This window comes from Mustela lutreola, chromosome 1 (genome assembly GCF_030435805.1).
Source record: "Mustela lutreola isolate mMusLut2 chromosome 1, mMusLut2.pri, whole genome shotgun sequence".
NCBI lineage: Eukaryota > Metazoa > Chordata > Mammalia > Carnivora > Mustelidae > Mustela > Mustela lutreola.
Genome location: NC_081290.1, coordinates 74144349 through 74216437, shown reverse-complemented (window position 1 = coordinate 74216437; position 72089 = coordinate 74144349). Strand labels below are relative to the sequence as shown.

The 72089-nt window shown below is 36.6% G+C and overlaps 1 protein-coding gene across 2 annotated transcripts; it reads right to left on the bottom strand.

Annotated features, from left to right (window-relative positions):
- Window positions 1-42621: 42621 nt before the first annotated feature.
- PCDH18 (protocadherin 18) lies at window positions 42622-56962 on the bottom strand. Of its 2 annotated transcripts, none has more exons than XM_059168665.1 (4): window positions 53947-56962; window positions 53023-53111; window positions 52770-52933; window positions 42622-45341 (listed from the first exon to the last, which is right to left on the bottom strand). In XM_059168665.1, the coding sequence occupies exons 1-4, from the start codon at window positions 56431-56433 to the stop codon at window positions 44674-44676; spliced, it is 3408 nt and encodes a 1135-aa protein (XP_059024648.1). In that variant the 5' UTR covers window positions 56434-56962; the 3' UTR covers window positions 42622-44673. The 2 variants fall into 2 exon arrangements, with proteins under 2 accessions (XP_059024648.1, XP_059024650.1); XM_059168667.1 differs by having other exon boundaries at window positions 53023-53108; window positions 53947-56961.
- Between the last annotated feature and the right edge of the window lie 15127 nt (window positions 56963-72089).

Below are 72089 nucleotides of genomic sequence, written 5' to 3'. Positions count from 1 at the left end.
AAAAAGCCCACAAAATTCAGAAAATCCATTTTATAAACTCTTTATCTACAACAGTATAAACAAGTATTGTAATCAGAATTCAAGTTCACATTAAATTCTAGAAATTTAATTCCTTATCGACATTCTAAAATAGAGTAAATAATTATCATCTAACCCTATTTAAATCAGTCAATATCACTTGAAAAAAGCACTGCAGTATATAAGAAAATAAGACTCAAGCTTAAGGACATCTGAAAATACCACTCAGAATTACAATATTTCTACAGTAAAGTATTTCATCCACCTCAGAATAATCCATAACACAAGCTGTGTCTAATGAATAAATAATTTCTAGAAAGTTTTAAAAGTTCTAATACCATAATCATTTAAATATATACATTAAAGTGGTTAAGGTCAGGTATAAAGATCTGTCCAAAACTTGAAATTGTTTTCTTCACACTGTGTTTCTATCATAATACTTGAAGTGATTAATATTTTCTTTGAAAATTAAATGTTAAATTGTCTAGAAAAATAACAGATGCAGAAAATATTAAAATTGTTTTAAATTTCAGTTCCCAGGTTACAGAAAAGTCTGAGTAATTTTTAAATACATTTTTTGTTCTGTTTCAAAGTCCTATATAATATCTATTAATAAAAATATAAATCTGACAGAACAGAACAACTGTAATGGGTGGAAAATATGTATATGTCTTATTTTTTAAAAAAATTTATCATTTTTAAAGAAACATCTTTAATCACCATAAAATCTATAGAGAAAAATAAGAAAAATATACTCTTTAATAACAAAAAAGTCTATAAATGAGAATTTACTTTTTAAAAACACTAAACTTGGGGCGCCTGGGTGGCTCAGTGGGTTAAAGCCTCTGCCTTCGGCTCGGGTGATGATCCCAGGGTTATGGGATTGAGCCCTGCATCGGGTTCTCTGCTCAGTGGGGAGCCTGCTTCCTTCTCTCTCTCTCTGCCTGCCTCTCTGCCTACTTGTGATCTCTGTCTGTTAAATAAATAGATAAAATCTTAAAAAAAAAAAAAACAAAAACAAAAAACACTAAACCTGGGATGTTTTCTCATGAAGTAACAGAGTGGCAGTTTCTCTATGTAACCTGATTAATAGTGTTAGCCAAAATGGATGATTCAAGACTTTACCCTATTGTCACAGATTTATTGTTCAAACTATTCATTTCAAACTTTCCATTGGATGATATACAAAAATAATGAAAGTACTTTAAGAGATTTTTTAAGAGTTTTTTTTTTCCATTTTATTTTATTTTATTTCTTTTCAGTGCCCCAAAATTCATTGTTCATGCACCATACCCAGTGCTCCATGCACTATGTGCCTCCATAAAACCCACCACCAGGCTCACCTATCCCCCCCAAACCTATGTATATAGTATAATATATTCATTTTATATTTTTACTAATAAACTAAGATATATCATAAATGAAGGAAATATACTAAGAAGATCTAAAAGTTAAGGAAAGGCAAGAATTGAATTATAAAAATTAAACACAATCACATTGATTTAAGAACATGATGCTAAAATGATGTAAATATCATTGTTCTGGAGAATCATACATAACTCACTTTTGGAAAATTTACCTTGTGGGAGAATAACAGGAAGAGATAGGAAATATTCATGTTTAGAATTAAAGTGTTTTTGGATGAACATTACCAAAGTAATGATGGCTGGCCAATATTTAAGTATGACACACTTTTCATCCACACAGCAACAAAAAAGGAAGAGACAAGTACATAAATGTAGTATTTTAATACTCCGTTCAGCTTTGAAAGAAATGTAATTTTAGTGTATCATATAGTAACTGCTGAAAGACTCACAGCAACAGAATCTGACTTGTAAATTCCCAGCCAGTATTTTCAATACTGGCAATAACTTAAAGGTCATTAGCGAAAAGTAAGATGCGGTTATCATCTCTAAACAAGACACAAGATAAACAATCTGGAGACCTTCCACATGACAGTTAATATCTATATGTGAGTCCTAAACCCAACAAATAGTTTACTCAGGATCCTAAAGAGACTTATGTCGCCATCAGACAAATTATTGTTGTAGTGAAAAACATTAAGAACACATTCTCTCCAAAATAAAGTTTCCATTTAGGCACAGTCAGCAGGGCTTAATTAGAAGGCATGAATAATTGAACGTGCTGCTGCTCTCTCTGAGCAACAAACTTAAGAGTTATGTAGAAGCACATTCCTGTTAGACAAAAGGGCACACTGCACTGAATCATTCTTGACTGTTTCCCCCTCTCTGACGGCAACCTTTTTCAGTGATAATTCAAATGAATACCCTCTGAGCAAAAACTATAAATATAGGTCTTCAGTTAAAATGGAAAAACAAACAAACAAAGCAAAACAAAAAAATTCCTGCAATCTCTACATAAAGCCAAGTTTCTGGAAAAAAAATAACAGAAACACAGAAGGAGAGAAGAAAAAGGTATGAATTAAAAATACCTTAGAATATTGAAGTCTTCATAGAATTAGTCATGCTGGCAACAATGTTAGACACCAAGCTCACAAATGTTCTTGACAGGAGCACAGTTGAATTTATGCACCTATGTTTCACTTTCTATCAGCCCCTCTTTAACTGTATGATAATAAACCAAATGCTTAATGCTTGCCTGTGATCCCTGGTGGCTACTTCAGGTCCCATTATGCCTAGGAGCTCTTTAAGGAGGCACAGAAGAGTTAGCTGAGGTGATTAAGAATGTATCTGTTAGGCAGTTAGGCATAAGCCAGGAGGGCTAAAGCAGGGGCTGCCCACACCCTCGGTGCCACCCCAGGGGGTTATTACCAGCCACACATTCAGATCCACCTCTAAGGGCTAACAGAACAGGAGAGACCCTAGCCACAGAGCTGTCCCAAAAGCCATCAGGGGACTTCTAATAAGTGAGCATGTGCACAAAAGGTGCCCTTAGGTTACCTTAAAGTCACAACAAAACCCATTGAAAACTCATAAATATGCAAGACATAAATACAATTATAACAAACGTGCATCGAAGGTAGGCGCATGCGCAGAAGCCAAAATGTGCTAGAACCACCAGCTGTCCATCAAAAATGTCAATCAAAGCCAAACTTACACATACACAAAGCCGACTTAAAAGGATGCAGCAAGAGCTTCTCTGTACCATTGCCCCTCTGGCTTCAGCAGAAGTGTACTATGCTTACCTACTCAATAAACTCTATCTCCCCGTTCTGGTCTTTGGTCTCCAGTTCTTTGGTGCATCTGAGACAAGAACCGGGCAACCCGATAACATACCTACCAGTAAGTAGTATATAATGAACTAAAAAAATGTTAAGACACAAACACGCAACAAAATTCAAATACCTAAGCAGTAACAAAACCAAAGAAACAAACAAAAAAGACATAACTCACAGGGTTTAATTACCTGGATCATCCCACCGAGCACTTATTTCCCTGGAGCTGCGTCCAGCACTGCGATTTCTGTTTTACTTTTGTTTTTACTCACTTTTCCTATTCGGAGCCGTGTGTCATCTTCTTGGATCCCCTGTTTATTCTGTAGGACTAACCAAAGGAGCCTCATCTCTTTCTGTGTTTATTAGTTTGTCTACTGTAACAAGGATTTGCCACCCACTCCTTGAAAGCTACAGCTATCGCTCTGGCTCTTGTTGACCTGGCACGGCCCTGCCTGCCCTCTCTATAAGCTTCTATCGTATTCGTCTCTGCCTCTCTCAAATTCCTTCTCTTTTCATATTCTGTGCCATGCCTGCGGAACCCCCTGGACCTGCAGAAGCAGACATCAGGGCACATGGTTAAAGGTGAGGTCACAGGGCAGTTTTTTCACATTGGTAATGCTCTGACTGGGCCCACCACAGTGACCCCGCTACAGGCTGACCACTTCTACTTTTGCTTTTTGGCTCTCTCCACTTGCTTCTCTCAGCTCTCAGAACTACCAGCACAGTGCTTCTACTTGAAATTACTTCCTGGCTGCCTTTTAGAAGATAGCTCTTCACAGAAGCCCAGAGGTCTCCCCTGGTGTCCCTGCAGCAGAGTCTCCAATTCCAGGATGCCAGCAAGGAGGCATTTCTGTGGGGGTGACTACCTAGAGAAGTAACCTGGGGTTATTACTCTAAAATAGCTTTCATTTCTTACCCAGGATATTTGAACCACACCCGGTAAATTCCTTAGCCAATGCTAATTTACCTATAGCTATCCTCAAATATTTTGTGCATAAAATTTTGAAAAGTATCATCCAAAATACCTTAATTTGTAGAGACAGAATAGTGCAATAATTCAGGATGTAGACTATAAGCAGAATGCCCCAGATTCCAATCTCAGGGCTGCTACCCAAATGAACTTCACTGAGTCATTTTACCTCTCTGTGCCTCCATTTCATTCCTCTGTAAAATAAGACAATATTCCCCTAAAGGTTATTAGGAAGAATAAATGTGCTTAATCATGTAACATGTTCAGAAAAATGCCTGCCATGGATATGAAGCACTGTATCAAATGTTAGCTATTAATATTATTATGATTAGCATTGATCGGAGAAAGTTGGATATTAGTCTTTACTTTCTACTAATTCACTGAATAATTTTATAAGCACTTGAAGCTCTTTCAGTATATTTTACTTTTTAATAAAGAATTGCTAGCTCATACCCAAGATTTTTTTCCAACATCAAAAATATGCATTACTTAGGAATTTCCTTGGCTAAGTATACATTCAAACTTAAGCGAAGTTGTTCTTCAAATAGTTACAATTAAGAGTACTTAATTGTTACCTTATTCTTGAATTACATATGATCCCAAGACAACCTCTTAGATAATATAGATTAGACACATTAAAAATTTTTATTGACTATATACATATTTTATAATGTGATTTCATTTAAAAACTATATCAATAAGGATTTTCTCATGTTATTTATTTGATATTATTACTACAATGTGCATTGTTCATATGAACAGTTATTCCTAAGAAGAAGAAAATATTGAAATTCATTGTTTTCTTTTTCAATAATGAAATTCTATGTGGATAGTTCTGAAGTTTCTTCTTATTTCAATTCGTTGTGCATGTAATATTACATAGCCTGAAGTATATATAAAAGCTAAAAATAAACCCACATATTCCTTAGCTTATAATAACTATGATATGTTTCTGGTAAAGCACAAATAACCTTTCCATGACAAAAGTTTCAGAAAGCTCAATGAGAAACTGTTTAGAAAAAAAGGCAGTCTTAAATTTGAAAAACAACTGAGATTCAAACAGAGAAATGGTCCACTAGTATAAGAAACACTTACAAAGCATCATTGATGCTTTGATCATTCCTCAAAAATATCCGGGTTTGGAAGCTCATTATTTCATAATAATGAAATTATTGTACTTCTGAAATTGTACTTATGAAACAAATTGTGTCAAAACCTACCTCCATATCATTTCCCTCCACATGCCCTGCTTCTTCTATCTAGAATGAGAAATAAATGCATGATATTAAGATATTTCTTATGATACGGTTTCTAGTTTTTAACTGTCCTAATTTTTCTTCTTTTATCATATTCTTCTTTCTAGTTTTCCTCTGCAAATCTCAGGCAATTTCAAAATCCTTCCTTGTTTCATTTTAGACATAGAAGATATAAAGTTCAATTTAATAAAACACATAGTTGCAACTCAAAGGACAAAATTATTCTTCATTTATTAATAATTTTTATTTGGCTTCTTCAACAGTCTCCTTAGAAAATAAGAGTGACAAAAATATTATATTTAGTCTAAAAATTAGAATGACCCATTATGATATATTATCAACTATAAAGAATACCATGAATCTCTTTGTTTTCCATATTACCATCAAGCACTGTGTTACTGGTTTTAAAGTCAGGCTACTACTCGTCCATTTTTATTTATGGCTAAAATTAATTTCTCCATATTTTCTATTATTAGTCAAGTCCATTCTAAAAAACAAAGCAAAACAACAACAACAGCAACAACAGTGAAAGTGTTATGCCTTCATTATAATATTAGGAAATATGAAGTATGTTTCATTAAATTATATTGCTCAAAGTTGCAAATGGCTTATACATGAAATGATTCTTTTCTTTTTCTCTTAAATGTGAGAAATTAAGCACATATCTTCTCAAGGATATAAAACGAAAACTTTTAACAACTCATCTGAATGGATAGGTGTCTATCTGTATCTTTCTCCATGTTAATGGAATCACACCTGTAGACTGCATAACTATAGGGATAAATATTTAGGAGAGGATCTTGTTCATGATGTCCCACGCAGGACTGCAGGTGATTGTGCTATACCTGCCACAGCATAATAATGGGTGCTTCTCATCTATAAATGGGGGTTAGAGGTAGAAGTTGAAGAATGGTTAAAAACAAGAGACAAAGGAAAAAGGAAGCATAATCCTTTTCAGAATTTGAAATGAGTCATGCTGTAGTCAAGTTTATTTTTTACAAAAATTACATGAAAACTTCAAAAAATCAATGAATATAAAATTGCTGAATTATTATTATTAGCAATGGTGTTGGTGGAAGTTGGGGAGAGGACATGTCATGGTTGAATAAAGGTAATTTACGTGAATCATAAATTATGGGAAGAGAAATAGTCACTCTAATAATTTTGCATTTTGAAGTACACGTTTTATGCATTTATGAAAGTGTCCCATAAATTAAGTAGTATATTAAAGAATGAGAGAAAAAGTAAACATTTTATTCAAACCAGTTGTTTCATTTTCCTGTTTTATTATATACCACAGAAAAGTAATTCAAAATTCATAACTAAACCCTGTCTTTCATCCAGAGAACAATCTCTGCTTCCATATTTAAACTTATTTTTAATGGGAAAAATGTATATTTTACATATTGTGTTAGTAATAAAATGTTGGCTTATTTTATATAATATTTTGGCCAGAAATTCTGAGCTTTTTCCTGTGTACTTAACGTTTATCTAATACAACCTAACAGGAATTCTGCAACAATTTAGGCAATTCTAGTAAAGAAGATTTTTAGTTAAAACTAAAGCTCTAATGAGGGTGTGACATCATTTGTATCAAATTGACATCAGTTTCCAAGTGACATGGGCAAGTGCTAATGTTACTAACTCGAAGATACTCAAGTACTGTGCCTTAAGGCAACTATCACATGTAACTTGAAAACAAGCCCACAATTTAGTCAAGGGTCTTCATGAGTCCTGGGAGAGAATTTGGTTCTAGCTTATGTCTGGGCACCTAAAAAAGATAAATACTGTAATTGAAGATCTTGCAATTAAGACTCTAAAGCTTTTATTAATACTCTAGAAAAACACAATTGCCTCAAAAAACAATTTTTTTTAAATTTAGCACTGTTTCTTATATTGAATTGATAATTCTCTACTAGTCATCTAGTATGCCATTCTAGCTGACTGAATTTAATGACACTATATTTGGTACTTTCAGGAGAAGTACAATAATTGCTTTTGCTGTGCTTACTCAATGAAGAACTGACTTTCATGAGGATCTTTCCAAGTTGTCCTCATAGTCTGCAGATAAAGCCCAGGAAACTGTCTCACTAATAACCCATACTCTCTGATCATTGGGTGAAACTATATTTTGCAATTTTTATACTTACATATGCATTAGGTCACTTGAATTTGTATATTCTTTTTTTTTTTTTTTTTTTAAGATTTTATTTATTGGGTTGCCTGGGTGGCTCAGTGGGTTAAGCCTCTGCCTTCGGCTCAGGTCATGATCTCAGGGTCCTGGGATCGAGCCCCACATCTGGCTCTCTGCTCAACAGAGAGTCTGCTTCCCTCTCTCTCTCTGCCTGCCTCTCTGCCGACTTGTGCTCCCTCTCTCTTTCTCTGTCAAATAAATAAATAAAAATCTTAAAAAAAAAAAAAAGATTTTATTTATTTATTTGACAGAGAGTGCACAAGTTGGTAGAAAGGCAGGCAGAGAGAGAGGGAGAAGCAGGCTCCCTGTTGAGCAGAGAGCCTCATGCAGGCAGGGTTCAATCCCAGGGTCCTGGGATCATGACTTCAACTGAAGGCAGAGGCTTTAACCTACTGAGCCAGCCAGGTGCCCCTGTATATTCTTTTATTTAACTTCTTGATATAAAGACTGCTAATGCCTGACAGTACATAGCGGTAAGAATACCACTAATTACACACACTAGAAAATGCATCTAAAAAAAAAATTCAACAGAGGAAAATTAAACTTATAAATATTAATTACAGAATTATTTCTCATTAGAAAACCTGTCCAACAACAGAAGAATAGCTAAATATTTTGAACATCTTTTTAGATAAATGTTTTTAGCCATAAAGTTCTAATTATGAGGACAATTTGATGATAATTCTCAAGATGTTAATGAAATAATGTAAACTGATGAAAGTACAGTATAATTTTAATTATATAAGCAATAAATATACATGTGAAAACAGAAGGACAATTGGACTTAGTCTTGAGAAGATCTTTGTAATTGTAAATAGATGATTTTTTTTTCCTTTAAAAATGCTCTTTATTAATGTTATTGTTAAAAAAATATGTATGTACATGGTTTTGCATTGCATAAAATACAGTTAGTCCAATCATCTGATTTGCAATAAGGTAGAAATGGCAGAGTTCTAGCTCTGTCAGAAAACTCTCTCTATTCTAAGCAATTTAATTAAAATGATAGAGTCATATATATCTGACTTTAGGTAAGTATAGTGCAGTATAGACTAGGAAATGAGATCTATGGCGATATGTAGAGGGAAGAGTCTATAAATAAACCATGACATTCTATTCACAACTGAGCCAGAAGTGCTTGGGTTAAAAATATAGATACTATTATTAAGCCTATAGGTGCCCTTCACTAGGCCTTATATTTATTATGTCACTTAATTGCCACACTTATGTTATGTGATGGATATTATTATCAGCTCCACTTTACAGATGAAGAAACCAATTCTTAAAGAAATTAAATGACTTGCCTGAAATTGCAGAACAAACAAATGGCCTAATCAATTCTAAAGCCAGTTCTGTTGAGCTCAAGAGCCATTGACTTTAATCCCCATACCGCTGCCTCAACAGGAAAATGATCCAGTTTCTTACTATCCCCACAGAAAACCTGGCTGTATTGGGAAATGGGGAGCCATCATGGTTTATAGTGTAAACTTTGTTGTCAGGGCAAATTGGTCGAGCATAGGCAAGACATCTTATTTTTGCCAGTTTCAGATTTCTCTTAGTAAAATGAAAATAATAGTAATAAAAATAGTAATACCTTTTTTTCCTGCAAAGGGTTTTTATAAGTTTTAAAGAAAAAAAGCTTGGCATTTCCTCCACTCATTCAGCCAGTAGTCACTGAACAGTGACTTTGTTCCAAGCCTTCAGCCAGGGCCCAGACACATGAAGAGGAGTCAGTGTAGGAAGAGAGAAAAACAAACTGTGTGAATCAACTTGGACTATGAAATGTGTGTTAAGTATCATGAAAGAAAAAAAAAGATGGGGAGAGATCTTAACTAGGTCAGAGGGTGGAGAAGTCCTCCCTGAGGAAGTACTCCGTCATCTGGAATTTGAATGATAGAGAATTAATAAACAAAAAGTGTGAGGGAGACTTTCTGGGGGAGAACAGCATGTGTCAAGAGCCTGAAGCAGAAAGAAGGGTGCTTGAGGAATAAAAGTAAGACAAATCAATGACATTTTACTCCCAAAGCTCAGAAGCTGCATAAAATGATACTGGAGAGATACCACAACCACTAGACAAAAAAGATTCCTTTAGATCCTTTAAAAGATGTTGATCTTTTCATCGACAAAGACGAATGATAAGTCGTTCAAGGGTTTTGAGTAGGGACGCCGGGGTGTCTCAGTCTGTTAAGGGCCTGACCCTTGGTTTCAGCTCAGGTCACAATCTCAGATCGTTGGGATCTACTACGGAATCTAGCTCCACACCCCCCGGGGAATAGACTGGAGAGTCTCTCTCCCCCAGCCTGCTCACATCACAGGTGCCCTCTTTCTCTAGAATAAATACATCTTCAAGGGTCTTGAGTAGATCAGGGGCCTAATCTGATTGGGTTTAAAAATAATTCAGAAACTGTGGGAGAGATTTGGAATAGATGGATATAGGGAGACAAATTAGCCAATAGCAGGGGAGAAGTAGGAGATCCAGGTAGTAGGGACTAAGGCTAAACTCTGAGGATTTCCAGCATTTAAATGTCTCCCGGAGGAAAAGGAGCCAAACAACAAGCTTCTGGACAAAGAACACCTAGAGAGGTGAAGAAAAACCAAGGCTGGACGGTGTAGTGAAGTTAAGGCAGAGTTTCAAGGAAGAAGTGCTTAATACTGACAAGTGTAATTTAAATGTCAGCTCTAATTGGAAATAAAATGTGCCATTGGATTTAGGGACAAGGAGTTCATTACAATGGAAAATTTCTTCTTTGATTTTACTTTTAGCAGGGATTTAGGTTTTGGTTTGGTTGAAAGATGAAGGCATGATGAGGCATAGTAAAATTTTTACGAGTTTATTTGAGCAAACATTGATTACAATGGGGTAGCACATAATTGGCAATGATTAGGAGAAATCCAGACAGGACTTAGGGGCCAGGGGCTCCTATTTATAAAGAAGCTATGGACATAAGGAAAAAAAACAAAAAAATCAATGGCTATAGGTTAAGGTGTTGCATGGTTTAGGAAAGCCTAGCTCACTTTGTCTCCTTTATTGTGTAAATTGACAGATTATTTTGTAATTCATGATACAAAATGCAATCCTATGACCAAATGGATGAAATTGAATTCACACTGATAATCATGTTTTCTTTTCTGGGAGTTGCAACCCTTAAAGGGTTTTATAACTCTGACTTGATTCTATTGTTTGATTCCAAGAAATATTGTTTTCTGAAAAGAAATCCCATATTTGCTATCTATAGAGAATATCACTTTCATCTTTACTCTATGAGTTACTAGTTAATCAAATTGGTAGCTTTTTGTGAGTCTTTAAATCTTTCCTTGTTTGTGCAATTTCTAACAAAACCAGGGTTTGCCCCTGCCCCCATTTCAATTCTCTAAAGAAAGTACTCCCCCAAGTCATAAATGAATTCAAATTTCCTTTGGAAAAAGTCATCTTAATATCTGAACTGTACTTCTAACCTTTTCAATATATCCTCATAGCTGGTAATCTTCCTACGGGCAAGTGGCAATTACTAGGATTTGTGAGCAAATAAAGATATGCTGAACTGTGTAGTCACGGGTTTCTAATCTCAAACTAGCTTGACCTTGTATACTCCATATAATGGCACACAGTAAAGAATAAACTGCTACAGTAGAAAGAAACAACAAAAAGAGAGGACAGGAACTTAATCAGTTAGACATGTTAGTGCCTTCAGGCACTAAACTGTCTCATTCTTCCTGAACTGAATGGTATTTATGAAAGTGCTGCTCTTCCTTCTGGTATTCTGATATTTCTCCCCATCAGCTTTTCAAGTCTTGCAGAATCTTGTGCTTTTTGTTGTGGTTGCCGTTATTGTTCCACAGAAGTTGTCACATATTATGTGGCAGACATGAACTCAAACTAACACATTCTTACAAGTTAGTTCCTAGTTTAGTGAAACTGGCAAAGGCCTGAGCACAGCTCTTTTGAAGTTTATAAAGCCCTGAAAACAAAGGGTGAGGGCATATGAAAATCTGTCCTCATGAGAAAGCATGCTAATATTTATGTCCACAGGAGCAGAACCCATATGATTAGAAGTGGAACATCGACATAATAATAACACAATGATCCAGTATCAATAAATAGCAAAATTTTGAGGCTTTATTAAATACTTTTTTTTTCATATTCACAGATAGCAACATAGTACAATGTATTCCACTTTATAATAAAAAAAAGAAAAGATAATGAAAGGAGAAATACCTGCTGTGTCCCTTGTTAACAATTACATTTGGGAAAAATTTTCATCACTTTTCTTTCTTAGCCTTCTTTTTCCCCATATTCACTAATTGTGCATTTCTTCATTTATAGTTTATTTGGAGAAGTTAGAGTCTGCTGTGTCATTTACTAATTTTTGTCAACAAATATTTACTGAGCATGTGCTATTTATGCAGGGTGCTGCTAGGCTCTGGGGATGCAACGCTGAACAAAAGCCAACATTGTCTCTACCATCACGGTGCTGGCAGGCAGGTGGTAAAAACGAGCCAACCAAATCACTTCTGGAATAAACCCCAAATTGTCCTTGTGGAATTGTTGCGGAGCAAAAAAGGTATATATGGGAATTGCATGTGACTGAGGAAGCCAAGGAATGCTGACTCAGCTATACTGAGGAATCCACGCTACAAAGAGGACAGTGGAAGGCATTCCTGGCAGAGGGAGCAAAGGAGTAGAGTGAGCACAAGAAATCGAAATGATTCTACTATGCTTGGAGTAGAGGAAAAAATGAGGGCAAAAACTGGAGTAAATTGGACCAGTTAATTTTTTTCATGATAGTCCAAAATGTTAAATCTTAGTGTCTTCATCTTTATTATTATTATTATTATTGTTATTGTTATTATTTAGGTAAGCTCCACACCTATCATGGAGCTTGAACTCACGACCCTGGAGATTGGAGATCGAGAGTTTCATACTCCACCAACTAAGCCCACCAGGCACCCCAGTGTCTTTGTCTTTAAAAATGGGATTATGTGGGGCACCTGGGTGGCTCAGTGGGTTAAAGCCCCTGCATTTGGCTCAGGTCATGATCCCAGAGTCCTGGGATCAATCCCATAAAAGGGCTCTCTGCTCGGCGGGGAGCCTGCATACCCCTCTTTCTCTCTGCCTGCTTTTCTGCCTACTTGTGATCTCTGTCTGTCAAATAAATAAAATCTTTAAAAGAAAAATGGGGTTACGATATTTTACTTTACTCACTAAGTACTAATTTGTGTTAGTTACAGTACTACCTAACTTCCATTGAGTGTTTCCTGTGAGACAGAAACTTCGCATCTGTTAGCATGATCTAATTGAAGTAGGTCCTATCAGTATCTTCATTTACAGATGAGAACTTGGAGGACCAGAACATCGAGGACCCAATAACTAGGTCAAGGTCTTATCAATAAAAGAGGCATAAATATGAATCACACCCAGGCAATCTAGTATTTGAGATGAAACTTGTAGCAACTATGGATACATCCTTCTCTTCTGAAAGAAACTTGATTTGGCTTTTTCATCTCAACTGATAGGCTAACTAACACTAACACATTGGTTTTACTAATGTCACCAGATTTTGATTAAGCCCAGTTTATTTTCTGTCAACAAATTTGGATAAGCTTTCAGATGCAAAGAAATTAATAAATCCAGCCAAACTCCTGCTTTTTGTTATAAGTGTTTCTCCTTGACTTGATTACAAAGAAATCCCACAAATGATGTTGTAGGAAACTGCTGTTGTCTGCTGATAATTTGATTTGCAACAAAGCAAAAAGGAGGGAAAGCTTTTTTTCATTTTTTATTTTGACTTATTAAACCTTAAAATGTACATCCTGCTAAGAAGCTGCGGGGTACTTTAAACCAGGTTTTTTTAACTAAACATAAATACAGCACAAATTGGATGTCCCCTCAGGCCTTTGAACTGACTTGAAACTTAGACTGTACCCAGACATTCAGTTTTATCTATGTATGTTCTTGGAACAGAGCCAAATTCTCAGCAGAAACATACATTTGCAGGCATAGGACCAGCTGCAGAAGGTTTTGAAACTATGAGCACTGGCACTTTCTAAAAGCTGAAAAATACAGAGGATCTCAGAACTTTAATTACTTGACTTCTCCAAAGGCACATATAAAAACCCCCTATTGTCTATGCCTAAATCTTCATGGCTGGGGTGTGATGGGAAAAAGGTATGTTTGGAGCTTGACGCGTTGTGCAGTCCTGGTCTGCCATTTAGTTTTGGCAAATTGTTGACATTTTATTTTCAGTTTTATTGTATCTTACTGTGTGTTTGTGTGTGTGTGTGTGTGTGTGTTCTTAGAATAGCTCAGAATACCAACAAATTGTCAACATTGTTATGTTGAAGCTGACTGCTTTGAATTACCAGTATTTGGAAGTGTGTCCTTCTGATATTCATTCCTTTAATAAATTTTAAAACATGTCTCCCTTTGTAGCTTGCTTTCCTTTTCCTGGGAAACAGCCTTCCATCATAATGTCTTTCTAATGACTGCATCATTTTATGCCTTCATCGTATGGAAGGTTCATCTTTCACAGCAAATAAAGTGCTCAGATTTGCAGAACATTCATAAAATAATCTTTCCAAAGTTATTTTAGCTGCAGTGATATGGCCTCAAGTACCGAAATCTTAAAAAGGCTTGAAAGGTTTTGGAGTTAAGTGGGGTAAAAAAGCACTTCCCAAGACTCATCAAAAGAAATGTATATCAACACTTCGATTAAGACAAAATGGATTTGCTCTTTTAAGTATGACAAGAGAAACAGGTATCTAGCCAAGTAATGTCTTCTGATTTCAGGCACATTTATTGATTTTTTTTTTAAGATTAGCTTATTTTACTGAATTCTGCAACTATATCCTGTAATATCCATCTGCGGCCCAGGTTTTATAGCACTAAGGATGTATTCCTTTTCCTTAGGAAAGCATGAAGTGACTGAAAGAGATGGTCATCACCCTACGTCCAAAAATAGAGTACCACGTCCTGCTACGGTGTGAACACCATTCCCAAGCCTGCCTGTTTATAATGCAAATGAAAAAATGACAAATACCGTCTTTGGATGACTACAAAGGGAGTGAACTTGAAATAAACCATAGAAAGACTGTTTATTTTTTTTTCTGGGCTCTTGGTGCTAAATGTGATGTTGAGAAATGCAACATAAATACCGGAGGCCTTTCGAATTACTCCAGTAATTTTCAGTCGCTTAATAACTTAAGATACCTGAATTTATATTGATTAAAAACTTTGGATTCCCCCCTGTGCTAAGTGTTCTGGGGCTTCACAGAACTTTCCAACATATACAAAAAGACATTCACAGCTGAAACTTTGAGACATAGAAAAGAAGACCTTCAAAATCTGATGAATTATATGCCAACCCAAGGCCCTTGTAGCAGTAGACTAGCTCACACTTAGAGGGATAAATCAAAGCATTAATAGGTCTTGTCACTAAAGCAGGTGTTTTGACTGCCTTTATGGTTCATTTTCATGCAAAAGGGTTGTGGGATACAGAAATCACAAGGGATTGCAAATAAATGGCACTGACAGGACTGATGCCATCAGGCGAGGGGGCCGAAATCGGCCTGTCTTTTCATATTATGAAATATACCTAATAGCAGTGACTCCTTAAACCCTCAGTCTACAATCGTCTGTTTGGGAGCTCAGAAGTTTTCTCCTTTTTTTTTTTTTTTTAAAATCTTTTCTTTCTTATTTTTCTTCTTTTATTTACTTTTTTTGATATGCCAAAGGCATTTCCTTTCTTTTCATGATAAACCATTTAAGCCACCATAGCAGGTTTCAAATGTTAAAGAACCATGGCGCACTTGACTGGACAGAAGAATTTTTGTTTTTGAAAGAGTTTAAAACAGGATAAACAAACTGTGTGATGTTGTTGCTGTATGAAAGGAAAGGAGGAAAAGAAGCCCATCATACATTCCCCTCTGGGCTCAAAGTTCAGTAATAACAAAACTATTATTAAAAAGATCCAGCAATGTAAACAATTGTAAAGATATTGGCTTAGTACAAACGTTGTATCTGGTTAAGTGTTTCTGAGTTTGGAAAAATAATTTAAAACTTAAAAATCTCAAATTTATGGTTAATCTGACATCTTATAGATCTAATTTCTTATTTTGGAATTTTGTTAGATTTGTTATGTGAACAGTCATAGATGTAGTAAAAGTTAAGGTGAAAACATAAACGAAATTATTGTTGAAAATTCTCTAGTAGATTACGTGTTTTTTTTCCCTATACAGTGGTATACTTTTGGATAAATTCCAAAATTACATGCCAGCTAGTTAATAAGCAATTATTGAGTACTTATTTTTGTTCTAGAAATTATTTTAAGCACTTTATATGTTCAGTGCTTATAACTGTATATGGCAAATAACATTATTATCCCCATAAGGAAACATAAGCTCAAAGAGGATAAGTAATTTATTCCAGGTAATATAGCTACTAGTCTGGAATTCAAACATAGACTGAACTCCAGAGCCCTTGTGCCCATCCATAGCATTTCCCTGCCTCTGAAGAGGAACTTAATATATTCCTTGTTCTCACTATTATAATGAATATTTTGTATTGTTCACTAAGTACATAGGTTTTTTTGCAATATGGATTTTTTTTTTAAAAGGAAAGCAAGCTAAGTAAGAAGTGAATTTCTTAAGTCAAATTATGTTTCCCCCATGACTTTACATACATCCTATAGTTCATAATATATAATAAAATCTTGCTGGAGAGTTCATACTATCTTTCTTAATAACAATTTTAAAGAAAATCTAATAATTTTCTCTTTTCCCAAAACCTTCTAGAACCAGTGGTTCAGGAACAGTTGGTAGCCTTGGATGACAAAATTTAAAGGTGGTTTGTAGAAAACATTACTTCAATTTGCAATCTGATATAAATCTTGGTTAGTCTCTTCTCAAGATAAGACTTCTAGAACTATAAATTTCCAAGGAAATGAAATTGGTTACATCATTTGGCAAATACATTAGTGCCAAGCAGACAATCTTTATGAAAAATCTGTTCAAAGTCAGGAATTTTCATGCTGAATACAGATCTCCAGAGCAGGAGTGAAGTTGTTTGCCCAGTAAAAGTAAAGCCGTTTATACAATGTTTTGTGACATCAATTTGAGAATACCTCATACCTATATCACCATGAAAGGGAGGTGGGATTTTTGACTAAGAGCAAATTCTTTCAGTGCTAGTATTTCCCTGGGTGATTCACCTTTCATCACAATCTCAGGTGGGTCAACCCCTTTGTATTAGAGTTGTAAACTCAGCATATACCATCATATAGCAACCATCTTACTGGATATATTCTGCCTCTTTTGGAAGAATTCTTAACATAAACATTCATGGATAGGTCTCAAAGGCCCTGTTCATGTTGAAGTCATATATTAATTAAAATTGAATAACGAATTGGAATGTTAGTTAAGAGCTTATGAATTTGTGCATTTTTCTAAGAACATGATCCTAAATTGCGTATTTCCAGAGAACATGTTTCAACAAAGCAAGAAAATCCAAATGCAGTAATTTTGTAAAACTGTACTCTTACCCATTCATTCTGTGTTGTAAATGCATTATAACACCCATGAGGGCAATCTAACAGTGGTCCATGCAGAAGAAACTGCAGCTATTGTTAATAGTGATTTTTCTTCTTGCAGACGAATAAAAGCAGAGAGGCAGAGAGCTATGCTTTTTTTTTTTTTTAACTGTGATAACATATACATAATATTGTACTATTTAAATGTGGGTTTATTTATTTATTTATTTGACAGACAGAGATCACAAGTAGGCAGAGAGGCAGGCAGAGAGAGTGAGAGAGGATAAACAGGCTCCCACTGAGCAGAGAACCCGATGCAGGGTTCGATCCCGGGACCCTGAGATCATGACCTGAGCAGAAGGTAGAGGCTTTAACCCACTGAGCCACCCAGGCGCCCCACTATTTTAATCATTTTAAGTGAACAGTACATTCACATTCTTCTACAACCATCACTACCATCCATCTTCAAAACTTTTTTATCATCCCAAGAGATTATAATTTTTAAATAACACTTTGCGTTCCCAATTTTACATATGGAAAAAAATGAATTTTATTATTTTGATTAAGCGTATGACTTCCTAACTGATTTTAGTGTACATTTTCCCTCCAGATAAAAATGTATTCTTATATATGAATTACTTCTGAATTTGTGTTATAAGATGATTCAATCTGAACATTTATATCATTTAATTTTTTTTAAATTTGAGCCTGGTTTAAAATGATTTAATGCAATAAATAGATTCTTGGGGATAATGTTCTTAAGTTGGAAATCTGACTATGGTTTTCAGAGATTTTAATCCTTTGGTTAAATATAAAGGTAAGAGTATATTAATCGGAAAAGCCTTAGAAATTAAAATGAACAGTCCCTTAATATTATGAAAAAGTTGTTATCCTAAAACTTTGTAAAGTTTATATTTTTTAATATCCAGTCTAATTAAATTATAGAACAGATTCTTATTTAAAAGCAAAAAAAAAGTTATTTTTTAAAAAATATTTCACTTATTTATTTGACACAGAGAGAGAGAGAGAGATCACAAGTAAGCAGAGCAGCAGACAGAGAGAGAAGGGGAAGCAGGCTCCCCACTGAGCAGAGAGCCTGATGCAAGGCTCCATCCAAGGACCCTGAGATCATGGCCTGAGCCAAAGGCAGAGGCTTAACCCACGAGCCACTCAGGTGCCCACCCAAAAAAGTTTTCTTCACTAATAAAAATAATTATAGATAACACAAAAATTAATAAAATTGGAAAGAAAAGAAAAATACAGCTCATCCATGTCATCTAAAATTGTACTCACTTTTAGATGATGTTGTTACAATTAAAAAAAATAGTATGTGCTGTATAAAAATTATATCTTAACTTTCCTGGTAATCTCATATTTTAAGCCAAAAATTAGAATTAGTATTCATACATTTATGTTGAATTATTTTGAAGCACACTTTCAATACATGAATTGCTTTTTATCACTTATTTAAGAAATATTTCTTGAAACACGTGATGTGCCCTTGTACTGTAATTATTGTAAAAAACATTTCCACTCTCTTTATTGCTTATATAGCACAGGAAATATGGATATAAAGAGAAAGGATCAAGCATTAGTTTACAATTTATGGTAATGAATTGAAAGCAACCCTGAGGACTTTATGGAAACATATGTATTTCTAAATATGATTTGGAATGCTTTCACAGGATTACACGTAGACACTTTGCCCAATAAAGTTGGTCAGTCAGAGACAAGATTTGGAAGTGTCTTGTCTACAGTGTGTTCCAGAAAGTAGCTTTTAAGATAGAAGGCAGCATAGGGGACTGCTCTAAAGCTTCAGCACTCATTTTTACAGATGGGCTTTCTGCAGTTACATTGACTTTCTAACTTTATTTTTATGTAAAGGCAAATTGATCAAGGCTGTAGAAACTGAGTTCTTAATTCTACAAATAACCTTGGTAAATAATGCATCTAGGTAAATTCAACTACAACTTGCACAAGTGTAGAAGAGATATACATTGATTTTTATTCTACATGTAAGTATTCAGAAAGTAGCACACATCTAATAAGAATATTGGTATGAGTAATGGTGAGTTAAAAAATCTAATCCATAATATCCATTCAGTTGGGCTCCTGAAACACATTTTCCAGCAACGTTAATAGCCAATTTCAAACTAAAGATATCATATATTCTTAGCAGAACAACTTCTTTTGGGAGAGAAAGAATGATCGAGGGTAGTTTAGAAATGTATTTACAAATGTTTGGCTTTCTTATGGAAAAATAACAATTTTTTAACAAAAGCAGCATGTTTCTCAGAGGTATTAAAATACCTTAAGTAGATCACTTTCACAGACACCTGCATCCCTCACTAACATATGGCCACCTCACTGCTGGTTATGGCTAAAGTACTAAGCCAGGAACGATTTAGAGGCTGTGTTATGAGCTGAACAGACATTCCAAGTTCTAGCTTTTAAACTGGGTCCAATGATAGCCATACGTGGCAGTTTAATCAAAAACATTTAACAGATACAGTTACTAGCCTGTGAACTTGAAGTTGAACTTGAGTATTAGCTGTTGTCTGCTATCAAGACAAGTATTATCAAGTATTATCAAGTACTATCCTGTGTACTAAAAAGAGGAACCTCCAGATCCACAACTGTGTAAATTTTTTTTCAGGGTAACTGTAACAAATTCAGTGGCTTAAATCCACAAAAATTTATTCTTTTATGTCCAGAATCAAGGTGTTAGCAAGTGGCACTCCCACCAAACGCCCCAGGGGAAAATTCATCCCTACATCTTTCAGCTTCTGGTGATTCCTGGTATTCACTAGCATCTAGCAACAGAGCTCCAATCTCTGCGTCCATGTTCCCATGGCTTTCTTCTCTTCTCTGTGTCTTCTTTAATTCAGTCTCTTATAATGACACTTGTTATTGGATTTAGAGTATACCCAAATAATCTGAGATGATCTCATATCAAAATCCTTAACTCAATTACATCTGCAAAGATCCTTTAATAAGATAACATTCTCATGGCCATTTTTGGGGGGGGAGCCACAATTCAACCCAACACAACTACTATCACTGGTTATGTTGCTATATTATGCTATTTATGAGTTTAGTGGTCATGTTATATTTTCTTTTGGAATGACTCTCTGCCTATTTCTCTAATACAGTGAGTGGTATGCAATAAACTGAACTATTTAATGATAACAATAATGGCTATGACAGTTAATATATATTGAATACCATTATGGGCAACACACTGCTTTTGACCTATTTACTCCTCTGACAACTCCATTTGTCAGTTTTACAGATCAGGAAACAAAGACCCAGAAATACAAAGTGATTTCTCCAGCTTATACAAGTGAAGGAGCTGGGGTTTGACCCCAAGCAAGTTGACCTCAGAACCCTTACTTATACTCTGTATCCTTTCATGTAATATAATTTGAAGATTGTCCAGAAAAAGATATCTTAGCCCTCTGTAAGAAAATTTCCATGCTCATATTTCCAAAAGCCATGGAAGTGTAAGATTACAATACCTTTATTTAACTTTACCTTGAGGATTAGCCAGTATATTTCAATTATTGATAATGAATATATTAGAATCCAGAATCCAAGGGGTCATTTTATCACAGAAAAAAAAATTTATAAAAGTAGCACCCTAAGTTAATAAATTTTACAGAGAAAATTAGGAATATAAGAAAAGGAAGTCAGTCTCTTGCCAGACTCATGAGCCAGTGTTCTTTCTCCTTATATTTGCTAAAGAAAAAAAAAAAATCTATTCTACATATATAGAATAGATATATATATAAAATTACTTTATATAGTTAGGGGGAATGTACCAGATCATTTTTTTGCCCCCCAAATTGGTGCACCAATGTGTATCTCATTTCATACCCTTAACTGTATGATGTGTCATTAATATTTCCCATCAAGAAGTGAAGTCTGTGTTACCTTCCACAAACCTAAATGAACCTTGCAATTATCTCAACCAGTGTGGCATGAGTGATGCTATGTGATTTTTGAGACTAAGTCCTAAAAGCCAATGGAGCTTCTTTAGTAGTCTCTCTCTCTCTTTCATTTTCTTTCTCTCATCTCTCCTGAGTTATTTGCCCTTAGGGTACGTACACACACTGTATTGGAGGAAACCCCAGCCACATGTAGAGACTATGTGTCTATTAGGTTCACAGCCCTGGCCACCTTCAGCTAACAGCCCACATCATCTGTCAGACAGGTGAATGTGTGCACTTTTAGATAATATGAGCCCCCAATCTTTGCATTTTCTCACCAAAGCCCCAGACAGACAAGCAACTCCTGCTGTGGTCTAAGTTTCTGAACCATGGAACCATGAGAAGTAATAAAGATAATTGTTTTACACTATGAGGTTTTGGACTAATTTGTTACACAGCATTAGGCAATATAGAGGAATATGTTCTCATGCCCTTTTTCTATATTGCTTATTAATTTGTCTTTTCATTTTTTTTGACTAGTTGAGTTTTCATATGCATAGTCTTTAATGTATTCAAGAAAAACTTATTTAGCATCTCCTGTACAATAGGTCTGTGGTGGCCTCTGATGATATGGTGATCAAGGAGACAGTCAAAATCCCTGGTAAGACAGAGGTTTCATTCTAATTTGGTAAGAATACAGTTCCTCTGCTACCCACCTACATCCAGAGACATGGGGCAGGCAAACAAGGAATGATTTCACTCTCTAGACTCAGTGCAAGTAGAGCCAATGACTTCTTTCACGCCTGCCCATCTGAGTAAAGGAGTTTTATGCATTTATTTCCTTATTTTAATGGGGAGAAGTTTCTAAATGTCAACACAAGTTTAAACTGAGAGGTAATAATTAAATATAGAATATTGAGGAGGGACATATAAACTATCTTCACTGATTTCAAACTGTTACTGTAGTATGGTAAGAGAATTAGGTTTAGTGCTATTATTAAGTAATTCATTTTGATTTTATTTTATAGCAAAGGACTGAACCATGTTCTTTAGTGCTTTGTTAGGTTTAAATGAATGAAAAAGTCTTCATGTTGCATCTTATTGAATAACAAATATTCTTATTTCTCTATAGGTTTCCATTGAATAAGTTAAAGAGATAGTATCAATAAAAATCAGTCATTTCCTAAAACAAAGCACATAGATAGAGCTAAGTATGACTAAAGAAATATAGCTGTATTAGCTATCCATCGCTGCATCACAAATTACCACAGTTACTGTGGGTCAGGAATCTAGAGCGGGCTTGCCTGAGTCCTCTGCTTCAGCTTCTCTACAAAGCTGCAAAGTGCCCACCAGAGCTGGGGCCTTATTTAAGGCTCAAGTGAGGAAGGGCTGGTTTTTAAGCTTAGGTGGTTTTTGGCAAGATTTTGTTGTGTTCTGACCAATTGGGCACCTCAGCTCCCTTCTTGCTGCCAGCTGGAGCGCCCCATCATTTTCTTGACATGTGGTCTTATCTATTTGGCAGTTTACCTCACAGCAAAAACCAATAGAAAGTGTCTTCTAGCAAGACGGCTGCCACGATCTTAAGGAACATAAACGTGAAATAACATCCCATGATCTTTATCATATTCTACTGGTTAGCAACAGATCACAGAGCCCACTCAAGGAGAGGGGATCATGCAAAGGCAAGAACAACAGAAAGGGGAACTATCTTAGAGTCTGTCCACTCCAACAGTTTATGTGGTGACATAATGCAAATCTGAATAATTTCATTTGTTCTAGGTAATGAAAATATGACACTAAGTCTTAACTACTGCAACATCTTAATAATAATAAATAATAATACTGTCTCATATGTTGACACAGTCTCATTTCATTCTTGAGGTATTCATAATAGGTATAATTTCTGAAGAAGTGAACAGCACCAGCATGTTGCCTTACTTATCCAAAAGGCTATTAAGCAAAGAAGGCTGATTGATTAGCAAATGAGTACAGAAGACCGGAAAAATAGGACTGGGGACAATAAAGAGACAAGAGCAGGAATTATATAGTTTCTCTGTTGCTGGTCACACTCAAAGTCTGCACGCGGTAAAACAGTGGAACAAGAATTCAGACTCTGGAGAAGAGATCTAGTCCTCCGGGCATCATATTAGAGGAAGCACAAGGACTTCTAGCAGCTTGCTCAGGAGTGGCTGGCGTCCAAGTGAGTCAGGAGTGAGCTTGCGGCTGTGTGAATGACTGAACCAGTGGCTTCCAGCCTTAATCCATCCTCTCAACACTTCATTAGAAACGGACTGTCTTAGCACTTAAGACTGTAGCTTAAGCTTCAGCTATCTACTGCAGTAGTTTTTAGTGCCCAGATATTCTACAAGAGACAAATTCCCCCTTGTACACATTACTTCTTAATAGTCAGTCAACACACCAGATTCCAAAGGATGGCCTCTGTGTCTCCTCCCCCATCTACAACCCTTACCACCTCAACCCATGCTACCACTCAGTGTTGTAGCATAGTCACTGATGCAAATGTGTCTGAGTTCATTTTAAAAAGCAGGTTATTAGCTCATATGTATAAGGTTCTGTGTGATCTATATTCTTCTACATAATGTTCTACAGAAGAATATTTTAATTTAAGAAGTTTTTGTCACTCTTCTATACATTTTTTTTTAATTTTCTTTATTTGACAGACAGAGATCACAAGTAGGCAGAGAGACAGGCAGAGAGAGAGGGAGGAAGCAGGCTCCCCTCTGAGCAGAAAGCCCGAAGCAGGGCTCGATCCCAGAACCCTAAGATTATAACTTGAGCCAAAGGCAGAGGCTTTAAACACTGAGCCACCCAGGCATCCCCCCTCTTCTATAACATTTTCATCACCCAAATATTATACTTCCCCTTTACATTCTATTCCTTCGATCAGACTCAACTTCTTCTAAAACAAATGTTCTAATTTAATTGGAAAAATATATATCTTTATTTTTTCATGTTCTTTTATTTCATAGCTCTAGATAACACTTTTTAAAATACATTCTATTGAATGGGTTTACCTTATAGGTAAGAGTGTTTTATTATGAAATTGTATTAGTTTCTGATGAATAGTATTCTTTTTAGTTGGTCCAGGAGATAGACTTCTCATTCCAAGTTCTGTCTGCAGCCAGTAATACTAGAACAAAGTTACAATATATTTCTTTTTTGTCTTTTCTAAAGGTTAATGATCTAGTTTCTGAAATAACCATTTAGGAAATGTTAACTTTATGTTAATTCAAATTATTCTCCAAAAATTTGCCCTGAAATAACCTCTTGCCATTTTTATTCTATACCTGGAAGAAAATTAAAAAGTTAAGATTCCCACAGTGTAACTTGCAAATGGAAAGAAAATGCATTAAACATACATTATGAAACCGGCTAAAGAAATGTTTGTGGGTTTTTTTGTTTTGTTTTTTGGGCTTTTTTTTTTTTTTGCTCGAGTTACTTTGGCATGTAACTAGACTATTTCTTTTAACTGGAGAAAGTTAAAAATAACCATCAGTTTGCAGAGTCTACATAGCTGCCTTGGTATTTGTGCCAGAAAAGAGAAAAAAATTTTAAAAAATAAAAATAACCCATTTAGAAACAAAGAAATGTCCGGGTTAGGTAATATGGAGGCTGCAGATTGAGTGAAGAAGTATAGCAACTTAGAAGTACAAAACTGAGAGAACTGATGACCCAGGGCTGGTTTGGAGTATACATTTGAGGCTTGTGTCCTTTGAAAATTCGTTGAAAAGAGATAAATGGATAATGATCTTTTCACAAAGTTTCAGGGATCTAGAATATCAAGACAAAATACTGCCTGAGGGGAAAAGGTTAAATTTTCCAGATGCCTAAGCATTAAAATATGAGAGTGGGGAGGCAAAGGTTTTAACAATAATTGCTAACTACCCTTTTCTGTACTGTTAGACAATTTGTATTCTTCAGACATTTCCTGGCCCATTCTAAAGGGTAAATTCATTAAGGTCTACTCATTTTCTTTAAGCAAAAAACAGGAATATGCATACTATTTTGTTATTAGTTCCTTCCAAATATTGCTGCTTAAATAATGTGTAGTATTCTCTAAAAGCAATTAGCTTTGGTAAGCAACATTCTCTAAGTCTGTACTTTTCAAACCGTTCTAGTCTATGTCTCCTTTTTGAAACATAGACAAAAGTAATTAGAAGTAAAAACGATTCATCTTTTATAATGCTGTGAAATTTCTAATTAGAATAAGTACTATGACTACTAACAAATAAAAGGAAATAAATGGTGGGATGAGTCTTTTATACCTATATGTGATATATGCTATATTTTCCCAATTCCCCTATCTATCCCAACCTGATGCCCAGGATGAGAGTTACTGTGACCATACTATTTGGCTGGGTTTCTCATTTTAGGTAGACACATCTAAGCTATAATGATAATTTCTGTTTTCTTCTATTTATATATCTATATGTCAAAATACCAGGCTGGATTCTGTGGAATGGGCAGATAGTCAATGAGAAGCTGGAGTAAATCTCTGAGGTACATCAACATTCTGTTAGTGTGTAGAAAAGAAGAACTGAGGAAAAGGTATATATGGAAAGGGAGCACAGAGAGATTTCATGAAAGTTTTCTTAGAACGTTATGATTAGAAGATTGCAGTGACTTTAAAGTAAGTCTCCAAATTCTTTGATACCCTTTCCTTCAAGAGGTAGAACCCGATTCCCCTCATTTTAAGTATGGCTAGACTTAGTGATTCACTTCCAATGGCTGGAATAAAACCAAGCGATGTGTTGTGATTTAGGAGACCTGTATCATAAAGGTAACTATGGATTCCTAGTCACTCACTCATTCTTGAGTCACTCACTTGAGGGTAGCCACCTGTCATATTATAAGAAAATGTCCACAGGGTAAGGATTGTGGCCTCCATCTAAGAACCACACAAGTAAGCCATCTTAGAAGCAAATCACCTAGCCCTAATTAAGCTTTCAGATGACAGTGGCCCCTGCCAACTTCCTCCTGCAACCTCATGAGAGATACTGAGCCAGAACCACCATCTGTGCTGCTCCCAAATTCCTAACCCATGAGATAACAAATGTCTGTAGCTCTGAGTCACTAAGTTTTGAGGTAAGTTGTTGCACATTATATATACTTAATACAAAGAACCAAGGGAAAAACAAGATTTAAGGAGAGATGGGATAGTGGACAGTGTCAAATGTAGTACAAAGTCATATAAAAGGAGGACCAGAAAGCATCCACTGGCTTGATCAGCCTGGAGGCTATTCATAGCCTTGGTCAGAGCCGCTTGATGAAAAATGGGAATGGAAGGTAGAAGACTATCAAGAACTAAGAGTTTGAAAATGTGACTAGTGAGTCTACAGAATGTATTCAAGAAATTTGGTTACAGAACATAGCAGGGGAGAGAAAGTGTGGTAATTGGAGTAATGCATGTGTTCCAGAGGATTTAAGATGAAATACACAAAAGAGTATATTGATAATGTAGGATTTGACACGTGAAGAACAAAAATGTAGAGTCTGGAAAAATCAGGGGAAAAATATGGCAATATTCCTGGGAAAGGAATGTTGTAGAAAAATGGTGGTAACCCATCTATTTACAATTATTCATTCTTAATATAAAGGGAATACAACTTATGGTTGCAGCTGGAGTAGATTTGCACGCAAAAAGTTAAAGTATATCTATGCAATTGATTGCATTACCTCTGTAAAGTTGAAGTACATGTTAAAAAAAAGAAAGGAAGGGGAGCCTGGGTGGCTCAGTCGTTAAGGGTCTGCCTTCAACTCAGTTCATGATCCCAGGGTCCTGGGATTGAGCCCTGCATTGGGGTCCTACCTCAGTGAGAAGGAAACCTGTTCTCCCCCTCCAATAGCCCCTGCTTGTGTGTCCCCTCTCTCACTGTGTCTCTCTGTCAAATAGTTAATTAAAATCTTTAAAAATAATAATAAAAATAAAAAAAACAATTTTAAAAATTTTAAAAAGGAAGACTGGGAATTTTTAAATAGTGGCTTAATGACAGAAGTCTCTCCATTGTTTGCATAGCACCTCAAAATCAACAAAAGTAATCAGAGAAGTGGTAGTGTCAACTAGAGGGTGAAGTAGGCGACCCTAGCCTCCACCCCCCAGACGAAAAACAATTAGACAATAATCCGCAAATGAAAACAGCTCTGAGAGAGCTCGGGAGTCCACTTCCGAAGCTTCAGCAACATAGCAAGCAGAGGAAAAAACCAAGAGATGCAGCCAATGGGTGGGAAGAGTAGTCTCAATTCTCCCATAGCCCCATCCCCCAGGCCAGCTCTGCTCAGAAGCAAGAGGACACTCCTGGCACAAGACACTTCCCCTAACTGGAAAAAGGAGGACCTGGTGAGCAACCAGCTTTCCCAGCCTTTCAGGACACTGCACTAAATCCCAGTTCACTTTTACCCCACCCCGAGATGAGCAAAGCTGTCTAGAGACAGCTAGGAACAGGAAGCAGGGCAAGGACTGCCTGTATCAGCCCAGTAGCAGAATTCACAGTGGTTCTCACAGGCTTGTTTGGCAGGAGACCTCAGCAGCTTACCCCGCCGAGGACCTGAACAGCCTTTGCCAATGTTGCAGACCTCCCTCTCCCCTACCTTTCATCACTGAGGACCTTGTCAGGGATCCTAGCAGGCTGCTCCACACAGGACGCCAGCAGCTGTCATCACAGAGGAAACCAGTGGCTGCCACAGCCACCCCAGACCCTTGCAGATTTCAACAACTGAGATTTTTGCCCCAGAAGTTTTCTTTTGTTTGCAGACACCACCTGCCCTTGTCCCTTCCTGCTCCCTCTACCACCTTCACCCTGGGGCTCCGAATCAGCACCAGGAGCCGGCCCCAGCCTTTGTGACTGTGCATACAAGACACCAGCTCAGGGCCCACAGACTCCCGTTGCCATGTGTGCGTCCATGGCTACCATTTACAGTTGTGTGATTCTGTATTTATTCCCAAGGTCTCCTGAGCTGCTGTGGGCTTTGTTCTGGTCGTGCCTCCTGTCACTGGCCTTTGCAGCCATGTGCACACCCATGAGTAGTAGCCCCTGCAATATAAGCACCTGCCAACCACCCAGGCTCACAGAGCTGCTTGACGCCTAGAGATGGTCCCAGTTCCTATCACTATGCTGCACCAGCACATATACCAACAGCTAGCCCCTGCAGCTCCACACTTGTATGCTGCTTACCCTGACTCCCAACACTGGCCCCCACTCATATCTGCATCTGCAGCTAGCTCAAGTTCGCACTGAAACCAAGGGCTCCCACAGCAGCTCTCACATCCCCAGCTGGTCCCATCCCTGTTGCTGACCCCATCCCTTGCCACTGCCCTCGTGTCTGCAGTTGGCCTTGCCACCACCACATGGGCACCTTTAGCCAGCCCCCACGGCCAAGTGTGTGCATACCATCAGCTCCAGCCACCACCACTGCTTCTTCTGGCCGCTAGCCCTGAGGCACCACTGAATACACCAGCAGCCCTTGCAGCCAAGTTCATGCAGTTCCTGTGTCCCCCAAATAAATTCAATGCAAAGAGATTTTCTTCAAGATATATTTTAATAAAACTGTAAAAAATCAAAGATAAAGTGAAGATCTTGAAAGCAGCAAGAGAAAAGAAGAAAGCCATCTATAAAGGAGCCCCTATAAGGCTGTTAGTGGGTTTTTTGGTTTTTTTTTTTTTCAGCAGAAATCTTGTTCATCAGGAGAGCCTGGGTTAATATATACAAAGTACTGAAAGAAAAAACTGCCAATTATGAATGCTGTCCCTGGCAAAGTTGTCCTTTAGAAATGAAGAGATAAAGCTTTCTCCAGAGAAACAAAAATTGAGGGCTTGCATCACCACTAGACCTGCCTTACAAGAAATGCTGAAAATAGCTTTTCAAGCTGAAATGAAGGGAGGCTAATTAGTAACGTGAAAACAAATACATGTAAACATGTGGTAAAGATTATAGTCAAGTTCAGAATATTCCAATACTGTGTGTTAATCACTTAACTCTGGGATACAAAGGATAAAGGACAAATGTATTAAATATAGCTATAGATACAATATTGTTAATGGATACACAATATAAAAGCATGCAAACTGTATATCAAAGCATAAAATGTGGAGGGAAGGGAATGAAAGTGTACATCTTTTATATGCAATAATTTTAAGTTGCTATCAGCTTTAAATAAATGGCATTTCCATGTTTTCTGTTAGCCTCATGGTAGCCAAAAATCTATAGGAGATACACAAAAGAGAAAGAGAAAGAGATTAAAGGATATCACTGTCACAAAAAAAAGATAGTAAGAGAGGAAAGAAAGGAGCAAAGGAACTAGAAAATGGCTGGAAAACAATAAAGAAGATAGCATTAGTAAACCCTTACCTATTGATAATTACTATAATTGGCTGTCTATTGTAGAGAATAGTGATTAAAGATAATCATACTCTAGTGCATACCTGAATGTTGCAGAGAGTGAATCTTAAGTGTTCTTGTCTCAGAAAAGAAATGGTAATTATATATGGAATGGAGGTTTAATTAATGTTATGGTGGTAATCATTTTGCTATACACACTTGCCTTGCACAATGCCTTGTACACCTGAAACTTGTGCATTGTTATATGTCAACTGAAGCTCAATAAAACTTAAAAAAAGTAATAAGAAAGAAAAAAAGACTCATGTTTTGATAAAACATAAAGATATTGATAACCTCAAACCATAAATTATGAAGAGAGAATGACCATTTTTGCCAACATCAGAAAGCCAGATAGAAACATGCCAAGATCCTCTAGTTGATTGAATAGTGGACCTCAAAACAATATGCCCACTTAGAACCCGGGTATGTGACCTTATTTGGAAAAGTCTTGAAGATGTAACTAAATTAATGGTCTCAGGAAAAGATCTAAATCCAAGAATAGATGTCCTTTTAAAGAAAGGGAAAAAGACAAGAGGGTGAAGGTCATGAAGGTTAAGACTGGAGTTATGCCAGATGCTTGGACCCACCAGAGCTGGAAGGGGCAAAGAAAGGTTCTCTTCCAGAGCCATCAGAGGAATCATGGCCCTGCTGACATTTTGGTTTCAGACTTCTGGCACAAAGTACTCTGAGATAATAAATCTCAGTTGTTTTAAGTCAACCAGTTTGTGGTAATTTATAATGGCAGCCTTAGGAAACCAATACAGATTCCCTCAGTCTTAGAATTCAGAAAAAGAAACAACACACATTCTCCAAATAATGGCCTACTTTGTGAACAATTGATCAATCAAACAATAGTTTAGAAACTTGGTTCAACAGCTAACCCTTAGGGGAACCGCTCAGGAAATAAAACTTCAGGATTCATACAAGACAGGCCTGAAAGGAAAGTCACAAATACAAACTATATTTGCAAAGAAGCCTTCTCAAGGGACCACCTTAAGAAAAAACAAAAACACCAACTGTAGTTCAGAAAGCTCAGGGATTTACCATGAGAATTCAGAAGAAAATAAAATATGAACAGGCAAAGCATAGGAAGAAAGCCTAGGAACAGATACAGATCCACACGTACACAAAACCATTGAGGAAGTGAATCCTCATTGGATTTAGCAACTAATGAATCAGATGCTGCTGAAAATACAGTAGCTGACATGGAGGATAGGATTGGGACAACAACAACAAAAACATAGATGAACGATAAAATGCAATAGTTTTTGTTTGTTTGTTTGTTTGTTTTTAAATAGAGAATAATGAATGATAGGAAAGAAAAGCAAACAGTATTTTGTTTTGCAAAGTTAGTGTCCCGAAAGAATACAAAGTAATTACTAGACAAGAAAGCAATACAACTAAGATAAAATAAAGCAACACTTTCCTAAATAAAATAAAAATAATACAAACTTTCCAAAATTATAAGATGTGAATATATAGACTAAGAAAAGACCCTTAACACAAGAGAAATGGACACAGAACAATCATTATATAAACACTGACATACAGTCTAGTAGATTTTATTGCATTTTGAATAAACAGGAAAAAAAATCTTTTGGAATCCAAGCAAAAAGTATCAAGTCATCTCTAAAGGGAACAAAATTATTCTGGCTCCTTATTTCTTGTTGCATCATCTACCACTGGAAGCAGGAGAGCAGTGTGTGCAAAGCCTTGGAAGTAGGAGTGGATAATCTAAATATTCTGTCAATTTATTTAAACATCAAGGATGCTAGCAAAAGAACTAACAATGGACATTAAATTAATTTCACTGAACAGCCAGGATAAAACAATTGTGGAGAATATGATTATACATAAAATGAAAATATTACATGCCTTGAACATGTAGGGATGAAGTGCTTCAATTATAGTAGAAGGAAAACAATGGGAACTGTGGTGGAGAGGATGAATGCTTCATCTTCCATAAATATAAGTTAAATGATACCATTTAATGGTATAAATAAAGCTACATGTGTATTTTAATGCATAAAAATCAACAAGATAGGGAAATACAGGGAACAAAAAGAGAGAAAAACGAAATAGAAACACTGAATAATACCTTTGCCCATAGTGGGAAGTTAATAGACATTGTCTAAAGAGGAGATCAAATTAAAACAAAAACAAACAAACAAACAAACAAAAACAACAACAAAAAAGAAAAATTAAACTAATTAATATCAAAATCACAAAAGGAAATAATGAATAGGATAATCTAAACATAGAATTTGAAGAGCCACAGCTACACTTTGAAGAATATTGAAGAAAAACATTTTTGGGCACCTGGTTGTCTCATTCGGTTAAGCATTTGCCTTTGGCTCAGGTGATGATCCAGGACCCTGGGACAGAGCACCAGGTTGGGTTCCTGGCTCAGCATGGAGCCTGCTTCTCCCTCTGCCCCCTGCTCATGCTCTCTCATTATCTCTCGCTCTCTCAAATACATAAAGTCTTAAAAAAAATTAAAAATTTTTTCATGTTAGACTCCAAAGCACAATATTCTGTAATAGGCATTCTTAACACAAAGGTATTTATATTGACTAAAAATTAATAAATGTGTAAAGACATACCAGCCAATTATCTATGCAACAAAAAAATCAAACTAAATTTGGAAAAGATTTAGAAAATAATGTCAATTCAAATTTACATTTCTAAACCTATGAGAAACACAGCTAACATAGTGCACAGAGGAAACATATAATAACAAAAGCATCATGCGATCGATTCTGAATGTTTTAAAGAAGATAAAACAATTGTAAGGAAAGAACTGAGAAACAAAAAAAAAATTAAGTTTAAGTGGTTAAATGTTAGAACCAATAAATAAAGCCTGTTGCTCTTTTTTGTGAATAAAATTGATAACATACATCAAAAGAACTGTTTTCTAACCTTGTAAATGACAATAAAGAAATAATAACAAATATTGTAGAAATTAGTAGAATTCTAAACAACTAATCTTTTCAGATTTTTTTCAAATTAGTTCAACATGAGTGAAATGGATGCTTTTCTTGGAAAATATAACCTATCAAAACTAACCAGAGAAAGTGGCTTTAGACAAATGCATATGTGATTCACCATTCAAGAAATAAAGTTGCCAAATAGCTATTACCCAGATGGTTTTACAAGGCAATTCTTCCAAAACTTCAAGTAATAAACAACTGCAATTAAGCTTCAATTATTCAGACCACAGGAAAAAAAAGAAAAGAAAATTTCCTATCTCTTTTAGGAAGTGTGTATCACATTGATACCAAAATCCCAATGAAGATACACAAAAGTAAACCACAGAACTTTCAAATGTGTTAAAATAAAAACCTTTTAAAAATAAGTAGCAAAATTCAGCTGTTTATTTAATAAATAGTAAAGCAAGTGCAATTTATTCTTGGAATGTTCATGTGGTTAAATATTAGAGTAGTTATAAATCAACATACTTAGTAAGTCAAATGAGACAGTCATACAAATCTCATTAGAGGTAAAAAATTTTTAGTAAAATCCAATATCTATTGTTGATTTAAAAATCATAATATTGTAGGGTAAGTTCTATGTGATGATGTTTATATGTATATACAATTATGCATATATAATATGCTAACTGAGGAAACATTAGAAGCATTCTCTCTAAAATAAAGCAACAAAATTGGTTATCAATATTTTGATTATAAATTTTTCTACAGGTATTAGACAATTATATTGGAGAACACATTGCACAGTGAATTTAGAAACAAAATAGGTAAGGAGATTTTAAAGATATTAATACTTGAGAATAATATATTTTGTCCCTTGGAAAATCTAAGAGGATTAATTAGGAACCCCTGGGTGGCTCAGTGGGTTAAAGCCTCTGCCTTCTGCTCAGGTCATGATCTTGGGGTCCTGGGATCGAGCCCCGCATCGGGCTCTCTGCTCAGCGGGGAGCCTGCTTTCCCTCTCTCTCTGCCTGCCTCTCTACCTACTTGTGATCTCTGTCTGTTAAATAAATAAATCTTTTTTTTTAAAAGGATCAATTAGAAGATTATAATATGTAATAATTGTCATATTATTATAAATAGTAAGACAAAGCAGTTACGGGTCTGAGTATAAAATTGACACACAGGAATAAATGAGTTTCTCATGGACAATAACTAGGTAGAAGAGTAAAACATCAAAAAATAAAATACGAAACTTAACAAGAAACAAAATCTTGTTTGAAGAAAACTACTCATACCACTGGAAAACATAACAAAGACCTTAGCAGAAGGAAAGACACATTCTTTTGTTTTTTAAGATCTTATTTATTTGTCAGAGAGAGAAAGAGAGAGAGAGAGAGAGAATGAAGGGAGGGAGGGACAGAGGGAGAAGCAGTTTCCCCCTGAGCAAGGACCCTGGGATCATGACCTGAGTCAAAGGCAGAGGCTTAACCCATTGTCTATTCCAAGACACATGCTTGGAATAGAATATGTGACACCATAAGAACATCAGTTTTCCCTGAAACTAATCTATAAATTTAACATTATCTTAGTAAAAATACCAACAGAATATTTTTGGAAACTAGATAAATTGATTCCAAAGTTAAAATAGGAATAAAATTGTCAGAAACGTCCTAAAAATAGACAGACAGAAAGAGAGAGATTATGTTTCTCTAGCTCTATCATTTTAAACTTAGAATAATTTAAACAGCATGATACTGAATAGAAAGGCAATTTCTGTACTGTTAAGCACTAAGAGCATTGATATTTTTATGTTATTGCTATTAGCTTTTCAAAATCTGAAACTAATCAATCACTCACCATCATATGATTCATTTTTATGAGTTTTTAGTCAAAAGATTGTTTAAATGAAAAATACAGTTGAGAGCTTGATAGGAAAAAAAAAAAATATGTTATACAAATTGAAGGTGAACATGTATCAGCCACAGCTTTTTGCCTGAACTAGAATCAAATAAAATGAGGAAAGTGTGAAGAGTCAAAGAGAGATGTGATTAAATCAAATTTTCTTTTTGTAGAAGGGGGTGAGACTCAGGATACGACATCCTGAACAGTGGTTCACTTTTTGAAGGCATGTTAGCAGGAAGAGAAAATCGAAAAGCACTCAGAATGAAAATTAATTTAAGAAAAGGTGTTCTCTCATGGACTAAACAGGATTATTCTGAGTTATATTCAAAACCACCATCAAAAATATGTGCGATTACTGAATTTTGATATTTTCATTGAAATTCATAGAGTTAAATGTCAGTGGAGACTTTTTACCCTAAATAAGCAGGAAGCATAAAAGTAAAAGAAATTATGTAGTTGAGAGATTGTTTCCATGGAAGGCTAGATACTCTGTAAATCCATTGCATTATATGTTCCTTCATCTAGGACATTAGTTTAATGTATGGCATGTTTTTGCTTTTATCAGACTACATACATTATAGTAAAAATGAAGAATATGGAAGAGATTATGCTTTTGTTTGGTATTGCCAGTTGTTTATTTGCTTCTTTGTTGTCATAAAAGAGCTAATGCTGTGAATCACAAACCTCCAACAATGACCGACTCAATAGGAGAGGAAGCATTCTGCAAACACTTTCCAGTGGTGAGTGACATCATCATTAATTTCATGTGTATCCCTTAATCCTCTGTGGGCTGGTTGGACACGTAATGCATGGTGTAAACTCTAAACTGACAGTCTGAGTCTACCTCTCATTCTGACAGCTTCTCTGGCTGTTCCATTGTTATAATTTTGGAGTAACAATCTTTCTGCTTGCTGTTCAAAATCTTCATGTGGTAGTTTTGGATAAATCTTAGGTTTCTCTTATAGCTGACATGAAATGTTTCAAATGTACTTTCAGAAAACTTGGTAAGAATTCTGCTAAATACTTTATATACACGTACACAATATACGTTGGGGGAGAATATACCTACTTTTTCTCAACATTTGCTACACTGATGATGCACACAGACTTTTGTGTGACAACGTGGGTTTCTGTCAAAACAAAATAAAATCACAAGTTTTTTTTTTTTTTTCCTAAAGGTAGGAGGGCTCCTTAAAAGAATTTTGATCTTCATTGTTCATGATGATTTCTTCCTCACTGCTGTCCTTGTCACAGCTAACGGTATAGGGATTAAGATGATTAGGTCTAATAGACCCTCTCTACCCTAAGAGGCCTGAAGTTATAATGAGTAGCTAGGTCACGAAACTGTCACTGTCAGTGCAACATTGCATAGAGTATCCTGCTGGGGATGTTCTACAACTGACTTGTTGAATTAGAGAAGATGGTGATTGGATTCAGTGAGAAGTTTTCATATTCTTCTTAATTTTTGCTTCTGAGCCATATCTTTTAATTATGATTTTTTTTCATTTTTATTGAAGTATAATTTACAAACAATAAAATCCACAGATATTAAATGTACATTTAGATAGGTTTTGACAAATGTAATCTACTACGCCCACTCAGAATAGAGAACGTTTTCTTGACCATAAAGATTTCCGTTACTTTGGGCACCTGGGTGGCTCAGTGGGTTAAAGCCTCTGCCTTCGGCTCAGGTCATGGTCTCAGGGTCCTGGGATCGAGTCCCACATGGGCCTCTCTGTTCAGCAGGGAGCCTGCTTCCCCCCACCACATCTCTCTCTCTGCCTGCCTCTCCATCTACTTGTGATCTCTCTCTGTCAAATAAATAAATAAAATCTTCAAAAAAAAAAAAAAAAAAAGATTTCCGTTACTTTGCTTTGCGGGCAGTCTTCACCAGCTCCACTCTCCACCCTCCATAAACCTAACCAGGGGAGTCATTTTTTGATATCTATCAGAATTTAGAAAGATCATATTCATTTTGAAGAAAGGTTAATTATATCCACTATTTCTTCCCCATCACACTCCCTGTCCTCACCCCCAGGCACTAAGATCACGATGTAAAGAGGGGCACCTGGGTGCCTCCGTAAGTTAAATGTCGGTCTTTTGGTTTTGGCTTATGTCATGATTTCACGGGTTTTGAGCTAGAATTCCGGTCTGCTTCCCTGTTCAGCATGGAGTCTTCTTGAGGATTCTCTTTCCCTCTCATTCTTCTCCTCTGTCATTCACACACATGCACTCTCTCCCTCTAAAATAAGTAAATCTTAAAAAAAAAAAAAAAAAAAAAAAAGGATTATGGTGCGACATTTAAATTCTATTTTATTACTTTATTTTACTTATTCATAGATGGATTATCTTTAACAGGCCAAAAACTATACTAGTCTCTTGGGACACCAAAAAATAAATAAAATATAAAAGCCTACACTCCCTCTGTCAAGGTGTTGAGATTTTAGGGCAGGAATTAGAGGAATAACCTGGAAATAACTGTAAAAATTATACAAATGACAAGTATTGTCATTCTGAGAGTGTAGAATTCCTAAAGATTGTGTGGTAGGGACTATACTGCTCACCAAAATATAGCTGGCAGCATTTAGTAGCCTCCCTATATAGCCATATAACTATTTCAGCCAATGAGCTAACAGTGGAAGTGACACATGACATCTTCAGGTTTGGTCCCTAAGAACCTCTTCAGTTACTACTCCATGGCTATTTCCTTTGTGTCTAACTGGAAAGGAGATCCTTCCCAAGGTAACCCTGGAAATGGTGTGTTAATGACGCTAGAGTCTCCATGAGACTGTCCTCAAATAAATTTCATTTAAGACTGTTTTATAAGAAGAAAAAAACTTCTGATATATTTGAAAAGTTACTCATTTTGAGTTTATTTTTGTAACTTTTAGCCTTCCCCAACTAAAAGTAACAACATAAGTCATAGTTTCTCTTTTTCGTGTAAAATTATTTTTCCTGACAATCCATTAGGTAAAATCACAGATGAAGAAGAAACTTATTTAATTCCTCATATCTGCACCTGAGCTGATGAGCTATCCTATAGAAAAATGACAAAAGGAAATGAATTGTTCCTGTTTTAAATTCTTCTGTGTTTTCCTCATCTAATTTAAAGTTCATTGTTGGTTTCAATTGAGGTGAATAATGTTATTATCAACATTGTAGTACAAGCATGAAGATCCAATTGCTCATTTGTCATGTGACTTATTTCAAGTTACTCTGCCAGAAAGAGGTAGTTCTGGAACATCAAGTTTGAGATTTTGACTGCACCACCTGACCTAGAAAAAAACACCCAAGGAAAAGGGCAAAATATCCCAAAATATCTAAGTGGTCCTGAGAAAAGTGAAAAATACACAGACATATGCAGTCATATCTAGTGTCAGTTTTTCTTGATTTCCAGTTCCTGCTGCTGGCAGAAAACCCTGGATTTTATTTTCTTTTATACTGTCTAAGTTATTTGAGGCCTAATACTTAAGCGTGTTTGCATAATGACTCAGATCTTTATGGTAATAATGCAACATTTTTTTCAGCCTTTCTCCCTGAGTAGTATTTGGTTTCAGAAAAAATGTGTATCAACCATACATTCAACAATTTATTGAGCATCTATGATGGGCCAGGTGCTGTTTTAGGGACTGAGATGTGCATGTAAACAAAGCAGGGTCTCTGGTCATTTTACTCTCCTTTTCTTGCTTATTATACTGGATGGGAAGTATTTGCCTACAGGCTTTGCTTTTCATTTCTCCTCCCCAGTCCTCACACCCTTTAAGACTTGATTATTTTAGAGCAATTTTAGATTGGCAGCAAAAATGAGAGGAAAGAACAAAGCTTTCCTGCATTTCCCATTAACCCTTACATGCAAAACCTCCCCCATTAGCAACATCCCCACCAGAGTTGTACAGTTGTTGCAGTTGGTGAACCCACATTGATTCATCATAATTAACCAAAGTCCATTGTTTAAGTTACTATTCACTGTCTGTGCTTTGCATTCTAGGGATTTGGACAAATGTGTAATGACATATGTTCATCATTTGGTATCATACAGAGTATTCTCACTGCACTAAAATGTCTCTGTGCTCTGCCTGTTCTTCCTTCTCCCCACCCCAGCCTGATCCGTGAGATCCATCTATCTTTTTATTTTCTCCATTATTTTGCCTTTTCCAGAACGTCTTGTATTTAGAATCATATAGTGGATAGCCTTTCCAGATTGCCTTCTTTCACGTAGTAATATCATCTTAGATTCCTCCATGTCTTCCCCTGGCTTGGTAGCTCATTTCCTTTTAGCACTAAACACTATTTCATTACCTAGAGGGGACCCAGTTACATTTATTCATTCGCTGACTGAAAGACATCTTAGTTGCTTCCAAGAATCGACAACTATGAACAAAGCTACTAAAAACATCGTCGTGAAGATTTTTGTGTGGACATGTTTTTAAAGCCCTTGGGTAAATACCAAGAAGCATGATTCCTGGATCATATGGCACAATTACACTTGTTTTTTTTTTTTTTTTCCTTAAAGCAACCTCTAAGCTGCCTTCCAAAGTGGCTGTACCATTTTGTATTCTCACCAGCAGTGTATGAAATGTTCTTGTATCTCCACACCCTAGCAGTTGGTATTGAATTTTGGCCATTCTAATAGGTGTATAGCAGTTTTTGTGTCCTCTTCTGTCTTTTTTACTCATCAATGTATTTCAAACACCTAGAACAGTGTCTGATGCATAGTATGTGCCCAATGAATGCTTGCTGAATGATTAAAGGAATGATTTATATGCTGTCCCTCTGTTCAGTTGCCAGCCAAGGAGAAAGGGAGGGAAAGGAAAGGGAGGAAATGCAGTGAAGAGCTCAGTTGTGGTGGTTGCTCCTTTGTAGACTTTTCCTACAATGACACTTTGTTTGTCATCAGATGATCTTTCTGTGTATTTGCCAGCCTACCCCCAGCAATTACCAGAATTCTACAGAGTATGTTCATGCAACCCACATGCACAGCCTCTGGGTATGAGTTTGCAGAAGAGATCCAAATCACAAATCAGGGACTGGCAAATATTTTTCTGGTTAAAATTCATAAAATATTCTTAATTGCATTTTTTTGGATGTTGCATCTCAGGTAACAAGATTCACTGCAGGTTGTGTAGATTTTTGGGGACCTAAAACTCTGGCTAACACAAAGATCTACATCTAAAAATGTCTATATCTTTTCTGTCTAGAATATTGTGTGATTAGTTCTTTTAAGCTGCAGATTGTACCTTTTAATAAAACAAGAATGTACCTGGCCTTTTAGAAAGCTTTCCTTCATTTAGATAAAAGCGCTTTGAAATGTATTACAGTTTATCCTATCAGCCCCTCCCCTATTTTGGTAAGGAAGGAAATCGGAATCTTCTGCATACCAGCCAAAGAGAGGAAGGAGGAGGGCGCCTGGGTGGCTCAGTAGGTTAAGCCGCTGCCTTTGGCTCAGGTCATGATCTCAGGGTCCTGGGATCGAGTTCTGCATCGGGCTCTCTGCTCGGCAGGGAGCCTGCTTCCCTCTCTCTCTCTCTGCCTGCTTCTCCATCTACTTGTGATTTCTCTCTGTCAAATAAATAAATAAAATCTTAAAAAAAAAAAAAAAAAAAAAAAGAGAGAGAGAGAGAGGAAGGAGGAAGGATGCCGGTTCAGAGGCACACACACTTTGGCACCAGTTTGTCCATACCTGCACTCCTGGGCAGGGAGAGCTGTGGAAAGGAGAAACATCTTCTCCCAAAGTAATGCTTTGTTCTGAAGGTTCTTCTAAAGATCACAGGAGATAAGAATATAGAAGATACTAACATCTGAGATTTTGCCTTTCTCAATTTATTCCTAGGACTCTATGCTGTCAACAATTGCCTGAGTTATCTTTCTTTTCTGTGGCAATGGATCTTTCTTACTTTCACATTTATTTCCTCACCCTTAACTTTGGCTTATATTAAGATTCCAAGCTTACCTTTCCTAGGCCAATCCTTAATACATAAAGAGAAGAGTTTTATATTTAGGAAAAAAAATCCTCCTCAATAAGATAAGTCTTCTACACTAATGTCTCCTTAGGCACTAAAAAACATTTAATTTAAAACAGAACAACAGAAATGGCCCCTTCATTCTTAACTATATAAATTTACCCTTCCATTAAACTACGAATTGGAGGAGCAAGGTTTATTGAGAATGAAAAGGTATTAGTTTCATATCTCAAAAATATGATCCTTATTGTATTAATAACAAAGAAAAGATGTGGAAAAATTGATAAAATCTAAGTGGTTATATAAAGAGCTATGTACATGTGAGAATTTCGAGAAGATTGCTATAAAATGTGGACAGTAGGGTAAATTATCAAGGAAGAATACCATAAAATAAATAAATTGAAAAGATAAAATCTGAAAAAGCAAACAAGAATTAGGAGCAACTTGCAGAAGTCATAAAAGGAAATAGAAAACTATTATTTTAAAGTGCCAGAGTAGGATGTTATTGCAATTTTAAAAGTCAAGAAGTATGTAAATTTGGGTAGCAATTTTTGTTATGCCAGCTCTTCATAAAATTTTTCTAACAGTTCCACAAGTTGTATAAGTTAGTGTATAATAAAAATCTAAATTAAAGAGAAGCATATACTATCACTTTCAGATCTGTTATACAGTGTCTACCTGGTCTATTTATATTGGTTTAGAGTATATTAAAGGTCCCATTATTCCTGGCAAACAGATTGTATATATTGATATGACTCCAGTTACACAGATGAAAACTGAACCACAAGTCGGGCAATATAGGTGTTTCAATGGCAATCTAGTACTTCAGATATCTTTTATTTCTTTCAAAAAAGTGACTTATTGTTTGTTCTGAAAACTAAACTGAATGAGATGAATCTTCAATGGCTCAAAGAGCTTAATTTATCAAATTAAAACTTTATGTAACCACATAAAATTATTTCTGTCCTTCACAGAAGGACATTAAAAATGATTACAATTAGTAGGGCAACTCCTACTTTCATAATATATGACAGTTTCTATATTTAAGATAGCTTTATTTTATGAATTTAACTTGCAATTAAGGAAGTCAATATGCTGGGTCTTTTAAAAATGTCTGTACTGTCTTTATTCTTTTTAAAACTCAACATAAATCTTGAAGACTTTTGTGTGGTTTGAATTTAATTTTACATGGCAATGCTTATTGCCCTTCAGAGTTCAGTGCATTCCCAATTTTTGATACTGTGATGATACATTCATGGTATATATGCAGTTAAAATAAGAACATCAAAACCTTTTCAATAGTTTGGCAAATTACCTGAACTGTGTGGGTCCAGTTCTGTGATTTCATGGAGGACTGAGAGTTGTTATGTCAGGCAATACCTTTTTCACCCACAGTGTTTGAATTTTAATGTGTTAATAATTCAAACTCAGTTTTGAATATTTTCTGACATTAGCTGGTATCAAAGCAATGAAACAAGGATTCTAAAATTCTTTCACAAATGACACTTCTTCAATAACTCCAGTAAGAGTACCTTAACTGTTTTTTGTCTCAATAGTTATCTATTGGTAAGTGGTAAATTTGATAGATGTATGACAGAAGGAGAAAAATTTAAAATAATTAATAAAGTCATAAGTCTCATCTGCTAAATACTAAGAAAGAAAGAAATGATAAATGAATAACAATGTTAATAACCTATGAGATTCGAATAAAGCCATTTCTAATCCTCCTATAAATAAACATTTAAAAGAAGATTTATTAAGCAACAGATTCAGTATTGAATTACATTTTTGGGAGATGATCCTATTAATTAATAGAAGATTATTACTGGAGTGCCTGGGTGGCTCAATCAGTTAAGACTTTGACTTTGGATCAGGTCATGATCTTGGTTGGGGTCTTGGGATCAAGCCCCAAGTCAGGCATCAGGGTCCCTGCTCAGTGGGGCATCCGCGTGTCCCTCTCCCTCTGCCCTTCCCTCTGCTCCTGCCTTTGTCTCTCTCTTGATCACTGAAGAACATTTAAAGGAACTGAATGGGGACAAAGGGATTAAGAAATCAAAAAGAACCTCCTCCGTTTAAGTGCTTTTCAGTTGTTTCAGTCTGAAGAGGGGCATGGTATCAAAGAAGAGAAAATGTAAACTTGATGAAAGGTTAAATTGCTATGATAGCACCAGAGAATTGAGCTTTCACTGAGATTATAGTATCTGTGAAAGGAACAGGAGCGAAAAGTGAAAATCTTGCACCAATATTCCCTTTACCCTTGCATCCGGAAAGCCATAGTAAGTGGAGAAGGCTGGAGGCAAGGAGTCCGAAACAGGGAAAATTTACTATACAGACAATACACAAAGGTTTTGTATTTAATATAGTATTGCATTTTATTTCCTTTGCATTATTTAAATGTTGATTTCCATCTCTGCTTCCTAATTTCTAGTTGTGCTTTAAATTAAGAACAGCGAAGCCATGAAAAATTTTTAATGATAATATGTACTGAAAGGAAGTGAATTTGAAAAAAAAATGTTTTTAAATGTGGTTAGCATTTGTGTGTGTAATATACTGAAAAATAAATGGAAATTTCCCTTGTTAACTAAAATCCCTCCTATAAAGGAAAATATGCCTTCAGAAGACATAAAACATCTATTTGATGTGGTGCTCATTTGAGATTTAAAATATCTGAGTTCAGCCTTTTTTAGGCTATTTAACTTTCTTCATATTTCAATTCCCTGCTAGTAAACCAAGGAGGATGATATATTTACCTCTTGGAAACATTGTAAGGCATCTTTTTTTGACCTAACAATACAAAATGTTCTGAGATTCTTTTTTAAATTTGAAAAATGTTCAAGTGGTTACTATTTGATTATTCTTTTTTTTTTTTCTTTACACTTCAAATGCATTTAAATTCTTCATTCTACTGGGAATACCGTAGACTTCTTTCATTCCCATTACAGGTCTCAAATTCATTCCTTTTCCATTGTGTTTTTCTTGTTTGCCAAGCCAGCTGAAAGCTTCCTCTGTATCACTCAAAATTCAACAGAGAATTATTCTCTCATGAAAGATATGCTTCATGCAAAGCTTTTGAACTTATATGTAGACCAGGACTCTGACTTATGGACAGTTCTTTAGCTTTACTTTAATTTTTCTTTTATTTTCATTGACAGCAAAATTTTTTGGAGAGTACAATCAAGATAGTGTATTCATAGAAATAACATTAATAGAAGCTTGGTCATAAATGAGAACAGTCATAATAATGATCTCCTTTACCAAAGCATTCCACACAGAGAGATAACAGCACAATAATTAAAGAATTTGTTGTTTGTCACACAACAAATACAACAGAACTGCAGTAACAAAAATCATAATTTTAAAAAACATTCTTATACTAAAAATAAAAGCAAAAATATGAGATCATGCACTGGAGACAAAAGCTAAAAGTGAATAGTTATAACAAAAACATCGCAAAAGATAAAAATGTTCAAGTTTTGTGAAGGAGAGAAGATTCAAATAGAACAGTTTCAGAATAAATCACTTACATTTACTACCCTAGGAGGGACACTGACATAACAGTCTTCGTCCACTAATACCTTTTGCTGTTAGAATACATACTGTTAACCCATTTATAGGACAGATTCCATTTCCTTGGAGCATGTCTACTGTTACAAGGACAGAATGAAATTCATCGTTTACCTTGATTACAAATAGACAATAATACTTCAGGAGAAATCTTCTCAAGAACAGGCCAGTGTGATGCCCCAGAATAGTAGGGCCCTGGGGGTTGGGAAGCATTCGCTCTAGCCCTATTTTCATCATTGTCTGTGAAAGACACTTCCCAGTCCTAAAATGAAATTTCACCTGATGTTTGAATTCTGCCGTAATTGAACTATCAAAACTAGAAGAGAGCAGCGAAAATAATGATAATAATAAAATGGTTTAACATTTTTATAGATGCATAATTTTATTTTTTAAGTACTATAAAAAGAAACTGGATCACTTAATGAAACTAAGAATCATATAATGCTTTAGTGGGGTTGTTCCTACAGCACAGCAATTTCTTCCCCAACATAACTAATCTACACAGTGCCTTTATACTTTGTGGTTGTCTATATATCCTATTTGAACAGTGGCTAGTTTCTACATGATTAGGAAAGACATGTTTGTCATGGGAGTAAAAAAATAAAATTTGTCTGTTAAATTACACATAAATATAAGGTACAAATGTATTTTTAAAATACAGATTAAAATAATCACACTTGCATTGTGTACATACGAAAATACAGTATTTAATATTCAATATACACAGACACATTTATGATAAATGCAACTATTCGGCAATGCCAGTTCTTTTCAGGGTCTTCTCTGTCCCCCATTTCCACACATATGGAAAGCAAAAACGCTTCGCTAAACCTCCTAGCTCTGGCGGACATCTTGAAGAAGTTTGTTAATCTCCGCCACTAGCTCACTGGCATCCATGAGTTCGTGTTTCCCGTCGTTGAGGTGGTTGAGCACATTGTCAAAATCATCTTCTTCATAGTTTTCAGGGATCTCCTCCATGGCCGGCAGCCATTTGGAGGAAGGCTGCACACTGGAGTGAGTTCCAAGAGGGGGACCCGAGCTGTTGGTGGGGTTTTGAAAATGCGTACTGGCGGCCCAGGCAGCCACGCCTTGCGGATAACCCGCAGTCTTGGCGGGCAGCGTCCCCTTGCGGCGCTCCAGAGAGTTGGACCGATCCCCCTCGCCGCACTCCGCGTAGGTGTCCAGGGAAGGGGGCAAGAGGCGCTGGAAGACGCTGCTCATTTCCGAGAGCAGAGAGGATGTGCTGGTATCCCCGGAGTCCTCGTCGTTCGGGGAGTCCTTCCCAAAGGTGGAGAAACTCTTCTTTTTCTCCCCAGAATCCGCGGGCTGGGTGTCGTCCTCAAGACTCTGATGCGGATGCTGCTGCTGCGGTTGTGCTGGGAACTCCTCCCCCGGAATGAACATGTTACTCCGATAGTCGGAGGACGGCGAGGGCAGCGGTGGCATCCAGCACTGGTCGGAGTGCCCCAGGACCCTGCACTCCTCCGTGCAAAGCCGCATAGCTACACCGAGGAAAACAACAGGGATTCATGATCATACTTAGCGTAACTCCAAATGATACAAAAGAAGTAATTTCATTTTTTAAAAAGTGAGACGAGACAGTTTTAAACAGCGAACACGATACTCACCGGTTATTTTATACACTAAATGGACTACACTTACGGATTTGAGTATCATTTTTATGGACTTTTTTTTTCCTGTTTATCAAATAAGGAAAGGAGGGTTATGACTCACACACTTCTCAGGAATATTATTTCTGCTACTCACGTAATGAGAAAATGGATTTATAACTTATACATGAGGATGACTGAAAAGGAGCAAAGGTATGGGTGATGGGATGTTTGCTGAACATAAATTCTTGAAAACCCAGGGCTGTAAAGTGAAATCATCCATAATTTTAGAATGCCACCAGATAATTTTTGAGTACTACCTATGAGTAGCTTTCTAGATATTGAGGTCTATCTGATCAACTTTACTTTTAATGGAGGTATTGGGAATATAATAAACTATCAGGTCATTATCCTTATTAATCTCTCTCCAATGTATTCTGGATTATTTGTTACTTAAAATAGCAATGCAAATTATCCTCAACTACCAGGCATCCCTAGTTAATCTGTTACGAAAACTTTTTTTAGAGGTTTGAAATTCAAGTAGATGGAAAAGTCATTAAAAGCTGAACAGTACAAAAAAATCCATTGGTTATCTCTTCCAGTTGTTATAATGCCCTATTGGAATGTGAGTGGCCACACTCACAGAAAATAATAGGTGATATTAGAGAAGCAGAAAATAAAGAGGAGAAAAATTTCTAAATTTGCCAAATATAACTAAATTACACAACAATGAAGAAATGCAAAAATGTAAAATATACTCTACAAACCATCTATCTCTTTCTCTGAAAATTAGGTCTCTTCAGTATCATGATTTTATTTTAGAGCCAGAGACAGAATGCAGAAAATACAAAGTAGTTATCTTACATTTGAATGACAACTGGATTGGTAACAACCATACCTATCTATTCAAGCTAATTCTCTAGATCTGACCACTTCAGAAAGATTTCTCTTCTTCCCAAATTATTGTGAAAAAGGATGACTCTTGAACAATGTCAAATCCTTTATCACGGGAAGCAAGTAATCTATATAGTCCCCATTACCAGGTGAAGTGTCTACAGAGAATAAGCAATCACTGTATATTTTCTGATTATCAGGGAAATGCACATCAAAACTACCATGAGATATCACTTCAAATTGTCAGGATGGCTGTTATAAAAAATAATAAATGTTGACAAGGATGTGGAGAAATTAGAATACTTGTACACTGTTGCTAAGAATACAAATGGTGCAGCCACTATGGAAAACAATATGGAAGTTCCTCAAAAAACTAAAGATGTAACTACCATATGATCCAGCAATCCCACTTCTGGGTATTTACCCAAAAGAAGTGAAATCAAGATCTCAACGAGATATTAGCCTTTTCCTGTTTATGGCAGCAGCACTATTCACAATAGCCAGATGGGAAAACAACGTGAATGACCACCAACAAATGAATGGATAAAATAAATGTAGTATATGCATACAATGGAATATTATTTAGCCTTAAAGTAGGAGGAAAAGTCTACATTATGTGACAACATGGATGAATCTTAAGGACATTATACTTGGTGAAGTAAGTCAGGACAAATACTGCATAATTCTATGTATATAAGGTATCTAAAATGGACACACTCATAGAATCCAAGAGTGGAATGGTGGTTACTAGTAGGTATGTGTGTATGCTAGGGGGTTGAGGAAATGGGGGATTGCTAATCAATGGATATCAAGTTTTGGTTAAGCACGAAGAGTAAGTTTTGGAGATCTGCTATATAACATTGTACCTGTAGTTAACAATACTGTACTGTATAATTAAATTTTATTAAGAGAGTAGATCACATGTTAAAAGTTCTTATGCAGTAAAATAAATTTTTTTTAAAAGATTTTATTTGTTTATTTAACAGATACAGATCACAAGTAGGCAGAGAGGCAGGCAGAGGGAGAGAGAGAGAGGAGGAAGCAGGCTCCCTGCTGAGAAGAGAGCCCAATGTGGGGCTCGATTCCAGAACTCTGGAATCATGGCCCGAGTAGAAGGCAGAGGCTTAACCCACTGAGCCACACAGGCGCCCCTAGACCTCAGTTCTTAATAGAGAAGGGGCTTATCTGCAAAAATGACAGCAAGTATACTGGGTGAGAACAAAAGTCTGATTGGCAGGAAAGCTAAAAATAGAGAGTAGGGAAAATGCAGAGATAGAGTGAGTGCTAACTGGGGGGTAAGACAAAGGGCAAATACTGAGAATCCTTGTGTACTTTTGCTGTGAAGAAAGGCTAAGTTTAAATAAGGATGGATGATTTAAGAATAAAAGCATGTTGGGGCGCCTGGGTGGCTCAGTGGTTAAAGCCTCTGCCTTCAGCTCAGGTCCTGGTCTCAGGGTCCTGGGATCTAGCCCCGAGTCCGGCTCTCTGCTGGGCGGGGAGCCTGCTTCCTCCTCTCTCTCTGCCTGCCTCTTTGCCTACTTGTGATCTCTGTCTAGCAAATAAATAAATAAATAAATAATCTTAAAAAAAAAAACAAACAATAAAAGCATGTTTAGATGTACTGACTTCATGCATTATTACTGCTTGGTAAAACTCACCAATTATCGCTCATCATTTAATGTGGACAAAAACCAAAAGGAGTTGAAAGTAATTAGAATGCCTTAATAGCCATGAGGTTTTCTCAGCAGTGAAATAATTCTCAAAGTGGTAATGAAGTTTTTTCCCTGATTACCCGGATCTCTGAAAATGGAAAGGAGATCTGTCTATCTTGTCCTATACACATCCTGTGAGAAGGAAGGGAAATAGATCTGATGACAACTTTCATTTGTTTTCCAGCCTTTAACTCTGTGGGAAGGACTTAATTGTTTGATTGATTGTCTGATTGATTTTGTTTTCCTTTAATATTTAATGACGGGGGGTAGAAAAATTACATAGGCTTCTAGGAATCCTGCATATGATCAACTTTCTAAAGACCTGAATATATTGAACATATAACCAAAAATACAACCTGTTTGATTAAAATGGTAGTCCCCGTCCAAAAGTAATTTAATTACAGGAATTTTTAAAACAGGGAATGCTATTTAACAACTTTGCAGCAAATAAGTGAAACTTTTATTATAAAATAATAAATTAACATACCATTTTTCAAATTCATAAATAGGTAAAATTGACGAAGCAAAGCTAATGGAGAGAAGGTTGGGGAAAATTAATAGAGATGGGGGCAGTGGTACAGAATAGGGTATTTCTGTTTCATTGATATGTTCAACCTTTCCCCTGGAGACTCAACTATTTAAAACATGTTCAGTATACACATAATTCAGTGCCACAGAGGTTTCCTACCACATCCAGTAAGTTAGAACTTATTGGCAAGGGGTGCATGTGGCTAATCTTTCTGTCTCTTCAGGTGGTTAAATTTCCTCTGGGAAGGGAAGGGAGGTAAGGAAGCAGAGAACTCCATAGGACTATCAATTTTGTGACTGTACTATATCTTATACATCAAACCTAAAGTAAGAAGAAGAGATAAAAACCCAGAGTCTAACTCCTATCAAGCCATTAGGGATTTGAGTAGCCAATCGGTTACATCTTCAGAGCCTGCCGTAGGCAAAGTCATTATGATAGCTCCCTGTCCTCGAATGGTTTCCAATCCAGTTCTGAGTCAAGTGTAACAAGTGATGCCCCAAATGCCCAGTTAGAGTGCCAGGCTGTATGATGCTGAGGGCATGCATTATTATATAAGAAATGATAAGAAAGGGAAAAAAGGGGGGAAAGTGGAGGTTGCAGTAGTTAAAGGAAGACAAACTTGAAACAAATTTTGAGAGCTGACAAGGTCTCCGACATGGTGAAGAGAAACTAATTTTTTCAGGAAGAAAGGCAACATGAGCAAAGGACTGGTGTGTTATGTGAAGAGATGGTTGTGCCCATTGCAAAAGATTAAAAAAAAAGAAGAAGAAGAAGAAGAAAGAAAGGAAGAAAGAAAGAAAGAAAGAAAGAAGCAGAATGGAGAGTTAATAAGCTAGGAGTGGGTTTTATTGGCCTTGGAATGCCAAGGGAAGTAGTTTTATTAGGTGTTGCTGGGCAACAAAAGTCAATTATTGACTTTGAACCAAAAAAAATGTAAATTAAAACATTCTGAAAAAGTTGTTCAAGCTGCATAAAAGAAATATTTAATGAACGCAGGAGGTGCTAGAGAGTGAATATCGGCTTCTGTGCTGGTACAGTAAACCAACCGTGGAAGAAAGGCCAGAACCAGGATACCAGCCATTACAATGGACAGAACATGGATTTAAAGAGAGATGTTTGAGTTAAGTAATCACAGATGGCAGATGAATAAAAAGTGGAATGAGCCTAATAAAGGAGTATCACAAGAAACAAAATCAAAAGCCTTTATAAATCATTCTGGTGCAGCTGATAGATTGGGAAAATGGAAATTTTGCAGGAATATGTGTAGCACTGTAGTTCAAAGTTGAATGAGTAAGGAAGAAAGTATGTTGACAAACATGAGCTAACAGACAAAAATGCTTGCTGATTTTACTGCTCAGAATGCAGGATATTTCTGTGGGAATTAATAGAATGGATGACCAGAAATGACCTTGTTGGCAGGCAATGCAACATAACATAATCTATATTTGATCACAGTTCAGTGCAGAAAAATAGTTGGAATAAGACACTTAAGTCCTAAAAATATACATGCTTTTGAAAACTGCACTGATTCTGTTAATGGTATTCAGATGTGGACTTGCATTTTTTTTTTCCCTACTTGGGCTATTTCCTGGGAATATAAGTTTACAGAGCACAAGTTTTAAACGCTAACATGCTGGCGGAAGCTGCCAGAATGAGTAATAAACCAGAAAATGGTTGAAGTACAATCAGAATGATGGTCATAATTAAAGGACGGTTATCTCTGTATAAATACTCAATATGCTTATTTCTTTCCATACTAGCCAGACATGAAAAAGGTTTAAAATACTTCATAAATCACTGGCAATATCCCAGTGCTCTATGCCACCAGAATGCTTTCTCTACATGGATGCAAGTGGCCAGTAAGAAAGAAATGTATTATAAAACAACACCATGTACCAGCAATATAGCTCTCCTGCTAGACACCTAGATTAAGTATAATTATGTAAATGTGGAATTTTTAAAGGGCTATTTATATATTAAGTTGTGTTATTACTGATAATATAAAAGTGAACCTCCAACTTTGAAAAGAAATGATAACTTATAAGGAGTTTAAAGCTATTCACTAAATAAAGCTTACTATTACCTAGACTTTATATCTACCCATTATTTCCTCAATGGCTTTATTTACATTTTTTTTATCTTATTTTTTTAATACAGGCATTAGGCGACTTTCCTGCCATGAACATATCTGGTGTTTGTAGCTTTGAAAGAGTGAAAGAGAAATCTTGTCTTTGTTTAAAACCGGTTAGCTGTTTACAACTACACAATTTCAGAATTAAAAAGGATTTTAGGCACCATTTAGGCCCCCAGATGGAAAGGGTGTCTAAATAGGGAAAGTTTTTTTCCTTTTAACTATGCCAATAAATTAAAATTTCAATGAATAGCCTTCATACAATTTAAAAAATAACTTATTATAATACAACACTAATGTTATGGCCATTATACTACTTTTCTGTTCTATGAAATAATGTCATTTAGGAAATGACATTATTCAAAATTAGGGATCAATATTCAACATTAGAGTTCCATCAATATCACTGAATCATAGAAATTTAGCCAGATGGTTCTTTCATTTCACTGCAAGTTTTCTGAGGCTGTGTATATCCCACTAGATTTTCAGAGATTTATTTCCTTCCTATAAACAGGGAATCTAGGAATAAAACAAAGAAGCAAAGACACTACTGTGCAAATATTGGTTCTTGTGTACACTGTAGCCCTCAATGCTACTAGAAGTCCTTGCCATATATTCACCCTGCCAGAGACGCACTGTCTCGTGCTGTCCTATCATAATGAAATAGGCAGCATTCAATCGTTTCATAGACGGTAGATGAGGTAAGAATATGAGAACAAATACATTACTGAACTTATTTTTTTAAAACAACTGTTGCTTCATATTGCTCTTCCTAAGCTAGTGTTTATGTGTGTGGGGACTGGTTCAAACCCCACCTCCACCATGTACGAACGGTCCGATTTAGGACACGTTGCTTTAACCTTTATAAGCTTCAGTTCTCAAATCTAAACAAAAGAAACAAACAAATAAAACAAGAACACTACTCTTACTTCCACCCCACTACGAATTCCTGTGTCTGTCGAAGTGTTCGGAGACAGAATGCAGGTACCAATGTCCTCCTGGGGCCTACATAAGTGCTGGGACATTGCTGGTTACTACTGGTGGCAACTACTGCCACCACTACTAGAACTTTCCATGCGGTGAAAACCTGCATTTCTGTGGCTCTCTGAAGCAGTCTCATGACTATTTCCTAAACTCTCCTACTTATCTATATTTAGAAAACGGATGTTTGATGGAACTCAGATGGGGCATAGTTCTGCCTGTCTTTCATTTATCAAATGGCAGTCCTTTGATCAACATTCCCTGGAATGTAGAAACATAAGTAGCCAAAGCAACATTTATGTGTTCCTAAGAGTTGCTTCAATATTACAGTCTCTAGAACCAGGGTTGCTACAATGAGGTAGTCGGGATTTATCCAGTTGGTTCAGGGTTTCTACTACACAACTTAGAGAGGGGGACTCTAAGGAAACTGTGGCTCATAACTTACTAGGATCTCCTCCATGTAGCTCTGGACTTAAAATTCCCCTCTTAAACCCCTGTTCCTTTTCCACTAAAGTGCAGATAGAAAATGAAGGTGTGGCAAAAATATTCTGTTTACCACCTACAAAGATGCATTCTTTGTCCTATTTTTGGTGATAGAAGTGGACCATTTTCTAGTGTATTTTAATCTCTGATTCTGCGAGTAGGTTTCCATCACAGGAAATTTGTGTCCTCCAAATTATAGTCCGGTTCACCACGAGGCACCAAAACAGGCTGTTTGAATAACAACAACCACCCAGTAATTTCATAAAGAGTTGCTCAAGAGTGTCCTGCGGCAGTCCTGGACGGGGCAGGAAGAGGAAAGAAGTGGTGTGGTTTTCTGTCCGCCTCTCCCCACTCTTTCCTTCTTGTCCTGCTGGGCTCTCCTGCTTACTCCTTCTCTACCAACTGCTTCATAGGAATTTTAAGAAAATGATTCTGAAGGGTGCCAGGTCATGTTCATTGCTAATAGTGTACAAGTGACAGATACGTCAGTGCAAAGGACAACGAAAATTAGAAGCATGGGAGAAACTTTTCACTTCATGTGTGTAGCAGATCTGAAAATAAGGATTTATCATCTGTCCCTACCCTCTTACCTGCTGGAATTCTTCCATCTGTAAGAAACAGGTCGCTGAATCCTTCACCCAGCAGCCTATCTATTGGTGAATCTCGCCCCAAATCGTAATCACTGTCTCCTGCTTCACTGTCACCACGGCCACTGTCTTTCAAGCTAAATTTGTCCATGTCTTGGAGGGCATATCTAGAAAGATGAATCAGAGAAAGTGTGGTTTTTACTCTTCAGCATTCATGTTAGTGGGACTCAATAGGGAGCAGGAGGATAAGTCATACCTATAGCTCCTGGAATATTTGTTTCCTCGAAAACTTGGTCTTGGCTGATACTGCCCCTGGTGAAGCATTGAAAGAAGCTGGGAGACCTGCTGGAAACCAAAGAGACAGAACTGATTTCTGGAAACAAAGCCCCAAAGACTCGCAAGCTTTAAGCAAGGAAAAACAGTTGCTCACTATCTCATCCTAATTAATTGAACATGTTACCTCTGTTTTAAAGATTTACACATGCTGGAATGTGGCCGACTACGTAGGCAGCCACCACACATAACTGACTCCATCCCAGAGAGACTTGAATGATCTCATACACTGACTTTTTCTTTTGGAAAGAGAACTCCTTGATAAATAACAGATTGATTTCCTTCATTTTATTTTATTTTTTTAGTTCAGATTAAAGTGAGCAGTTATAAAAATACGTGGAAAATGTTGTAAAATACAACATTCGAACACATGCAGCTAAAATAGTCTAAAAAATTCTAAAAGTTGAGCAAACGTGATATGCATTTAGATGGCATTGTGGAGGCCTCAGTTTTGGTTTTTTTGTGGGTTTTTAAAAATTCTTTTGTTTTTTGGGGGAGTGTTAATAAGAATCACAATTATGAGAATAAAACAAGCCCTTTTATTTTCGGCTTCCAGTATCTCAATCTGGGAAGCAAGGGTATTTCTAATTAGATAGTCATTTGAAAGCTCCACATTTATTTTTCAATATTATACATATACATAATACATGCAAGCAAATTCTTTAAGAAAAACAAAACAGCCCACTAAGGCATGTATACTTGCTACATACACATAATGCAACTTGTACCCTCTTTAATTCAAATATTGTTTACTTCTTCAGAGAAACATTTAAGAACTAACAGATACACAACTTCTGAACACTAACAGCTGACTTGCCCAGTGAACTGGTGTAGGGTATGATCTTACCTCAACAGCAGGAGTGGCATGGGTGAGTTCTAATGAGAAATTCTCTGGCACGTGGTTGGATGAGATTGTCACCAAACTGTTGAGGGACTGGTGACTGTGGTGACTCTGCCGGCTGCCCATCTGCCCTCTTTCCAAGGTCGGAGACGAAGATGGAGATGACCTGTGATGAGATCTGATGGGCAGAGTGCCGTTCATGGTTGGCACCAAGGTAATGTCCCCTTTGTGAATCTGCCTGGATGGCCGTTTTGGGTGGTGCTGGTAAGTGGATTCTGCTACCCTGCAGTTGTAGGATCTAGTGTCCTTCTTTTCTCGGTTACACCTCGTGGCAAATAGCACCATAATAACCAACAACACTGCACAAATTGCTCCTAAGGAAATAATTATAATCATGGAGACATCCAAAGATGCCTGGCTTACTGAGGTCATGGCTGTACTTGTCACTGACTCTGCATATTCAAAGATCACACACTTCAGGAGGACTTTGGTATGCAGCTGAGGATTGCCTTTGTCCTGGATGATAACCGAGAGCTCCCATTCTGTGTAGGAAACAGATTCCATGCTCACATTGGTATGGATGTCACATGATCGTGGATCCATTAAAAAGATATTCTCCTCATTCCCTGCTAGGATGGAGCAACTGAGTTCAGCATTCACACCAGAGTCTCTGTCAATTGCCCTTATTCTTGTGACATGAAAGCCGCTTTCAGCCCCTTTGGGTATGGAGATTTCTGCAGTATTATTGCGCAGCGCAGGCCCTATAACCACAGGGACGTTGTCATTTTCATCAATGATGGTGAGCACAACTGTGGTATTGCTTGCGAGTTGCTTTGGACTTCCTCCATCTCTTGCTTCCACCACAAAAGTGATCTGACTCACTTCCTCATGATCAAAGATTCTGAGGGCATAGATGGCTCCATTCGATGGGTCAATGGTTACATATGTAGTTATGGAACTTCCCAGGGTAAAACTCTCCAAAATTGTGTATGTAACTTGCCCGTTTTCTCCAAGATCAGGATCTGTGGCTGTAACAGTGGTGATATAGGCCCCTGGCGAGTTATTCTCTGAGATTGCAAATTCATAGCGACTTCTCTGGAAGTGGGGTGGATTGTCATTTATATCATTAATCTGAACAGTAAAATGTTTTACTGTAGAAAGACTGGGTGTCCCCTTGTCCTCAGCGATTATGGTCAAACTGTATTCAGATCTCTTTTCTCTATCCAGTGTGGCATTCGTCAAGATTAAATAATTGTTTTCATAAGTCTTCTGAAGTTTAAAGTGACCATGTCCGTGAAGCTTACAAACTATTTCTCCATTCAGCCCAGAATCCTTGTCCTGAACCCCGACCAAAGCCACAAACGTGTCAATAGGATCCCCTTCAAAGATATAAGATATTTCTTCTTTTCCAGGGGACATGAGGTTTATGTTAATTTCAGGCTTATTGTCATTAACATCCACAACCTTAATTATAATTTTGCAATGAGCTGGGATTGAATTGGGACCCAAATCTTGAGCCTGAACATCAATCTCATAGGATTTGGTGATTTCATAGTCCACTTGCTTGAAAAGAGTCAAATGTCCTCTTTCTGAATCGATTTTAAAAGTCTCTATAATTTTGGGAGACACATGACTGCTGAAGGAATATACAATCTTCCCATTAGCGCCCTCATCTGGATCAGTGGCATTCAGATCAAGGAGCAAAGTGCCAACGGGGGAGTTTTCTAAGAGTTGTATTATATAAGACTGCTGCTCAAAAGCAGGGCTGTTGTCATTGGAGTCCGAAATGCTTATTTTTAGGATGGATGAGCCGGACCTCTGAGGCACCCCCATGTCTGAGGCAGTGAGCTGAAGCTCATAGCTTGACTTCAGCTCCCGATCGAGCTCTCTCACCACTATGAGTTCTGCATACTTGGCGCCATCAGTCCTGGTCCGGACCTCAATATTAAAGAAATCATTGGCAGAGAGAGAGTATGTGTGGAGGGAATTTTCCCCCACATCTGGATCAAATGCACTGTCCAAGGGGATCCGAGTCCCGACTGCTGCACTCTCAGATATCTCAATAGGTATGACAGATCTTGAAAACTGGGGAGAATTGTCATTAATATCCAGCACTTCGACTTCAATATGGAAAAGCTGCAGATGCTCCGTGGGTAGAGTGATCACATCAAACTCTATGGAACAGTTCAAGTTTTTCTGGCATAGTTGTTCACGGTCGATTTTAGCCCCTATGCTGATTTCTCCATTATCCTCATTGACCACAAGGAGAGGAGAATTTCCCCTTTGCATGGCTCGAAAACGAACAGTGGAAGGATTAGGTAGCTTAACTAAAACATCAGCCACATCCTCTGATAGTCTTGCAATTACTGATCCAACCCTCTGCTCCTCATAAATCCTGTATTTCAGATTCTTGCCCAGTACATCGTAGCTGAAAGATAGCATCAGGAGTGCAAAACCAAATCTAAAGTGCATTTTAGCATTCATTTGGCACATCGGTCAGTTGGAGGAGATTCCTCACACAGACCAAGTTAAAACGGCAAAGCAATTCCCTCAACTTCCTTCGGCAACTTAAAGCTACGCTACATTTGGTACTTGAAAGTTGAAAGCGTCTCTTAATAATACAGCACAGCAATTAACGGCTCGCAAACTTTTGTTTCATACACACCGTGTCACGACTTCCAGCTACTAGCGGCGTGGAGTGCGATCCTTGCGTTTGTTTGGCCGGCTGTCCTCTCTGCAGGCAGACGAGTGTCACCTCCGCGTTGCCCCCCTCGTGTCGTCGGAATCCATCTAGTGCAAGGTGCCGGCAGTCTGCAGTGAATCCTTCTCGAGCGATTCTTGCTCCCTTTCTCTGCGCGGCTGCAGACTAAACACCCGTGATTGCTGACTCCAGTCTAAAATCTGTACAACTTCACTTCAACTCAGACAAAGCTCTCTTGCCCGGCGTGTGTTGAATCGCTTCCAGCCAATCAGCGTCCTTCCAAATCAAAAGCTGATGGAGTCCCCAAAGCGAGGGCGGTCGAGAGTGGCGGGCGGAGAGGGAGAGAGACCAGCGAGGAGGAAGGCGGGGGCTGGGGGCGCGGCGGGAAGAGCGGGGCGGAGGGCCGGTGGGGGCTGGGGGCGGAGGATGCGAGCCGCTCCTTCCACGGCTCCTCCCCTCCTCCCCCGTGCTCCCCCTCCTCCTTTCAGACCCCGTATTCACTTTCTCCGAGCGTGCCACGACAAAGGGAGACAAATTACAGAAGAAAAACTTGAAATCAACTTCTGGTCGCCTTTATTTATATGGCATTTTAAATCGTTCTGGTTTTCTTAATGGCCCTTTCTTCTTCCACAAACATGTAATCATCCTGCCTTTCATAGTCCTTTTAAGGACTGGTTTAACTTAAAATACCTCTAAGTGCGTTTTGTTGGTGAAGGAATTTAATAAAATTTGAAAACTTGCTTCTAATTAGGCTTCCCAGGCCGCCTCCTTCCCCTCCCCCTCTGTAAATACTTGGGTCTTTCTCCTGTGAGCACAAGCAGATTTTCTTGGGGCTCTGTTTGAAAGAACAGAACAAGTAAGGAGGTTTCATTTTCTGTTTTTCTTTCATCTTTATTCTTTGAAGATAAGAAAAGGGCTGTTTTCCACTCTTGATTTCCCTTAATTAGCAAGATTTAAAGGAGCACCTTAGGATTCGAAACTAATTACCAATAGAGTTTTACCATATAGCATTTCTTTCCTGGAGTTCCGGCGAAATTGGCTATGATATTTCTTTGTCTTGTACTTCAAAAAATCCTATTTACCTTGAGCAAAAGATATTTCATGCTTTAGCGTGCCAGTTTCTACCAAAAGGCATTATCCATACATAGTGAGTCTTCACAATGAATACTGGGGGGACGTGGACTCAATAGTTTACAAGTCAAATTTTTATAATATATGTATTATTTATGAAAGCACTTTTCAGATATGTATTTTAAGAACCCAAAGCTTGTTTACATTGAAGAATAAAATGCCTGAGCTGAAAATTGCATTTTGTGTGCATCAAAATGCTAGGAAATATCGTGGGAGGCTTGTGCTCTATCCAGGTCACAGAAACTGATATGGTATTCTTATTTGAAAATATGATTATTTATGATGTTCTTTCTGCTCTGCAATTCCTTTTAAGTTTATCATCATGGCTCTGTTGCTGCTTTTTTTTTCTTGTACCTCTTGCATTATTCCTCAGCTGTCTTCATCCACTTGCAGATTTGCTGTTTCACATAATCTCACTGTCACTTTTTTCCATTTATTTTCTCCCACACTCGATTTTGCCCCCCAGAAACATATAAAAAAGGTAATTTTCTGATTTTTCCACTTTGCTTACTCTCAGCAGAGCTCAGCTAAAGTCACGAAGAAGGTTCCTTCCAAGAAAGAAAGCAGAGGAGTCTCAGCGTGAACTCTCCTTCTTTTTAGGCATTCAAAAGCATTTTATAAGCCATTGTCTTTTTTCCACCTCCAGAAACCAGGGCTGTGTGGCAAATTGTGCAGAATAGAAATGCCTATAATGAATGTATTTAGCACTGGGTCACGCTGATGAACATTCTGCCCCCATGAATAATACTGTTTTACAAGGTTGTAGCCCTTTCAAATTGCTGATCCCCAAACCCTATAGGCAAACCAGGGAAACTACCACAAGCAACTGGGACTTTAGAAATCCATAGCCATCTGGCCTAGATCTCGAACAATCTGAGCCAATAATTATATCAATTCAGGCTTTAGCAAACCCCTTTGCAAACACCAAAAGAGCAAAGAAAGGAATTAGTAACTATTCAAAGTTGGGGTGAGAATTCAGAGGTAATCTAATTCCAGGAGTTCTAGGAGAGTCTCCCTTGTGGATTTGATAAGTCTACCCTCAAAATCTGTAAGAGCAATGGACTTGATTACCTTAACGTAGAGGGCATTTTCCCCTCCCCCTTAAAAAGTGAAAATAAATTTTAAAATCTTTCTTTTATTCCTGACAAAGACTTAATCATTGTCCAAATAGCTTCAGACTACCTTACTGAAATATTTAGAATAGGCTGTAAATATATCCTCATAAAGAGTGTGTTTCTATGAATAAGTCTTTAAATAATTTGGAATTTTTCATGGAGAATAGCTTGTTTTCACTTGTGGTATCATCCTTATCAAATACCTTTTCATGATCAGCTTGTCAGTCCCTCCCTGAGAAATTATATGTACCTACCTGATACTGTACCTGGCTTTTGATTTCTCCTTAGTGTGCACTACTCTGTTTTTCAAACTTGTTTGCTCAAAAAGTACAAAGAAGAAAATAAATTTTCCTTTGCACGTTTGATTAGCTTCAGCAGTTCAAAATGTCCTTATTTGGTAGTGCTGCAAAGAAAATTCCTGCCCCTCCCCCAACCACACACACACACACACAACTCTCTCTTATATCATTTGCTATGTGTGAAATGGTTTATGTCTGTTAATTGTCATCTAATGGTGATTTCATCGAACTTTCTTGGTCTTTGAGAATTTTACAAAGTCATGAATAAGTAGTTATGAAAAAGTTTCGACGTTCTAAAATTACTTTCAGGTATCCAGTGAAGGAGGATTGAATGCTCCTTAAAGTCCATCCACCTTTGGTACCGCAGCCTTTGTTGACAAAAAAAGAGATGGCTGCACCTCTTGAGGCATTCTGAGTGATGTTAGGTAGGAGAGCAATGTGCTCCTGACCTCCTAAATGAAAATCTTGTTTTTTTTCCATCCTGTAGTGTATATTTTATCTACAAAGCTCCTTTTACCACTTGAGCCTAAGCTGGCTGAAAATTGCTAAACTAGAGAAAAGATACTCATTGACATTTGCAATACCTCCTGTCACCTCTAATAACAGTTTTATTATGCCATTTATTTTGATTACTTTTGTTTTAAAGAAAATCAAGCCTTATAATTCTAAATCTTCAATGTTTTCCTCACTGCTGAAGAGGAACGGGAATGAAAGGCTCAACTACAAAGCTGAAATGTCTTGTCACTACGTGAGTAGTGTACTATTTGATACTGAAATAGAAAATTAAAGTCATTAAAATGACTTATAAGCAGATGCGGTGTTCTTAAAAAAATTCTTAGTTATTTGTATGTTATTGGAGCATATGAAATGCAAAAAAATTAGGGAGATGGATAAAAATTCACTTCTGTCTGACCATATCATATCTTTCCCATCATCAAAAGAATAATAAGAATCTCACAATCTCCTTGTAGATTGAGATAACATTACAGTCTTTACTCATAGCATTTGCTTGGAAATGCTTTGTAGTAGGAATTCCGGGTCCTGTCTGATACCACGTGTCTTGAACAAACCTAAAAAATTACTCTACTACGTATCTTGGGAAATTAGATAAGATCAAAAGTTTTATCAGACATAAGCTGGTAGAATTAAGGAATCCCAGTACTTTGGAACTGTTTAGGATAAAGAATTTTACTTTTATATGAGCCCAATATATGTGTGAATGCAGGTACCTCCATTTGGTAGCTGTATAATCCTAAACAAATTATTTAGCTTTCTTGAGTCTGTCTAAACCTCTGGGAATAATAATAACATGCCACAAAGAATTCTTGTAAGAATTAAATGATTGGAGCTTCCCACAGAGGCTGGCCAAGAGTAAATATACAACCAAGATTAGTTTCTTTTTCATAGACTATGTGGGTCTGTTTTCTTCCTAACATGCACTGAAGAGAAAAAGAAAAGTGGATTATATTCACAGTCCTTGTTGCTTTTTAAACTTTTGGTTTAGATGCTTATATAATTTTATGCTGGAAAGATGAAGCTCTCTCCATTTTTGATTTATGAATGTCACCTTTGAAACATAATCAACAAAACTAATAGTACTGATCTATGATGTTTTTGAAAACTTGCTGGCTCACTGAAGAAAATTTTGAAAGATCCAGCAAATACACTGAAGTGTTTCTCCAGATTCTTACTATAGAAACATATCCAATAATGCAGTTGAAAGAAGTCTATCAGGTGTTTAATTATCTTTTATTTGGTAGGCTGCATCTAGTATTTGCCTATTCTCAAATAGTTTGAAATGAACAGGTTTTTGTTTGTCTGTTTGTTTTAAATACATCATACTGTACTGGGAAGGCAAAAGAATATAATTTGATATGGTATCTTGGCAATGACAAAGAAAGATAAAACTTATCAAACAAGATTTTCATTTAGAAAGCACCATTAGATCTTCTATCAATCATATTACACCTCTTTATGTTGGTTTCCTTGTATTCCATCCTAATCTATTCACTAGTATACTAATAAAAAATCACTGAACAATATAACCTCTTTATTGGAACAAAGTTATCAACATAAGATCAAGGGTTAGGAAATGAGAATGGGCCCTATACTAACATTAGACTTGTAGAATTGAAATGGACTCTCTGGAATTCTGATCAAAACTGAATGGATTAAATGCCTACAGGAGGGTCACACACCTGGAGGCATAGCTCTGCAAGCGCCAAGTGCAAGCCATCAGCAGAGGGCCAGGAAGAGTGGGAGTCCATGAAATGCAGTGACAGGTGCTAGGTCAATTTTGTCTGAGTATGCAATGGTACTTGGGCTGTCCTGCCAAAGGTAGGACACCAAGTTCCAGCAAGTGACTTAGGGTCTGGCAACAGGTTATCAACTAAGTCTGGATGTGAGCCATGTAGGTGAACTACTGCTTTTTCTCAGACATTAAGCCTTCTCAGGCAGACAGGTTGTAGAATTAGAGACTAAAATGAGAGAATAAGACAGGCACCCAAGATCCAGTATTCTGAAATGGGCATATACTGGGAACCAAGTCAAAATATGAGACCAGATCAGAAAGTTAAAGGAGATGGCAGCAGGTTGATTTTAAAATTAATCGTGTGAGCTGTTATAGTATCTTAAATTCCTTTTCCATAGGGCAGAATCTGGAGGCAGAAAACTAAGCTTATAAATTGTGTTCCAAAAATCTGCTGCTGATGTGAGGGACTTTGCAGGGAGGTGGGTTAAGCCCTTAAGTGAGCTGATTCTCAGTTCTTAGTTTAAAGCATTGCCAACAGGGTAGTATAGATAGAGCAGCAGCATGGGTGCTATCCCGAAGTTTGTTAAAAATGCGGAATCTCAGACAGCACCCCAGACCTACTCAAATAGATTCTGCATATTAATAAGATCCTCTGCTGATTCCTATGCACATACAAGTTTGAGACACATTGTTACAAGAGCAATTTATTGTCTGAAGTGGTAGAAGTCCTGAAACATAAGACAGTACTCCCATCTTATGTGCTGTAAGATTTTGCTGCTCTAGAGAGTTTAAGCAATTGGCATATGGTGAAGATTACCACAGAAAAGGCCAGGTTTAAATACCATTTATTAAAAAATATAAGTGGAAGTGACATAAGAAAACTTATTTATCTGGCTAAATTCATAGAGAAGGAAAATTAAGCTTTCCTCTGCATCCATTGTTTTATATCACTTAATACTCTGTCCTCAACCATTTAGGCAAGATAATTTGTGTTAGAGAGGGAAATATACTCAGAAGAAAAGAATTATTCTTATTTCATTTTGAAGAGTTATTCCTGAAGGTAAAAGTATTTCCAGTGTCATTACATACATGTACATTTGTATATGTATATGGCTGGGTATCTTTGGTTGTGTGTTTTTGCATCGAGCAAGTATATATAAATGACAAGTTTACCTTATGTTATCTTCATGCCAGTATTCCTTCATCCTTCAGTGGCGTGGGAATGCAAGTCTTGGTACACCATTTATTTATCTTTAAATATTTCTAGTTCAGGATTAAGAAAAGAGAGGCGCCTGGGTGACTCAGTGGGTTAAAGCCTCTGCCTTCAGCTCAGGACATGATCCCAGGGTCCTGGGATCGAGCCCCACATCGGGCTCTCTGCTCGGCAGGGAGCCTGCTTCCTCCTCTCTCTCCGCCTGCCTCTGCCTACTTGTGATCTCTGTCTGTCAAATAAATAAATAAAATCTTAAAAAAAAAAAAAAGAATAAAAAAGAAATAGAAAGGGACAAAAAGTTTCTTTCCAATGCTTCCATTTCATGTACAATACTTCTGGACACCTCCCATAAATATCTAATATATCCAACTTGTTTTTCAACTAGGAGCATCCCATTATCCATAGTCTGGTGTCTACTCTTAAGATAAATTTTCTGAAAGTAAAAAGGAGAACTAATATGACTTAGAACTCTAAGCGTCTGTTTAAGTGATGCAAATCAAATGAATGTCATTTTGGATATATAATTAGATTCAAACTTTTTGAAAGGAGGCTTTAATATTGTATATTAAGCTTAAATAAATGCCTATTGAATATTAGCTTCCATTTTGTGCAAAAAAGTACTATAATTAAACTCAGCTTGGTTAAGTGTGACTTCGGTGTCTAATTATTTATTTACTTAGCAGTTGTGGGAAATTATTTATTTTCCTGTTATCATCCACAAGCTGAGCCACTTTCAGTGAGAAGCAATCTAGGATTTATAGAGCATGAGGAGCAATGCTAATCACATTGTGGGAGACTTAATCTTATAAGGAAAAGGAAAGTTTCCAGGTATTCTCTCAAACAGCAACTTCTATCAAGAATATTTAAAATTTTACAAAATGAAAGAAACACTTGATTTATAGATTGAGAACACAGATATCTGCCTAGCTGTACGGCTGCTCTCTGAAATGTGTGTACTTCCTACTCTTTTACAAAACTAGGATGAAAACGAACAGTTTGCACAAACTTTCTAAATAATAAATGTCTGAATGTATATTAATTATACTACAGAAAAATGTTTCAGTTGTAATAAAACTGAGGAGTGCTGTAAGGCCTTCTTTGAAAATACTGCCTATTTTCCATAAGGCACATAGTGGGCTACCTTTTGTGACAACATGGTGCCTCTTTATTATCATCTAATATTTATTTTTAATTTAGATCATTTAATTAAGCTATAATAAACTAATCAATTATGACCTATATTCTCTATTTACAGGAATTTAATTTCCAAAGAATATTCTCCTCTTAAAAAATAAAGCATCTTAAAAAATATCAACTCCAAAATGTAATTAAGAGGACAAATTTTGAGAGTTTACATTGAGGTTGAATTTCTTATAAATACCATCTGAAATAGTAACATTTCACATAGCAGTTAAATGTCAGGGCCTTGGAACACAATAAAAGTAAAGGCAGTAGTTACTTAACACCATTATGTGTCAACTGCTTTCTTTATATTTCCTTATATATATAATTTTCACTATGATCTCAATAATGAAATGTTTATGATTGCTAGAAGCATATGTGATACAAGTTACTAGAACCTTAAATGTCAACAAGGAGTTTATCATCTCAAGACACAAATCCACAGAGATAAGAGATTTCTGACACAGAATAAGTAAGCCACTCAGCAATACCATCATGAACCAGGTTTTTCCCATCCTTCTGCCCCTTTTTCTTCAGTGTGCTGCCTTATCCTGCTTTCATGGGTTCCTTCACCTTCCCAAGATGGTTGTTACAATTCCAGGAAATATCTCCCCAATCAGCAGAATAGAGTTACAAAAGGGCAACATTTCCTTCACAGATCTTCTTTCATTAAGAAAAAAAGCATAGACCTAGATGGTATTATGTTAGTTGAAGTACTTCAGACTGAGAAAGACAAATACCATAGGATTCCACTCTAAAGTGGAATCTTAAAAAGAAGAAGAAGAAGAAGAAGAAGAAGAAGAAGAAGAAGAAGAAGAAGAAACAAACAAAAAGCAGAATCAGACCTATAAATACAGAGAACAAGCGGATGGTTGGGCAAAATGTGGGAAGGGGAGGGGGAATGCATAAGTCACTGGGATGAAAGGCTCAGCATACAGACTATACTCAATGATACTGAAACAGTGATGGAGTGGAACGGATGGTAGCTCTGCTTGGTGAACACAGCATAATGTATAGACTTACCAAATCATCAAGTTGTACACCTGAAACTAATGTACCATTGTGTGTCAAGGATACTCAAATTAAAAATAATAATAATAACAATGAGAAGGAAAAAAAGATGTTCTAGGAGCCTTCTACTAATACCCTTTTAATGCTTATAGTCAGATTTGTGTCACATGATCACTCCTTAACCTCCAGCAAGGAAGAGCAGAATTGCTGTGATTGGCCTAGATTAATAAAGTTTTAGGATTGGGTTATAAGAATAGCTCCTTCACATCACACAAAATGCTAAAATATTGTGGTTCAGTTAACAAAGTACAGTGGAGAGCAAAGGAAGTGTTTCCTGACACAGTAATCCTAGAACAATTTTGTGATAAAGAAACCAAGACTCACAAGTTTAAATAAATTTTCACACAGCTAATATATAGTTGATGTTGAATTATATATTTATATCTGCCTCCAAAATCTTCCTGTACACTAATAAATACCTGTTTTGGGTTTTTTTGTTTTGTTTTTGTTTTTGGGTTTTTTTTTTTTTTTTTGGTATTAAATGAGAAAACCTGTCCCATTTTAGAATTCTTTCTTTTTTCAAAACTATGGAGCTATGGGAAAACATATCAGTACACATCAAGGTGAATTACCTCATGGAAAAATACTGTCATCCATGCAACAACAAAAAAATGATCACTGTCCTTTGGATATTATCCTTGAAAATTATTAATGCTACAAGATTAATTAAACTGATTCTTAGGTGGGGTGGGGAAAACAGAGGAAGCAAAGGTAGAGGTGATATTTTTCTGACTCTGAAAATCTCAGATCCCTTAGGACATTTTCACCTACCAGGTGATATTTCTTGAAGACCAAGCTCGGCCTGAAGGAAACACTTGAATTATCTGTAGATTAAAAGGTGCAAATAGAAAGTCTGGGAAACTGAGAAAAGGAGAGGAGAGATTCAGATTCACATGTATGCTATAAGCAGAAACATTCCAGTGTTTGAGCAAAAGCTAACCAGAGGACTGACACAAGGGAGTAGCATAATGCATTACAAGAGATACTGACCTGAAATCAAAGAAATCCACTTCCCACTCAACAGCTCTTTGATGTTGCATCATTGTTCATATCGTCACCAGTCTTCCCAGAGATACGTCTCCACATTTTTTTTTTTTGGATAAAGTAATGAATCCTATATTTGGGAGGAAGACATAAAAAGTGCACCTGGATATCCTGCTTACATTGAGTACTCAAGAGAATATTATTTATTTTGACAAACTTTTCTAGAAACTCTGCTTTCCGTTGTGAGGCTAAATGAAAGACACTAACATTCCTGGCAAAGAAAGTACCACAATTTAAGGCAAGCAAATGTGCTTTATGTTTCTCTGCCCAAAGTATTGAATTTAGCAATCCAAATAAACAACAATAAAAAATCTTTCTTTCAATTTTAAGAAGCATATATGGTGTGCACATCAATTCTGTACATCCAGTTTCTGAATTTCTAACATTAACTTAAATAATAAAATAATAATCTCTTTCTTCACAAGCCCCAGTACGAACTTTCTTAGACAAAAATGACTGTACATTTCTTTTTAATGGATTCTTCTAGTAACAGGAATATAGAAAGCAAATCTCATCTCCCCCCATATTTATCCAGTGTGGTTTACCAAAGCACAATTAAATGGTTTGAAAGTGATTTTCCTGTATAGAGTTAAACTTATAGATATTCCTGATGTGCAAAAAAAGTAAACATATTTGAGCTTTTCCACAAATAATCAGCGACTACAACATTTGCTGTGGTTCTTTCTGTTTTGCTGTTAACTCTCCGATGTTTTAAATTCAAGAGGTTTCTGCTGGAATTGGATTATGATTATTATGCAGGAGCATATCCCAGTATAAACAGCTTGCTTGGCATTTACATATTGCTCCCACATGCTTCCATATCTGACTTCTCAGTAAGTCAGAAGCACATATTTTATTGTTATGGAAAGAGCACAGGTTTTTTTTTCTTTCTTTTCTTTTTTTTTTTATTTACTATAGAATCTTGGGTTTTTACAAGCAGAATAATCTAGCACCATAGAGTTTATAGAGCTGAAACCTGAACTGATAATAACAATATAAACGTACATAGCATGCAAGCATTTCAGTCTAAAAATCTGTATTGTTAATGCAAGATCAACAAAGGTTATCCACAATGATTGCAGACATTCCAGCCTCACTAACTGCTTTTATAGTAATGAGGGTCAACCGACAGTGAGAATCTAAGCAGCTTTTGTTGAACCTCCATAGAGACATTGAGCCCCTCTCTTCCGGCAATATAAACATGACACATCTCCCAGACCTGTGGTCACTGTCAAAACAAACCCTATGTCCCTACTACTAGAAATAAGCCCACTTTTTCCTACAAGAAATAGAATACCACCATTTCTGCCAAACAGGTATATACATCTTCAAATGTGAACGTCACTAATGCATAATAGAGTTTCTTACTATTTCATGCTGTTCTGCTCTCCTCATGGAGAATTTTCCATATGGAAAATACTGCCATACAAGCCTTCAGATGCCCAGTAGGTGAGAGTCCTTTCTAATTTTGCCTGCCTCCATTCTGATCATTTATTTTTCTAAGTCAGGGCATGCTGCCTTCCTAGTCTTAGATATCTAACCACCACCACAACAAAAAATTACTAAATGATCAGTGAGCGACAACAGTTCTAACTCAATAAAAACAGAGCATTTGGGCTAAGGCTATTCAAAAGGTCAAGCGTTTTTATTTTTACAAAGAAATGAATATTTATAACAATTCTACATCCTAACCTTTTCCTCTTGATTTTTCTGTAGGGACAAAAATGGCTCCTTTTCTTAATGTCATCAAAAACCACGTGGTCTCATAACTCTGTTGCAGAATAAACAGCCTAGGGGGAGGAGCAAGAGGAAAAGGCAGGCATGGCTTATCCGAAGAATATGCATCATGTACTCCCCATCAGTCAGTCTTTCCATGCAAGTCGTTAACTGTTTTGGGTGCAAATGTTTCTCTATAAAGAATCAGATGTTCCTTTTCCTTCCCGCCCTCCAGCATGGTAAAACCAGGGCCATAAAGTCATTGCAAAAGACAGCAAACAACTTTGTTATTGTAATGGAGCTTTTTTTTTTTTTTTTAAACAATAGGTCTAGCAGGTGGCATGTGGCTATGGCTGGGTCTATCTCCATCTCCAGGGTGCCAAGATGTCCCTTAAAGTTTCTGTGGGAGGAATTTGTTGGTGGGATTTGGATTGTAAAGGCACGCGAGCATCTGCTGCCTCCCTGGTCTCATTACCATTCACACAATTAACTCCTGTGGCTCTCTGCTCAGCAGCCAGAACCAAGGACTCAATTTTACTGCTTCTCTGACAATGCTCATTATCATTCATCTGAACTTAAGAGTTCTCAGGCTTTGAGCTCCCTGGAAAGTTTTCTCAGGAAAACAGATCTCACACAGGAAAGCATTAGGAATGGAGAGTGAAGGAGCAGAGAAATGGCTAAGGACCAAAGGAACACCTGGAAGGAACTGAGGTTCTGGAATGCAGAATCTTATTCCAGTTCTTAACAGCATGTCACATCTTTCAAGACTGTATCACATTTCAAAGACCTCTGTTTGATCTCCTAATATTTTCAGTTAAGGAACTACGATTAGTTAACAACAGTTGTGTCAACTGTTCTCATTGATTCCAGTTCCAATTTTGCAGCCTGTAGAAGCTTTGGTCAGGACTAAGTGTCTCCAGAAGGGTTTTGAGTAATTTTCAGAGGAGTGTCATGAGATGCAAGGAGGGAAGGACTCACAAAAGATATGACAAAATCAGGCATGCCCATATTTTTAGAGCCTCACTCAATCTGATTAACCAGTGTTATGTCGCATAATTATCAGGAATGCTACCTGAAAATTAAAACCGTACTGTCTCTTTAACCACTTGTCTCACAATAAATATTCATAAACTGCAGTTATTAACAAGTTTATGTTGGGCCAGATCGAGGTGATAATGTATGACTTTTTTTTCTAGCTTAAATAGCAGAAATCTGTCACTATTGACATGTAGACTACAAAGAGGTTAAAAGAAAATCTCCTTCCTTGTTACTAAATAAGTGATATAAAACTGCACCTTCTCTTAAAGATAAAAACTTAATTTTGAAGAAAAAGCATTAAAACAATCTGGCTCAAATGGAATAAGGCTCCTTTGTTTGAAACAACAAAAGAAAGATTAGGCTGTTAAAAGTGAGGGAAGCTGTGCTATGTGGTAAAAGCTGTGAAGCTTTATTTGTACTTTTATGAACAAATTAGGTTGTGAGAGAGAAAGTTTACACAGTGGTCTTTCTGCAATAAGTAAAACTTTATTCCAGTGACTACAATTAGGAGAAATCATAGTATGTGTGATATCACTAAAAAAAATTCTCATTTATTGAGCTTTGTATTGTCTTAGAAATGGGAAACCATCTTATTGATCCTGATTATATTGCTTTTCCTTTAAACATCACAAGTCAAAACATACAATTTCATCTCTCTCTGTGTATATAATTTATTTGGCTTTAGGAGGAATAAAGACATTTTCTTTAAGATTATAAATTTATTATTATAAATTTAAGTCACCAAACTCGATATGCCATTTTATATTGTCTCCAAATGCCATTTTCTCAAGTAAAACATGGGAGAAAATAAATGTTTAGGGTGTGATATAATTCAAACTCATCATCCTGTGAATAGAGAAACAACAAACAAACCAACCCTCACATTAAGTATCATAATGCTTATTGTTTGTTATAATTCAATTCATATTTGGGGGATAGGTAATATATAATGGAATCTGCAGAAAATGCATTGCTGCAGGCTGCTTAGACAAAATAAAAATGAGTTTCTGAATCCTTCTATCTTGTCTTGCTGTAAGTGATAACGCTCCACAAAGAAACTTTATGTACCTAGAAATTCTTCACAGCTTAGAATGAAATGCCTGAAGTTATTTGTGTATGCTAGGGGTCTAGTGTAAATTGCTGGTACTTAGAGAGTCCACACAGGCTCTCACGGTCAGGCTGTAGACTCAGATCCTGACTCTATTCCGTAGAAGCATGGTACCAGAGTATTTTGAAATTTGCATCTATGGGAATGAAATTTACGTTGTTTCTCGAATTCTGGTACCCATATAAAATGTTGTTTGGTCCTCAACCTTTGTATCTCTCTCATTCCATTACAACTTTTGTATCTCTTGTTCTACATTCCGCACTATTTGAACTCTGCCTTTGTACCGCCCAGAGGTCTGCCCCAGTGTATCTGGAACCAATCTTGTCCTGAGTCAGGACAGATGCATGAATGTTGGTGTCCACCAGTAACTGATGCTTTCTTGAGTCTGTCCCTAAGCCTGGTCCCTGGCTTTAACTAAACTTCTTTCTTATACTTGATGTGCCCTCTGCATTTATTGTCCTTATTCTAAAGTTGACCTTTGGATGCTCCTTAGTTTTGATAGTTTTTTTGTTTTTGCTTTTGTTTTTTTGTTAAAAATTTTATTTATTTATTTGACAGAGAGAGATCACAAGTAGGCAGAGAGGCAGGCAGGGAGAGAGAGAGGGAAGCAGGCTCCCTGCTGAGCAGAGAGCCCAATGTGGGGCTCACTCCCAGGACCCTGGGATCATGACCTGAGCCGAAAGCAGAGGCTTAACCCACTGAGCCACCCAAGTACCCCTAGTTTTGATAATTTTATTCTTGTGCCATTCTAAATCCAAATTACTTATTCCGGCTCTAGAATTTTTGTCCATTGTCTTTTAATCAGCTGGTCAAATTCTGTGATGCTGACATTCCTTTGGGAATATTCCCTGGAATCTTCGTCTTTTGCACCACCTGCCTATGAAAGTGCTAACAATCTCATGTGATGCTGCCAAGTGCTCATAGAACGGCCGTTTGTGGTCCACTGCCAGACCCACTGATATTCTCCCCACTGCACTGGATCTCCGTGCTCTGGATGAGACTCCTAGAAGTTGCTGTGCTCCAGTAAGAGATTCTGGATATAGATCCTCTCCCCTCCTGATCTTGTGCTATGTGCTGACCAAGTCTTAGTCATCATGCTTACCTATGTTCATAACATACATGAGATTTTTGTCATAATTCTATTTGTTAATGCATTACACAAATGGGAACTCTATAGAAACTGAACAATGCCAACTGCTTATATTCTATTTTAGGTATTGCAGATGTTGATACTATTGTTAAGAATAATGGAACACAAGCATGTATTAATTCAAAATTAGATCTTCAAAAGCAACAACTTTATGCTTTATCTTTGTGAATCGTGTTAGTGAATTTCAGGTATCATTTTCTTATTGTGACTAAAATAAAACAAACATAAGCCAGGGTATATCAAATAAGTCAATTTCAGTAGTTGGTTAAATTATTATGCTAAAGAAAATAAGAACCAGGTGTCACCATTATAACAAAAATACCATATTTTCTCTAAGGATTTTAATATGACCATAAACATACACATGTAGATATGTGTGTATACACATATATTTTTAATTTACTTTATAGAATTTTCATATATCAGTATAACTCTTAGAGTAAATATAATGACATACAGCCACATACTAAAATATAATTAAAATAATAGAGCATACTTTCTCTCCAGAGTTATAAGTATGACAACATCCAAATGGTTTACTAAAATGTTTTCTAAAAAAGCATATGCTCCCAGGCACATGAGTTAAATCCCTAAACAGACACAATGCATAATGAAGCAGCTGGTATCACCTCTCACAAATTAAAAATATACAAATTTTAAAAGTTTCATAATAAGAATTAGAAGTAACCAAATTTTCAAACTCTAGCATATATGCAAATATCAACAAATGTTACCTTATTCTTTATGAGTGAAAAAATCATTTTCCTTATTAAAAAACAAAATATTAACATTTACTTGGGAAAAAAAATTCTGTGTATGCCACCAACAAAATTGATGTGCTGAATTTCATTTTTACGTGGAATATCTACATTATACTTATGTTGCTAATCAATGTTGAAATGTCATATTCACATTTTGCCTTTGAGTGCCCTTTTCAAGCCATCATGTTATTAAGATATTGTTTGACTGTTTTGCCCTTACAAAAGTCCCCTTAAATCATGGAATAAGGCTGTTGAGCAAATGTAAAATAAGTCAACCATGCATTGTATGGCTTATGGGCAATTTCCATTAAAGACATTTGTATGTGGATAAAAGCAAAACTCTATATAATAGGATATCTGGGTATAAAT

Coding starts and splice junctions, on each gene's coding strand:
- PCDH18 (XM_059168665.1), bottom strand. CDS start 56,433: ATGTGCCAAATGAATGCTAAAATGCACTTTAGATTTGGTTTTGCACTC. Junction 53,112..53,946: donor ATGCCACTCCTGCTGTTGAG/GTAAGATCATAC, acceptor TTTGGTTTCCAG/CAGGTCTCCCAGCTTCTTTC. Junction 52,934..53,022: donor AAATATTCCAGGAGCTATAG/GTATGACTTATC, acceptor TCATCTTTCTAG/ATATGCCCTCCAAGACATGG.